The 72089-nt window shown below is 38.1% G+C and overlaps 5 protein-coding genes and 1 long non-coding RNA gene across 8 annotated transcripts; 5 read left to right on the top strand and 1 right to left on the bottom strand.

Annotated features, from left to right (window-relative positions):
* Positions 1 to 8483: 8483 nt before the first annotated feature.
* LOC107765120 (plasmodesmata-located protein 6) lies at positions 8484 to 12849 on the top strand. 3 transcript variants are annotated; one of them, XR_001643369.2, is made up of 4 exons: positions 8484 to 9445; positions 11877 to 12002; positions 12449 to 12515; positions 12587 to 12849. XR_001643369.2 is itself a non-coding variant. In XM_016583729.2 (3 exons), exons 1-3 carry the CDS (start codon positions 8707 to 8709, stop codon positions 12457 to 12459), a joined length of 876 nt encoding a protein of 291 aa, XP_016439215.1. In that variant the 5' UTR covers positions 8485 to 8706; the 3' UTR covers positions 12460 to 12849. The 3 variants fall into 3 exon arrangements, 2 of the variants coding, with proteins under 2 accessions (XP_016439215.1, XP_016439216.1); XM_016583729.2 differs by having other exon boundaries at positions 8485 to 9445; positions 12449 to 12849; XM_016583730.2 differs by having other exon boundaries at positions 8488 to 9445; positions 11895 to 12002; positions 12449 to 12849.
* A 4085-nt stretch (positions 12850 to 16934) lies between these two features.
* LOC107765122 (uncharacterized) lies at positions 16935 to 17330 on the top strand. The gene has a single exon (XM_016583731.2). It carries the CDS (start codon positions 16935 to 16937, stop codon positions 17328 to 17330), a length of 396 nt encoding a protein of 131 aa, XP_016439217.1.
* Positions 17331 to 29176: 11846 nt separating this feature from the next.
* Positions 29177 to 34873, top strand: LOC107765119 (glucan endo-1,3-beta-glucosidase 3). The gene is made up of 4 exons (XM_016583728.2): positions 29177 to 29585; positions 32312 to 33565; positions 34183 to 34210; positions 34391 to 34873. Exons 1-4 carry the CDS (start codon positions 29498 to 29500, stop codon positions 34557 to 34559), a joined length of 1539 nt encoding a protein of 512 aa, XP_016439214.1. The 5' UTR covers positions 29177 to 29497; the 3' UTR covers positions 34560 to 34873.
* A 3649-nt stretch (positions 34874 to 38522) lies between these two features.
* Positions 38523 to 42447, top strand: LOC107765121 (uncharacterized). Its single transcript, XR_001643370.2, has 3 exons — positions 38523 to 38658; positions 41516 to 41686; positions 41753 to 42447. It is a non-coding gene; the product is annotated as an uncharacterized LOC107765121 (long non-coding RNA).
* Positions 42448 to 50633: 8186 nt separating this feature from the next.
* LOC107765118 (protein PLANT CADMIUM RESISTANCE 2) lies at positions 50634 to 52792 on the bottom strand. Its single transcript, XM_016583727.2, has 4 exons — positions 52493 to 52792; positions 52186 to 52257; positions 51151 to 51363; positions 50634 to 50912 (listed from the first exon to the last, which is right to left on the bottom strand). The coding sequence occupies exons 1-4, from the start codon at positions 52707 to 52709 to the stop codon at positions 50836 to 50838; spliced, it is 579 nt and encodes a 192-aa protein (XP_016439213.1). The 5' UTR covers positions 52710 to 52792; the 3' UTR covers positions 50634 to 50835.
* A 1473-nt stretch (positions 52793 to 54265) lies between these two features.
* LOC142167338 (uncharacterized) lies at positions 54266 to 54673 on the top strand. The gene has a single exon (XM_075227500.1). It carries the CDS (start codon positions 54266 to 54268, stop codon positions 54671 to 54673), a length of 408 nt encoding a protein of 135 aa, XP_075083601.1.
* Positions 54674 to 72089: the final 17416 nt, after the last annotated feature.

Below are 72089 nucleotides of genomic sequence, written 5' to 3'. Positions count from 1 at the left end.
CGTTAGATCTCAGAGTTCTATCAGTTGGAGACTATCAAGATAGTTGCATGGAGTCTGCTGACCTTGACTCCCTTTCTTTCAATTATTGTACTGTTCTATACTTTCAGACAGTGTTTTGTCAACCAGACTTTGTATTCATATTAGATGCTCATGTACTCAGTGATACCGGGTTCTGGAGTGTTTATATATATAATTGTGAGATTTCTTCCGCTGAATTTAAATCTTATGTTTTCAAACTTAAAAGATATGGTATTTTATTGAGATTGTCGGCTTGCCTAGTATTGAGATATGCGTCATCACGACAGGTGATATTTTGGTTTGTGACAAGTTGGTATCAGAGCTCTAGGTTACATAGGTCTCACGAGTTATGAGCAAGTGTCTAGTAGAGTCTTACGGATCGGGATGATGGCGTCCATAGTTATCTTCGAGAGGCTATAAGGCATTTAGGATAATTTTCCATCTTTCTTTCCTTATCGTGCGGAATTGATTCGGCTTGAAATATAACTCTTTGAATTCCTTTCACGCATTCGTGTGCGCGTGTGAGCGTTCGGTATCAGCTATGTATCACCGGCTTGTGATTTCAGGGATGATGTGCGGGATGTGTTAAGATGGATTGAATATGACGAGAAGTGTTTCCTTGAAATGTAAAGAGGTCCATTGGGTGCTTGATTTTTGTTTGATATGACGTACAGTCTCGAATTGTGAGTGTGTTGAAGGATCTGTCATGCAGTTTAATTGTGGAGAGAATTAAATTTTCACGTCTTGTTAATGAGTTTGGACTCAGGAAGATTAAGTGATTGCATAGTAATTGTGGATGCGAAAGGGTATAATAAGATGCCAATTTGAGGCTAAGTAGGTGTGTTTCTTATAATGTTGATTGGAGAGTTTCTTTTCTACCAGCAGGTTATATGTGTTGAGATTTGAATTTGAATCTAGTTGAGAAAGTTGACTTGACTGTCAAGAGAATGAATGCGAGATTAGCGGATGATTGAGGTATTTTCTGGTTGGTGTTGCATGGGCCTGAGAAACTTTTCGTTGAACTGAATGCGGTATTAAGGCAGTAACAGAGTATGGGTATTGTAAGTTATCGAGTGTTTTAATCTATGGCTTTTAGCCAAGTGGGGGGAGCCTGCTATTGACAATTCAATTTTATGGTTATATGTAAAGGTTTAGTTTTGGGCTGAGGCATACTTATGGGTTAGTTATGACTTGCAGAGGTTGAGATCGATGATGACTCGAATAAAGAAATTTCTGGATACGGGTTATATTGCACTTATGAATATATGAAAAGCATGGAATGATGAGTTTTTATTTGTGAACGATGTAGTACGAACGGAGTATGAACTTGATCGGTGGTATTAAGGCAGAGTTACCTCTTCGAGTGTTGTTGTGCTAATGGGGCACGTGTCTTTCAGTCCCTTTGAGCGGTACAATCTAGATTTGAACAGAGTGGAGGACTCTCGAGAAGGTTCTAATGGGTTCAAAATGTATATGTGGCAATTGATAATTTCTCGAATTTGTATGTCACTAGAATCATTTATTTACATTGGATGGTATCGGGACTTGCGGTAATTCTGTTTGACTATGAATTTGGAGATTGGGAGTTTTTAGAAGCATATTATCTCAGGGTTGCGGCCTGTTTGAGGTGAGCATTATTTAAACTCAGTGGGGGCACTAGTTGCGTTAATTATTTGTGAGAGCTATCTATGCGCACATATGTGAGGTTTGAGCCCATGTGCGGGCATCGGGGCAAGTATTCGTACTCGAAAGAATGCTTAGGCTATGATGTGCCTAGAGTTGACTGTTAAGCATAAAGTTATAATGTTTCTCGTATTTGTACCTTTATTGAGAACTATCTGAGCTATACTTGAGGTTACAAAGAGGCTAATTCCCTAAGTAAACTTGGTAGTTACTACTTCTGTGTTAACTTGCCGATTTGAAGTGTGATAGCAGACTTTGCACATGCTTACACTATGGATTGTTATTTATACCAGTCCAGGAGCATGAGAATCTTATTTCATTAACATATACATGTGTACTTATTTAATTGCTCTTGTATGATATGCTGGGACTGGAGGCCTGTGACCATGCCAGGCGATTTATATTATTGGCATGTGAGTTGTCCGTGCCGTGTGTGGAAATTTTATTTCTATGATAATTTATCTGATTCATTAATTTCCTTCCTCTACAATTGTGCACATGCGCCTACGGTTATCCTCTTTACGAAATTTGAGGAGTTGGTTGTAACATTGTGGTTGTGGTGGTACTTGTTGAACTTGTAATATGGTTCTCTTCCTTGAGACATCTCCCATATTTGGGTACACGGATTGCACAGTGGTGGTTGGAGTTATATTAGATGTGGCGTGTCTGTGGGATAGCTGTGTTCAATAATATAAGGTCATTGGACCTAGAATGGATACTATTAAGTTTGATTATGGTATATTCGGGAGTATAATATTAAAAGTCGACTTAGGAAGTGATTATAGTTATAGTTGGGGAGATAGAGCTCCATGACTTGTTGATCTGATAAGGGGTCATGAGATTTCCGCGTGTTTCTTTCATTATCAGCAGTGTACGAAGGTTTTGGAACGAGGTTTTGTTTGATATGGGGTTTAATATCAGTATCGGGTTGGTTTTGAAGTAGTTACTGTGATCGAGAATGGTGCTGCGAGCATGTGAGTTGAGTAGTATGTTACGTGATTATATCTGGGGTTATGGTTATGGCTTGATACAGCTTGTTCAAACTTATACAATGTGTAGATATGAGATTCGTGTCTTGAAAAGAATTTTGGATGTTGGAAATTTGGGTTCTAAGTTTATCAGCTAAGGTTTAATTAATGATTTTCAGTTGTATTATGTTGTCAGGCCTATATAGAATAGGGTGACGTGGGATCACCCCCAGGTATGTGCATGGTAAGGAGGTGCGTGGTAAGGTGAAATAGTTATTCGATAGCTTGGAAACAACTCTTGGTACGTTCGAGGACGAACGTATGTTTAAGTGGGGGAGAATATAACGACCCGACCGGTCGTTTTGGGCATTTATGCTCCTTTCTACTATTTGAAGTCTTTAATACCTTCATACGATGTATTAAGACTTGTGTGAATTGTCGGTTTTGGTTTTCAGGTATTTCGGAGTTAGTTTGGAAGAATGAAATCCAAGGCTTAAGGCTTAGGTTAAAATAGTGACCGGAAGTCGAGTTATATGTAAACGACCCCGGAATAAAAATTTGATGATTCCAATAGCTTCGTATGGTGATTTTGGACTTAGAAGCGTGTCCGAAAAATTATTTGGAAGCCCATAGCTAAATTAGGCTTGAAATGGCTAAAATAAAAATTTAAGTTTGGAAGTTTGACCGGGAGTTGACTTTTTTATATCGGGGTTGGAATCCGATTCTGGAAATTGAAATAGGTCTTTTATGTCATTTATGACTTGTGTGCAAAATTTGAGGTCAATCGGACTTGATTCGATAGGTTACGGCATCGAATGTAGAAGTTGGAATTTTTTAGTTTCATTAAGCTTGAATTTGGGCATGATTCGTGATTTTAGCATTGTTTGATATGATATTAGGCTTCAACTAAGTTCGTATGATGTTTTAGGACTTGTTGATATATTTGGTTGAGGTCCCGAGAGGCTCGGGTGAGTTTCGGGGTGGTTTCGGATCATTTCTAAGCCATTTTTAATTGCTGGTTTTGTCTACAGAGTTGTGCATCGCGATCACGAACATTTGGTTGCATTCGCGAAGAGCAAACAGAAATTTGGGACCTTGTGAGTCGTGGAAGCTCTTTCGCGATCGCGTAAAACAAAATCTCTGTTGCACTGACCCGACTTTGGAAGTTTATATCTCGTAATTTATAAGGAATTTGGAGATGATCCAAAAATGAAAGTTGTAGCCCTTGATGTCTATTTTCGGAAAGTCAAACCATTTATCATTTGGAATTTTATACAAAAAGTTATGACCATTATACTAGAGGCTGTCTGGAAGAGTTGGTGAGTTTGTTCTTCGCGATTGCGAGTGGTTTTTCGCAATCGCGAAAGGCAAATTTTGGGCTGTAAATTTTTGTGCTTCGCGATCACGAAGTATTTTCCGCGATCGTGAAGAGTAAATGTCTGGACATAAGCTATATTTTAAGGTTTCATCCATTTTAACACATTTGGATCTATGGACCTCGGATTGAAGCGATTTTTAGGCGATTTTCACCATATGGATTGAGGTAAGTGATTCTAACTCAGTTTTGATTAAATTATACAAATCTATTGTTGTTTTTATCAACATATTAGTGTTTTGGGTTGAAAATAGTAGAAAATTTCATAGACTTTAATTTGAAGATTTGAGGGTCGAGTTGATGTCGAAATTTAATAAAATTGAAATGGTTGAACTCGTGGTTGAATGGGCTTTCATATTTTGTAAATTTTGTCGGGTTCCGAGACGTGGGCCCCACTGGTAATTTTTGAGTTAATTTAGGATTTTTATTAAAAAATTAGTATTTTCTTATGGAATTAATTACAATAATTGGTATTGACTGAATCGAATTAGTTGTAGCTAGATTCTAGTAGGGGTGTTCAAAACCGAACCGAAATCGAAAATCGAACCGAAACCGAAGCTTAATGGCTTATTGGTATCGGTTTAACGGTTTAACGGATGGGGAACAGATTGAAATTTTTTTATTAATGGCTTATCGGTTTGGGGGCGGATTATTCAATTTTCTTAACAGATAATCCGTTAACCCGTTAAGAATATATATATATATATATATATATATATATATATATATATATATATATCTCAAAAATCCTTCCACTTCTTCCAGTACTCTATCTCTAAGTTCTAACGCTTAATTCCTAAATAATCAGAACCCTTACGTACTACGCATCAGAAGATCCCAGGCTTGGCTTAGCTTAGCTTATTCTCCCACCCTACAACAAGATTGTTTAATTTGTTGTCAATGGTTCACCTCTGCTTTTATTTTTTTAAATTAATGCATGTTGTCTATGTTTAATAGAAGAACAGCAATGTTGTGCCACAACGTTTTTCACTCTACAACACATGACACACTACATCATTCTTATGTAGGCGTTAACAGACATGTATGTCTGGACTCAATGTGTAATTTCCTATTCTGAATTTGTATGCTAGGCAGTCAGCAAATAATTAATGCACGCAATATAGATTGAATTAGGCCGATAAACCGCCCGATAACCGCCCGATAAGAGCTAAACCGATACCAATCCGCCCGATATCTTGTCGGGTGGCTAGCGGATTAATACATTTAAAAGACGATAACCGTTAAGCCAAATCGTTAAGAGTAATTAACCGCCCAATCCGCCCGATAAGCAGCCCTAGATTCGAGCCTTTCAGAAGTTGATACGTGCAGAATGGGATTTCTGGAGCATTGTTTAGCTTGCTCGACATTAGATTCGTCTTGTTCGAGGTAAGTAATACTTCTAAAATTGATTCTAAGGGAATGAATCCCCGAATTGGTATTATATAAATTGTTTGGAGGTGACACATACGATAGTTGACGAGCGTGTAGACGTCCACCATATAAATTAACTTGAATAAATCCTGTGAAGTTTCAAAGTTAAAGAATCATGTTATTATCTGAACATGCCACACGTGTTAGAGGAATTAAACTGAGGCTCGTAATAAAGATCATGTTTAGGCTATGTGCCGATATTTTGGGACCCATAGGGTCGTGTTGCTATTGAATTAATTATTTTAAAATGTACATTTCATACTCAGTCATGCTCATCCATTGTGAGGATATTTATTAAATCGGGAGCTGCGCGGCGTAGCAAGCCAGATTGGCTTTATATATTATTATTATTATTATTATTATTATTATTATTATTATTATTATTATTATTATTATTATTATTATTATTATTATTATTATTATTATTATTATTATAGGATCAGGTTGTACACCGCAGCATGGCAGCCAGCAGCAGGCCTTATAGGCTTTATTATTATTATGGGATCGGACTGCACGCCGCAGTAGGCCATATCAGCTTTATATAGTGCTTGGGATGAAGGAGCCCCTCCAGAGTCTGCACACACCCCTAATGAGTGCGGTTGATTTATAGCGCTTGGGTTGATGGAGCCCCTCCGGAGTCTGCACACACCTCTAGTGAGCGCAGTTGATTTATATTGAGGGATGGATCTTCCGTTGGTATGGATCTTGCCCGAAGCATTTATATTAAGGGATGGATCTTCCCTGGGCATGGATCTTGCCCGAAGCATTTATATTAAGGGATGGATATTAAGGGATGGATCTTCCCTTGGCATAGATCTTACCTGAAGCATTTATAGTGAGGGATGGATCTTCCCTGGGCATGGATCTTGCTTGAAGCATCTATATTGAGGGATGGATCTTCACTGGGCACGGATCTTGCCCGAAGCATTATATTAAGGGATGGATGTTTCCTGGATATGGATCTTGTCCGAATCATTAATATTTGGGGATGGAACTTCCCCTGGACTGGATTGACCTTATACAGTACTGAGTGACTGACTGTCAGTTGATGAATATACATATATATTTGGGATGGATATTCCCTACGCTGGATTGGCCATATACAGTACTGAGTAATTGAGTATTTTAGATTGTGAGTAAATGGAATTTTCACTAAGGTACATCACATACAGTATGTACATTGTCATGTAGATACATTGATGTCATATTCCTCGTATTGTTCAGAATTGATCTGTTTTATTTGTACTGAAAGCAACTGTTGAACTTGAAAGCATGCCTATATTTATGTATTGTTATTATTTATACTGGACTGTACCTGCAGAGCTCGCCACTACTTTCAGCCCAAAGGTTAGTCTTGTTACTTATTGACTTAGATGTACTCATATTACACTTTGCACCTCGTGTGCAGATTCGGGTACTTTCGGACACGACGACCGTTAGATCTCAGAGTTCTATCAGTTGGAGACTATTAAGATAGTTGCCTGGAGTCCACTTACCTTGACTCCCTTTCTTTCAGTTATTGTATTGTTCTATACTTTCAGACAGTGTTTTATCAATCAGACTTTGTATTCATATTAGATGCTCATGTACTCAGTGACACCGGGTTCTGGGAGTGTTTATATATGTAATTGTGAGATTTCTTCCGCTGAATTTAAATCTTATGTTTTCAAACTTAAAAGATATGGTATTTTATTAAGATTATCAGTTTACCTAGTATTGAGATAGGCGTCATCACGAGAGGTGAGATTTTGGGTCGTGACATGGTACTTTCTAATTCTGATTTGAATAAATCTAAACAACTTAAAATCATTTCCTGAAATTCAATATAGGTTGCTCTTGGTTCTCATTTCGTACATCATATCTTCTTAGTCATATGCATAAGTCATACAAACAAAACACATCGTTGGTAATGACCAATGTTTTTGACTCCTAGGTATTTTTTCCTTAGGCCCTTTTTCTGTCCAAAACTATATGCCCGCTGCATTTAAATTCTTAACCTATTACACTATAGGGTATGACATCTGAACTATCATCATCCAACATGTGGCTCAATTTTCAAGAATTAAAAATGAAATTGTTTCATGAGGTAAAACACACATGGATACACTACCATACTCAAACTTGTCCTTCAGAGTATACCATCATCTGATAAATCACTTCATGAATCATCCGGTGAGTCTTGGGCCTTAATCCAGACATAAAATATACGAAGATTTTGCTATTATCACTGTCACTCACATTTTCTTTTAGCACCCATAGGCATCACTGTATACTCACAAGTCGCCAAAATCTGGATACACTGAAAATTGGTGACCTGGTAACTGAATATTGGCATACTAAATAACCATAACCTGCTAACTGAAAGATGACATAACTGGTAACTGAGGTAAACCGATAACCATAAAATATGATAACTGATTTTGTACTTTCTAATAAGGTTATGCTCTAAATATTTTTTACTACTATCAATTGCATCCCACTTTCAACATCCTCTCGAATCTCATTCAACATGTACTCTATAAATATACCCCAATGGGCAATCATCCTCTCTAGAACCTTGGGTTTTTCCTGCGCGTTGCTTGGGCATCCAATACGTTTGGAATTCGATAGGAAGAGAAGGTTACCTATTGCTCTAAACTTCACGGGACGATCTAGAGTAGAAAGAAATAAGACAATCATGGATGTCTTGGTATTTAACCGTTTATATGAGTGGCCGGCACACACATATAAAGGAAACTCCACTAGATACAGCTTCATAGACTCTCTAGGACTCTTGAACCTAGTGGCTCTGATACCAAGCTTTGTCATGCCCGAACCTGAGCTTAGACGTAACACGGCACCCGCTGCCTGACTACATGTGACCGAGCGAACCAACTGGCTGGCTGAATCAACATGTGATATCATAACATACTGAATGCGGAAGATAAACTTCTAAACAAAAGCACAACTAGACTGTATATTATTTTTCTTTGTCCATAAAAACTGTATCCATATCTATAGGCTATAGCCCCTCACCATACCAAACGCCAAAGACTTTCATTTTTCTCTTCTTTTTTCATGCCGTAGCTATACTCGTCGTCCTATATATTATATATATATATAGACCCCTGGTCCATTTCCCATACCCATTTAACTTTAATCACATATATTTCTAATTGAGTTCACCACATATTTCCATACAAAAATATATAGATCACTGGCCATTACTTCAAAAAACTAGAAGAACAAAATATGAAGCTGTATATCAAAGAATTTTCTCTTCATGTTCTTCTTGTTTATATGATAATTATATTCTTGTTTTTCACGTACCAATCAAATGCTTCTATACAATCCTTCGTTTATGGTGGATGTTCACAACAGAAATACAATCCTGGTACAGTTTACGAGTCAAACGTTAACTCGCTCCTCACTTCACTAGTCAACTCAGCATCTTACGCAAATTTCAACAACTTCAAGATTTCTCTACCGGGTTCGAGTCAAAACGACATCGTTTATGGACTTTTTCAGTGCCGAGGCGACTTGGGAAACTCCGACTGCCGGAAATGCGTGGCTACGGCAGTGAGCCGAGTCGGGACGCTCTGCACCACCACGTGCGGCGGCGCGTTGCAGTTAGATGGGTGTTTCGTGAAATACGATAATGTTTCTTTTCTTGGTGTGGAAGACAAAGGTGTTGTCATGCACAAATGTGGACCGTCGATTATGGATGATAATGAAATGTTGACTAGAAACGATGCCGTTTTGACTTATTTAGGAGCTGTGCCACAAGGTCAATATTTTAGAGTTGGCGGGTCTGGGAAAATTCAGGCTGTGGCTCAGTGTACGCAAGATTTGAGTGTGAGTGAGTGTGAAGATTGCTTAACGGAGGCGATCAGACAGCTGAAAAGTGAGTGTGGGTCCTCACCTTGGGGAGATATGTTTTTGACCAAATGCTACGCGCGATTCTCGGAGCGTGGATTCACCTCTAAAAGCGGTAAGCTTCTCCGCCACCATGACTGGTGGCGGTGGTGCATAGTTTTTAGCTTTCTGTTTATTTGGTCCATGTTAGTTAAAATTTGAAATTATAAAATCCTAAGTGATTTATTGGTTCTTTTCTTCTTCTTTTTTTTTTTCACTTCTCTGCGGTAATTGATAAATTTAAGTTGCGCCAAGTTTTCATGAATTGTTAGGAGAATTGTTAAATTGCTTTTAAGTCCATGTAGTCTAATTAAATTTTATTTTTCTTTAGCGAAATGTATTGGCAATCCGTTAAATTTGTCTGCATATTTAATTTAATCACTCGAATTAAGGCATATTTCAATTTGAACAACGGTATACATAATAATATGTTCATACTAGACACTTGTCGGGGGAAATTTTGGAAAAATGGCTCTTGATTTTCTTCTTTTATTTAAGTTGATGGTAGTTGAAATTGAAAATGAGGATGGATGTTAGATTAATTTATTCTTTTTAAGTAAATATTGTAAAATATTAAGTTAAGGTTTGATGTTTGGATTTGACAAAAAATTTTAAGTATTGACACAGCGATTATTTCTTGGTTATTCCGCCGTTATCGGGAGGGACAAATGTTTCCTTTTTATTTTCTTTTTTTGGATGAGTTATTATGATAGGTGTAAGGTGATTAATCCAACTCTAATTTAATTAATTTTCGTAACTAATTAATCAAAAATATAGGTGAGGTGGGGAGAAAGTCTTTTTCTGTATGTCCTTTTTGCTTTATTTGCATTATACTCGCACAAGTTTCAAATTTTGTAAAAGTGAAGAAAAAGTATGTTTTACTATTCTTGCTTTCTTCCTTTTATCAAAGATCAACAAACATCATAATGGTAAGAGCTTTTTCTCATGGTTTGAGGAAGTGCCTCAATCCTTCTTCTTGATCATGATTACCACCCAAAAAGAATGAACATAAAATAATTAATGTTTTCATCTCATTATAATTTGATTGTAAAGCTTTTTTTACAAGTTGATCACTTCCACCTTTAATTGTGGATATCATTAGGTAATTAACCTTGGTGATTCGTACGCTAAGCATAAATTAATTGCATAATCACTTGATCATAGCTTAAGGGTTAGATATCATTCGAAAAAATAATCACCTGTTACATGTTAATCATCAATGTAAACGTCACCCCCTTTGTTCTAAAAAGGATGATATTTTTCGAATTTCGAAACTCAAACTTCTTAATTTTGACTATAAATTCGGACATAGAATCTTGAAGTCTCTTTTAAAATAAATTTATGAAAACTATATAAAAGTACTATAAGTTACAATAATTAATAATTCAAAATATTTAAAAGGCATATGAAAAAATTACAGAATAACTTATTTGACTCAAAAATTAAAAAGTATTATCTTTTTGAAACTGTGCGAGTACGTTATTTCTAGGAAAGATTCAAGCAGTCCATGCATATGGCCTTTTGTTATTTTCCAAATGCAAGAGAACTTGCAGGAAGTTTAGTCTTATAAGTAATGACAAAGAAAAAGTGGTCACTCTTGCATATATTGAGAAATTTCACTTGGAAAGGAAAATTCCATGCCACCCATATATTCAAGTTTTGGTTCTAGTAGTGTACGAGGACAAGAGTGGGTTGCTTTAGTGGTAAGCACCCTCCGCTTCCAATCAAGAGTTTGTGAGTTCGAGTCACCCCAAGAGCAAGTTGGGGAATTCTTGGAGGGAGGGAGTCGAGGGTCTATCGGAAACAACCTCTCTATCTCAGGGTAGGGGTAAGGTCTGCATACACACTACCCTCCCAAGACCTCACTAGTGGGATTATACTGGGTTGTTGTTGTTGTTCTAGTAGTGTACGAGAATGGTCACACTTCTAACATATGCGAGTAGGAGAAGTTAGAACAAATTCAAAGTATATGAATGATGACTAGATTCTAAAATGGAAATAAAAGTTGATATAATATGCCAGGGTGATACCCCTTTAAAAAAAGGTAAGTTGATAAAATATGAGATTTCTATCAATTTAAACTACATTCAAACCTCTGCTATAGTAGCACCATTCGTATTTATACGTTTTAGTTGCTATAGCAAAATATTAATATAGAGAATATAAAATATAATATAACGTGAAAATTTTATTTTCAAAAAAACTTGATCGTGTATAGTAAAATATTGTTATCGAGAATGAATATTACAGAGAGGCTTGATTATATTAGTTTTTAACATACTTGGTTCTAACAAAGTTTAAGAAGTACAAAGGTATAATATAAGTGAATCTTCTTGAAGTTCTGCTAATTAATCTGTCAAGCGGCCAAATTTTATCACAACGGCAATTAAATCTTGATGCTATTAGATATCATTTTGTTGTTATAAACTTACTTTAAATTTAATAAGTTGCTGATCAGTTTTATTTGACAATATATATATAGAGAGAGAGTACTTACCTAAGTTTAGCCCTATATACAATTTCAGGAGATGAAGATGTTGAAAAGACACTTGCAATTACAATTGGGCTTATAGCTGGTGTTGCTGTCCTCATCGTTTTCCTTTCGGTTCTAAATAAGTTTTGTGAAAAGAAAGGTTAGTCTCTTCTTTTTGCCTTGATCGTGCTCATCCACCTTTATACTTCATATACCACTTGTTAAAGGTGCAATGAATAAATATAACGGCTTTTGCAGTCTAAGCAAGTTGAGGTTAGATATATAAATTATCATTGTCTTATGTCATTTGATTAAAATTGTCTCAGTCCAATTTTATAATTGAAGACTTCGCACACATATCCCTACTAATTATTTTTGTAATGCTAAGTTCGCATATTTATACTCCTTAATAGAAAAAAAGTTTGTCCAATTCAAAGCAATCAATTAGGACTAGTGCCATCCGCTCTTCTTCCTACTATTGAAAGTGGAAGTTCAAGCTTTGAAACTCATTTTCCAGCAAACTTAGTATAGATTTTTTTTTTTATGGCACATGTGCAATGAGTCTATAAACTTAATAATTGATCCTCTTTACTTTGACATTTGCAGGTGGTAAATAAATAAGGCACATCTTGTGCATGTGGATAGAACTTCTTCTCCCTTGCTTCTTACTTGGGTAAATTGCTTTCTTTTGGTGCTCTTTAGCTTTTGTATATTCTCTTACCCTAAACCATGTTTTTTTTCAAGTTTCCTTCCTATATCCAAAAAACAAGACTCAAAAGGTTGGCTAAAAGGTGATTGAAAGGAAACAGGAGCCTAATAGCAATAATAGCAGCTATAATGCATGTAACAATTGGCCTCTATACTTTTGTTAAAGTGCTCATCACTTTCTGCTGAAGATAAGTCTTGCATTAGGGCACTTTTTGTTTGTGAAGGATATGCAATTTGTTAAGCCCCCTTTTTCATGTAAGGAACACTTTATATTCAATTATAAAGTTATAATGCAGAAAGTTCAATTGCTATATAGGTAAAGTTGTCTCCCCGTGATCCTATAGATCACAGGTTCGGATCACGGGTTTCAGCTGTAAAAGTAGCCACGAATGCTTACATTAGGATAGGCGGTCTATATCACATCCTTTGTCCTACCCCGCGTGACGTGGGATACTTTGTGCGCCGAGATGTCCTTTTAACGGAAAGTTCAATTGCTATTTTAAAATCTTTAATTTTTTTGTTCCAAAATAATTTTTTACTTGATTGCACTAAATTAAACTGTAAATCACGTCAGCTATATTTCTCTTTTGTTGTGTTATGTCCTTAAAAAAGTGGAACAAATAAAAGTGATATGACATGCCATGATTTTCTTGAACATCTATTCTTATGAGATACTTCAGCTATAAGTGAGTAATTGAGTTGGTCAAATTTATGCCATGAAAAATAATTGAGTGATATCTTCCTAGTAACTTAATTTCACATGAATATTGATCACTACGACAATGATTTGAGGCAATATTCCGTCTACTTTTAGTTGCATTTCGACATGTAAAGTTAATCTTATTATTATACATGGAAGGACAATCAAATGGATATTGATGTTTTAATGATAAAGATAATAATAGAAGTGAGGAATACTTATCAGTTAATAAAATGCAATATCATAGCTGTTGGTATATGTAAGTCCTTATTCATAAGAATTAGGTAGGATGATATTAGAAATCGATTGGATTTTATTAATGATCCTATCTTTTGTTTAATTTTTTTTAATCCAACCGTGCTTAAAGTGTTCAAGTTTAATAATGCCCTGAGATGTATAATTGGGACCCATTAAATTGTGGATTATCACTTAATTTTTGTGATTAAAGGGGGCAGAATTAGAGCAAGAAGGTTGTATATATTCCTAAACAAAACCTGCGAAAGCATTGATATACCAAAAGGGAGACATTATTAAAGGGATGAAGATGTGACAAGTACTTTTTAAATAAAGAAAAAAATCTATTACATAGAGGATCGAAAAAAGGTGTAAGAAATTGATGAGTAATAGAAATCGAACGCCACATTTACTGGTACTACTATTTTATAAGTGTTGGTGGTATGTGGCACGTCACGTACTCTTACATGTGACAGGAGAAAAAAGTAGAAATTGTGTATAATAGTCATTTTTTAATATGATATTTAATTTTTATCTAGTACTTTTAATGTTAAGCAAAAAATAGCCACAACTCTATTAAAATTAATACGAAAAAATATTTTTACCTTTTTTTTATGAGTGTTGTTTAAATATTAAGGATATGGTGTACTTTACATTTACACTATACACATGAAGTTAAGGACGCAATGTCCTTAACATTTATACTACACATACGAAATTAAGGACATGATGTCCTAAAGTTTAACAACAGAAGGTGCAAATACATGACACTTTGTCTTTAATATTTACACGACATTCATGAAGTTAAGGACAACATTTTCTTAATATTTACACAACACTCATAAAGTTAAGGAAACTATGTCCATAACATTTACACTGCACATATGAAGTTAAGGACACCATGTCCTTAACATTTACACTGCACACATAAAGTTAAGGACGTCATGTCCTTAACATTTACACTGCACATATGAAGTTAAGGACATGATGTCCTAAAGTTTAACAACTGAAGGTGCAAATATATGACAATTTATTCTTAATATTTACACAACATTCATGAAGTTAAGGACACCATGTCCTTAATATTTAGACAACACTCATGTCTAGCACAGGGGTATTTTCGTCTGGACGGGTAAAAAATTATTAAGCACTGGCTAAAGAGTAAATATATTTTAAACAGTGGCTAAAGAGTAAAGACATCTCTAATTAGTGATTAACTGTGTACTTCCCCAAGAAAGAACTACAAATAATGTTAAATGGGCCAGAAGTTTGGGCTCATTTTATTGTAATGGTGGAAGCTATAGTTTCTAAATCTTGGGCCTCCTTTACACCATTATTTAGAAGAATTAACCCAAATAGCCGTCCATTCAATTGCTTAAATTAAAAATAGTTGGTGGATGTATAATATATGCATAATTTATGTATTATATGTGTATAATTATATATATTAAATATATAATCTATGTATATGGCTAGAAAAAATAAACAATAAATATGACTGGCTATTTGTGTAAAGATCCCCATTATTTGGGGGGAGGGGGGAAGAAATCAGAAATAGCCATATTTACAACCGATAATTGAAAAATAGCCACAATTTCAAAAGCAATCTAAATTGAGTCACTTTTCATGTAAAGATAAAATCTGAACAAAAATACCCTAAAAAATCCAGAATTATTCTAACATGATATGTTGGAGTTCGAATTTTTTACATATGAGCTTCCAGCATAATATGCTGAAATTTTATAATATGCTAGAGTTCCATCATAATATGCTGGAAGTTTATATGCAGGAGTTTCATAATCCCGCATATTATACTGGAACTTTCTGTGTGCTGGAAGTTTATACGCATGAGCTTCATAATCCAGCATATTATGTTGGAACTCTCCGCGTTTCAGCAAAACAGTGATTATTTTACAATGACTTCGCAAACACTGGCTATCTTCCAATTACTAGTCCGAAAACTGGTTAGCCTGTGCTATTTTTATCATTATCTACTGAGTAAAGCCAGTGATCAACAACCATTTTCGTTGTAAATGTACTTGCCGATGAATATTATCCAGACGTTTATCCCTCGTCGGTATAGGTAGAAATGACACCATGTAGCCATTCTAAAGGGCTACTATTTAGGAATTAGCCGGTGCGTCATGAATTTCAGTTTAATTTTTCAAGATAAAAATGTCCTGAATTGTGCTGAATTTAAGATTTTTAGTTTAAAATTTCAGAACAAAATAAGTACTGGCTAAACTCTAAATAGTATCCCTGAGAATGGCTATATGTGCACTTGCCCCTCGGTATTGTGAGATTCATCGTTATGGACCTAGTAGTTGGACCCATTTTAAGCCCAAACGTATTGGATTTCCTTCGATTGTTCATGTCAATCAAATGAATCGCAATCTCACTATTTTCCCTTTCTATCCTAAACGGTGAAGAAAGATTAAAAACTTTGTCTACTGTTTTTCCTTATCCAAAACGTCCATTGCTTCAAAATTAAATACGATCTCTTTTCATACCTCACAAGCAACAACTAATTTCAGGCTCCATTTGCAAGCCTCGCGAGTAATGAGAAAGATTCTCTAATGATGTTTAGTTTTGAAAAAAAATTCAGAAAAACTGAAAAACATAGAACTTTTTTTTGACAATTTTAAAATAAAAACCATCTAAGAAGTTGATCATAGGTGCCGATTAATTATTTTAGTTGATCAATTGGATATACATTCTCTGTATTATTGTGTATTCTACAAGTGTTACGAGAAATGTTTAAGAATGCATCCAAAGGAACACAACTGAAGTTCAAGTTTATAAGTTTTGGCTCCCGTTTGGACATATATTTGGCTATTTATTTTTTCAATTTGTTTTTGAAATTTGTTCATGAAACTAGATTAGTTTTTGAAAAAATGTTGAAGAAAAATTTTCAAGTTCCAAAAATTGATTTTGGACAATTTTTGGATTAAAATTTTCTTCCACTCACAAAATTTTAACACAACTTCAATTTCAAAAAATTATTTTCCAACACAACTTCAAATTTTTTTTTTCTATAAGTAAGATTTGAGTAGGGTAATAATTTAAGTAATAAAGATCTAAAATATATATTCTAACTTGACTTTTATTTACGGCTTAAATTTTTAAGGTCCGGAGGTTATAAATCGAAATAGATAATTCAACAACAACATTATGAAGTTACCAAGTCCTACTGTCTTAAAGAAAGAAAACAGGAAAAACTGGACAAAAAACAAAAAGAAAACAGAAGAAAGCTTGACCAAAACGTGCCATCTGTATACTGAACGTGTGCAGAGCCAATCCAGGTGTCATGTTCCTCCATTTCCACCGCATCTCCAAACCTTCACCACTTTCCATTTAAGCCCCCAAAAATTAATAGATCCTTTGTAAATTTCATCACCATTTTAGCACATATACATATACATAGAAAGAAACAGAGAAATAACGAACAATATGGCATTAGAATGGGTAGTTCTAGGCTACGCTGCGGCAGCAGAGGTGGTGATGGTAATCCTTTTAACACTTCCAGGTACATACCCTTTACGTAAAGGTCTAATATCCGTTACACGAAACCTTCTCAAGCCTTTTCTTTCAGTGGTTCCGTTCTGTGTCTTCTTGTTATTGGACATTTACTGGAAATACGAGACTCGTCCGAGGTGTAAATCGGCCGAGTCTTGTACCCCGACGGAGCTGATGCGACACCAGAAATCCGTCGTGAAAAGCCAGCGTAATGCGCTGTTGATTGCCGCTGCGCTGATGTTTTATTGGTTGCTTTACTCTGTGACGCGGTTGGTTACCCGAGTTGAAATGTTGAATCAGCGAGTTGAGAAGTTGCAGAATCAGGAATAACTCGATGACAAAATATTTTGTTTGGTTCCTTTGTAATAGTATGGAGTTCTTTCTTGATCCTTCTTCTTTTCCTTTTCCTTGTTTTAGTTATTCTCTTTTTTGGTAATGATTATGAGTGTATTATTAGTATTAGTTATTTAATATCTCAAACTTAGAACTTAATCAACTTAAGTAAACACAATATGTAAGTGTATATTTGAGAGATTCTACAAAGATCCTCGACCTTATTGAGACAGGTACAAATTACATTAGGTGCGATTCCAATATATGCGTAAGTGAAAAATTACGAAAATTTTACCTCCTTCGTACTATTTATTAGAAATCTAACATTATTTTAAAATATTATTATCAATAGTTACCTTTTATATTTTATAGCAAAATAAGTATTTATTATATACACTGTCATGTATGTATTTTCTCTCTCTTTCTTTCGGTTATTAACACGTGATGTCTCACAAATCACAACAAGATTTTTCTTCTTTCTCTATAATTGATCATCAACTTTTTTGCTCCAAAAGTTTTCATGGTAATTGGTAAAGCTTTTGGCCGGTTCACGTCAAATTTCTCCGCCTTTCTTCTTTTACTCTTCACTTTTTAAAAAAATTACCGAGGAAGAAACTTCAAATTTCGTCACTTTTTTAAAAAATTACCGAGGAAGAAACTTCAAATTTCATTTTCAATGGCTGATTCAACCACTTCGAAGAGAATTATGCGAGGTATACCTACTAAAGCACTCAATTTTGATCGCTGATGAGACTCGTCGGCGTCATTATCCACTATTAGCCACTAGTCTCGTCGGCGTCATTATCCACTATTAGCCACTATTAGCAGGTCGTCCACTATTAGTAGACTGGGAAAAGCCATCTCCGACGAATTTTTTTCTCGGTCTTTATTTTTTTAGTCACGTAATGATACAAATATATTGTATTTTGTATAAATATATTCAAATCCGAAGGTCTGTAATTTTTTAATATAATTGAATATCATTGTTTTGTGATTTTTTGTTGTTTGAATATAATCGAATTGAATACGGTGAATTGAATATAATGTATAATAGTGAATAATGAATATATGTGAATTAAATATAATATATACAATCGAATTGAATAAAATGGTATACGCCCTTTTTTTTATTGCTTCACTATATTTATAAATACAGTCGCGTAAATATATAAAATACAATACAGTATCAGCGAAATCTATGTAGAATTGATTTTGTTGAGTTAAATTAGGAGTGATTCACTCTAATTGATCTCTTTCCGTTATTAAACAACTGGATTCACCTATTTTTTAGGCAAATTTTGCTACTGTATTCATGAATACAATAGCGTCGAATACAATCGCACAGCTGGACACCCCCATTATTGTATTCATGAATACAATAGCGGGAACACAACGAACACAGTCGTGTAGCAGCGAAATTTATGTAGAATTGATTTTGTTAAGTTAAATTAGGTGTAATACACGCTAATTGATTCTCTTTCCGTTATTAAACAATTGAATTCCCCTATTTTTAGGTGAATTTCGCTATTGTATTCATGAATACAGTAGCGCTAATACAGTCCCATAGTTGGACTCTCCTATTTTTTAGGCGAATTCTGCTATTGTATTCATGAATACAGTAGCGCGCGAAGGTAGCAAATACAGTTGCGTAATAATTAAATAATAACTATAAAAAATAATTATGTATATAATAGCTATAAAAAGTTAATAGATATTAAACAATAGTGATTTATAAAAATTTCTCAAAAATTACATGTGGCCCAAAATAATTGAGCTCACGTCAAATGGCCCAAAATAATACAATCTCCCCCACCAAACCCAAATGTGCAGAGATCACTTTTGGAAACCCCCCCCCCCCCCCTCTAAACCCCCAACCCAAATGGAAGCAAAAGGGGCAAAGTTCACTCCCCTCCCCCTCCCGAACCCAAATGGAAGCAAAAGGGGCAAAGTTCATAATTAGTCATCGAAATTATTTTTATTCGGTAGCTGAGAAAGCATATAAAATTTATATTATACGACATTTTCTAGGCCCGTCACCGATCAAAAGCACACATACTCTTTCAACTAGACTTTTTAATTTATACGCAGAGACACACACTAGCGAGAAAAATTGGTATAGAGCAACAAAGGTGTAATGACATGTTATACCACTTGACTTTCAAACCTGTCTCTACTCACGGAAGGGTTAAATAATTGTTTGTTCTATATATTTCTTCCATTTCAATTAATGTGAGTTTAACTGGTTGCAACATTTAAAAAATGAAAATTCTTAATTTGTGGTCTTATACGTTCATTACATTTGTTTGATGATGTACTTTAAAACTTGTAATTTTAAAAATATTATAGTAAAATAATATTTCATATTTAGAAAATTAGTGAAATGAACTAAAATGAAAAGGTTACCACTTAAATTGATGACCCGCATGCTTACTCGTAAAACGGTACAGTTGAATTTATTCGTGATTTTAGACAAGTGAACTAATTTGATCGTGAAATAATGCAATAATTGAAGAAATATACAATACTTATCCTTAAAATATAGATGAAACAACAGAGATGACAATTCTGGGAATAAAGTTTTCGGGCACAGCAATGATGAGATCAAAAAGCGGAAAAGTAAGATTGTATTAAGCTATGTATAGAATGTGGTGTAAGTCTAGCCAGAAAATTCTTGTCCTTTACAATGATAACTGGACTCACTAGTTATAGTTGCATCTAGGGAAGGAGGTCCTAGGATCGTGCCCTCCTTTAATGTCAATTATGAGGGTCATTGATGCAAATATAACGGTGAATATAAATGTCAAATTCTCTGTAACGGGTCGTTGCTCTTAATGCTGTAAAATATTCCTTATTAAATGCTACCGGGCGCAAAGCATTTAATACACCTTTATGAATGTTATCACTTCCGGTGACAAGCGGAATGGCTGCGTTCGGTGTTCGGCCATCCCCATCTAGGGTTCCACGTGTCCTTCCTTTAGATGACCACGTGTCATATCATATTTCACCATACATAGATAGTCCTCCTGCTTTCCGATGACATAACTTTGTGTTACAGGGAAGTTGGTAGAAACACTCTTTTTGGCGGAAATTACTATAATTCCCTCTGGAGGCTTCTGACGTTAGATTAGACGCACGTCTCTCCGCACTTAATACCCCGAACACGCGTCATCCCATGATTCAGCACAACCTTTGCCGATTATCGAGGTAATCGTGGCCATGAATTTAGCAGCCAAAATTTTACTTATACACATCATTCTTTTCCTTTGCACTTCATAATTTCTCGAACTTCTGATTTGAATCTTTGTTCTCCGTCATTTCTCTAATACTCATCAAACAAAACCTTTTCCTTTTTCTTATTTAGTGGCTTTTTCCTCCAAAGCGTGTCGGTTCTTCAAAGAACAAGAACAAAGCCGAGGACTCTGCTCCTCCAACGGTAGGTTCCATCATCCCAAGGAGACTTAGTACCACAAAGGATTTAGAAGAGAAATTTTCTACTGCTAACCCTCGTATATGGGCTGTTAGTAGGTACCCTTCTTACATTCGTTCTTCCAGTATTCATGCTGTGAAGGAAGACTGTCGCTGCCATGGGTTGGATATCATTGCTCCAGATCTATCGGAGCGAGTGACCCTTCCCAAGGAAGGTTTTACATACTTTTACACGTATCCCTTTACTTTGGGTGCGTTTTCTTTGAGTGGGGAGCTTGATTTCATGAATGCGGAGTTTTGCCTTCGCTACCAGGTGTGTTTGGCATAGGTAAGTCCTTTAGTGTGGAGAACGATCGCCTGCCTTCGACGCTTGTGCCAGAAAACTGGAGAGGAGCTAACCTTAGTTCATATGATGAATTTTTATTCTCCCAAAATCTTTTGGGTTGGGTTGGGGGGGAGGGGAGGGGGGGAATGATAAACCTCTGCAAGCGTGGCCACCATACTTTGCTGTCTAGCATGGATAATGACAACGACCGTGGGTGGATGGAACGGTTCGTTGCAGTCGCCACCAACGACATTATTCCGTCAACTGCTTCATCATTTCTGGCCACTTAGAACCGCACTCGTAAGCTCTTTGTTTAGTATTCCCTTTTAGTAAATATTTTTCTATAGCCGTATTGATCCCCCATTCCTTCATTTGTTTCAGCAACTCGATGGATCCCACCGGTGATGGAAGGCTTGGACCGGTGGGTTAAAAAGATCTTGGACGTCACTATGCCCAAAACTCGTTTGTGGAAAGAACTGGCCCTTAAATACGGATGCAAGGCTAAAAATCATGGTAATTTTAACTTACCTTGCTTCCATTGTTTTGGTATATGGAGAACTCGGTTGAACCCTTCTGACTTGTTCATGAAATTAAGTGTACCTGCAGGCTCTATTGTTGTCCCCGAGGAGGATGTCTTGGCTGATCCTGTTGATATAGCGAGGCTGCTTCATGAGGAACTTACTCGAACAGGTATCTCCAGGCCTGTTTTGGTAGCAAACACTTCTTTACATAGTCCCCATCCGGAGGATAAACAACCAAAGAGAAGAAGTTCCTCCGCAGACGGGGAAAAGAATAAGAGGGCAAAGATTGATGCCCCCGAGTCATCTCCGGTGGAGATAGTAACTGGTTCTCCTTCCGGGTAGGTCATAGACACTGTGATAATTGATGATGATGAAGAAGCTAGTGATGATGGAGCTTCTCTACATAGAAGACAACGATCCTCATCATCTCAACAAGATGTTCGACCCGTTGAGAGAGTTACACCAACCGAGGATGATGCCTCAGCACTTGTGGAGAGTTTGATTTGGTAGGTAATGTCAACTCCCATTTTCGGGCCCCAATTGTTGTGCCCGGTACTGCGGGGCTGAGTACCGGGTCCTTGCCGTCTTTGGTTGGCGAGCATCCAACAACCAGCACTGAATTTGATGCAGCTGCTTCTCACTCTTCAACTTCATCAACTTCATCTCCATCTTCACCAAGACCACCAACTGCTACATCACTTCTATCTTCATCCACTCTTCCACCAGCAGTTGCTACATCGCCTCCATCGGGCGTACCTGACCATGAAGAGGGTGTTACTCTTCCACAGTGCCCAGTTCATGGGAATTTGGGGCAAAATTATGCTGCCCCTTCTGATGATCCACAAAGAATGAGGAATGTTACTCTTTCGGTCTATACCGGATGCAACTTGCTATCCCCGGCCAGTGGAGCTTGCTAATTATTTGAAGCCTTTGGATTCAGAGAAAGACTGGAAAAAGATTCAGACACTCTCGGGAGAGTGTTTGTTGAACAACACCATGCACAACACCGCAACGGTACGTTCCTTTTTTTCCTTTGTTATTTCTTATACTTTTATATGAATGTATTCTAAGTTTTACTTCTTCTTGTTTTGTAGGCCAACTTTCTTGCTTATGAGGGCCTTCAGATGTTGATTAGTGACAAGGAGGAACTTACTTCTGAACGGAATCAACTTTTGGTGGAACGAGACCGGGCTGTTCTCCGCCTCTAGGAACTGGAAACAAAAGCTACTGAGGTCGTTGTTTTGGAGGCTCGTTTGCAGCAAAGCGAGTAAGAAGTGGTAACCCTTAGCCAAGAAATTGACCCGCTGAGGGTTAGATTTGATGAAGCCAAGGCCAAATGGGCTGAAGTCCAGGACATCATTCTTGCTGCAACCGAGCACAAGGCTGCCTCCGCTGAAAGAGTGATTAACTTAGAGGCAGCCTTGAACTCCAAAATTGAAGAGATTGATGTTATGGGGAGAAACATGCCCAGCTAGAAGGGAAGTACAGGAAAACTATCGAACATAATAGGCTTTTTAGTTCAACTATCTGCGGCCTTGATGTCAGCCTCAAATCTGCTAGGTCCGCCCGGAAAAACCTTTCTGCCGAGGTAACCCAACTCAAAGAAGAACTCAAACGCCAAGAGTCCTCCCTCGTTGTTGAAAAAACTTACGCATGCATAGCATGGGGAGAAAAACCTTGGAAGAGGCCAAAGCTGGTGTCATTGACTTTGATTCCGAAATTGCTAAGGCACGCGAGCTTGAGTTAGCTGCTAAAAGTGGACTCCCATCAAGGTCTGATGTACCTGGCCCTTCTGGTTATGATAAACCAACCCTTTAACGTGAGGGTTTTCATAAAAGAGGGCCCTCTTATGTTTACGGTGCTCTTGAAGAGGACGTCTCCTATTAATTACGGCACTAACATTTGAAGTACTTGCTTAACTTTCAAATAACAAAGTTAGTTCATCGTTCAGACAAGAAACAAGATAAAAATAAAATGATTTCTTTTCATATAATTCCTTATATTTTCAAAAGTACACAAACATTTATTATGCTAAGAAATTGTCATTACTTGTGGCTAGCATTTATTATGCTAAAAAGAAATTGCCATTACTTGTGGCTATCTTGTACAACTTGTTTCTACGGGGCAGGTTGCGCAGTCCTTGGTCTCGATGATGCATTTGGTTTTTCGGATTTTCGTTTCCCGGTTGACGTGGCAGTCAATGTTATCGTAAAAAGAAATTGCCATTACTTGTGGATATCTTGTACAACTTGTTTATACGGGGTGGTTGCGTAGTCCCCGGTCTTGATGATGCATTTGGTTTCCGGATTTTCATTTCCCGGTTGACATGGCAGTCAATGTTGTCGTATCCTCATATCACTCTCCCCTAGTGTTCGAATGCGAAGAATGCGAATTAGAATACTGGAGGTCTTGTGTCTTCAAATATCCCACCAATGAATTGCTAGATAATCCTTAACTTAGCAACATACCTTACTTCCCCTTAGGAATCCATACTATCGAGCAAAAGAATATCTAACAATCCTCTAGCGATTTGTGCTCGTGAACGGTCAGGTAGCCTCTGTTCGGTAGCAAACTTAACTTCCCAATGGGAATTTGCTATCGAACCAAAGATTATATAACCGTCCCCGAGTGGAAGATTGTTTGTTTGCCTTGCTATCAAAGGTCTTATTGCTGCTATCTTCAGAGTATGCTTTCTATCACTGCCTTATTAAAAACCTTGTTAGAAAAACTAATTGGGACAAAAACTGAATGAAGGGAAAAAGAGTGCAGCACATACTTTTCGCTTGAGTAATGTCATTCGGCAATAATATCTTTTGAGGTGTGCCACGTTTTAGTTGTTAGGCAACTTGTCTCCATTATGGTTCTCCAACATGTATGAACATTTCCTAGTGATAGTTGAAATCCGGTAGGGACCTTCCCACGTTGGACCTTGCTTCCCCGCGTTGAGCTCCCGGGTATTTTGGGTTACTTTCCTCAGAACCAAATCTTCTACTTTGAAATAATGGAGGTTGGCTCTTCGATTATAATATCACTCCATTCTATGCTTTTGAGCTGCCATTCTTACACGCGCCAAGTCCCTGCGTTCCTCGAGCAGTTCCAAGTTGATTAACATTGCTTTGTTGTTCGATTATTCATCTGCCTGAAAATTACTCAAAGTGGAATCGCTCACTTCCACCGGGATTAGGGCTTCAGCACTGTACACAAGGGAAAAAAGTGTTTCTCCTATGCTCGATTTGGCTGTTGTTCGGTAGGCCCATAGAACTCCGGGAAATTCTTCGGGCCATTTGCCTTTTGCTGCTTCCAACCTTTTCTTGATGTTTTGAAAAATCACTTTGTTTGTTGACTCCGCTTGACCGTTTGCACTCGGATGCTAAGGAGAAGATGTGATCCTCTTTATCTTCAAATCTTCGAGGAACTTTGTAACTTTTGCACCGATAAACTGTGGCCCATTGTCGCATGCTATCTCTTTTGATATTCCGAACCTGCAAATTATATTTTCCCACAGCAAATCCACCACTTCACGTTCTCCGATCTTCTGATAAGGACCTACTTCCACCCATTTAGAAAAATAGTCAGTTAGAATTTAAAAAAACCTTACCTTTCCAGGAGCCGGTGGCAACGGTCCGACGATGTCTATCCCTCATTTCATGAATGGTCATGGGGACAAAACCGAATGTAAGGGTTCTGCCGGTTGGTGTACTAGTGGTGCGTAACGTTGTCACTTATCACATTTTTGTACGAAAGGTTTTGGCGTCTTGTTCCATGTGAAGCCAGTAATATCCTCCCCGTACCAACTTCAGCACCAAAGAATCTGCGCCCGAGTGATTGTCGCATATCCCTTCGTGGACTTCTCTCATGACATAGTTAGCTTCTGATGCTCCTAAGTACCGGGCCAGCGGGCCTTGGAAGGATTTTCTATATAATTGGTCTCTCTTGAAGCTATAACGTGAAGCTTTGGCGCGTAACGCTCGTGATGCTTTGGGGTCTTCGGGCAACTTCCCGTGCTTGAGATAGTCGATTATTTCATTTCTCCAGTCCCAGACTAGTCGAATTTACCTCATAGTAACCATCTTTATCTAGGACTGAGTTCATCAGTTGCATTACCATCCCGGACTCCGATCCCTTTATTTCCGTCGATGATCCTAAGTTTGTTAATGCATATGATTCTGCATTATCCTTCCTCGGGCTATGAGTAATTGACCATTCCCAGAATCGTGCCAAAAGAGCCTAGACCTTTACAACGTACTGTTGCATACGTTCTTTATTGGTATCAAAGATCTCGTAGACCTGATTCATCACCAGCTGCGAGTCACATTTGATTTTGATAACCTCGGAATCAAGTCCTCGGGCTAATTCGAGCCCTACAATCAAAGCTTCGTACTCTACTTCTTTGTTAGTTAAAGGGATCGTTCTGATGACTTGCCTTAAGGTTTTCCCCGAAGGCGTGATAAGGACTATTTCGAGTTCGGACCTTTTTACGTTGGAAGCTCTGCCCTTAAATAAGGTCCAAACCCCCGATGTCGATTCCGACATCATTATTGCCTTCTTGGTTGCAAAGGCAGTAGTGCCGGACTGAAATCGGCCACGAAGTCAGCTAAGACTTGTGACTTAATTACAATCCTTGCTTTATATTCTATGTCGAACTCACTCATTTGATGACCCATATGGCCAATCTGCCTGAGAGCTCAGGTTTATGGAGGATGTTTTGCAAAGGGAAAATAGTCACTACAACCATCGGGTGGCATTGAAAGTAGGGCTTCAACTTCCGAGCGGCGATTACGAGAGTTAAGGCCAGTTTTTCCAAATATGGGTAGCGAGTTTCTGCTCCCGTTAAAATTTTGGTAATGTAAAAAATGGAAAATTACGTACCTTCGTCCTCCCCGACTAAAACTGCACTTATCGCAACTTCTGAAACCGCAAGGTGGATTAGCAATCTTTCACCTTCTATTTGGTTTTAAGAGCAATAAAGGGCTTGATAAATACTTCTTCAGGTTCTTTAGAGCCTGCTAGCACTCCGGTGTCCATTCGAAATTATTTTTCTTTTTGAGCATTTTGAAGAAGTGATGACATTTTTTCGACGACCGGAAAATGAACCTGCTCAAAGCTGTTAATCTTCCTGTGAGCCTTTGGACTTCTTTTACGCTCGACAATTGTTCCGGGATATCCTTTATGGCCTTGATTTTGTCGGGGTTTACCTCAATTCCCTTTTGTGAGACCAGAAATCCCAGAAACTTACCAGAACTGACCCCGAACGCGCACTTCCCGGGATTAAGTTTCATGTTATGCTTCCTCAAGATATCGAATGTTTCTTGAAAATGCTTAAGGCGGTCACCTGCATTCAAAGACTTAACGATCATATCATCTATATAAACTTCCATAGTCTTTCCTATTTGCTTTTCAAACATCTTATTTACGAGCCGTTGATAAATAGTTCCGGCATTTTTCAACCCGAAGGGCATCACATTGTAACAATATGTACCGAAATTCATTATAAACGAAGTCTTTTCCTGATCTTCCGGGTTTATCTTGATTTGGTTGTACCCGGAATAAGCATCGAGGAAACTCATTAACTCGTGCCCGGCCGTTACATGAATCATTTGATCGATATTTGGCAGCGGGAACGAGTCTTTCGGGCACGCCTTATTAAGGTCTTTATAGTCTACACACATGCAAAATTTATTGTTCTTCTTCGGAACTACTACCACATTGACTAGCAAGTCTGGATATCTTACCTCTCGGATCGAACCGATATTAAGCAAGCGGGTTATCTCTTGTTCGACGAATTTATTCTTGGCCTCGGATACCTTTATCTTGTAAATATTAAGGATTTTTGTAACAATTAATATTTACATACTAACCCTTAGGAGACTAGTATATAAATTGGGCCATTCACTTGTAATTCACCAAACAAACAATTGAAGTTCTCTTTAATACAGAGCTTCCTTTAACAAATTTTCTTGTGTTCTTTCTAACATTTGTTTAGCGATTTTGGATATAGTAAAACTGACTTGGCATAGCAAGAACGTGAGCAAGTTATGTAAGATCGTGAGCGAGTTGTCAAGTAATGCACATATACTTAGTTAACGAGTAAGGACATGACAAAAGGGACAAAAATCAAGTTTACATTTTAACTCAAAGTATAAAAGGCTCAATTCTCCTCTTGGAATTTTGGAAGCGAAGCAGACGAAATTAAAAGGGAAAGAGAAAGCAGGTACCCTCAATCTAAAGATGAAAGGGAAAGAGAAAAAGTAAATGGCCAAGTCCTACGTCTGATCACTGTCCTTACACTGTAAAAATTGACTATTTAATGCCATACAGCTAACTCATCAGCATATCAGAACTCAGCTCTCATTGGGCATTGCACAATCTCTGGACATTGTCAAATCTTTTTCACACACACTTCAAAACACCAACCCCTGTTTGCCCCCCCCCCCACAAACCCCAAACTCTTTTCACAGACTTTGGAGGGTGTTTTAGGTTGCGTATAACATAAATTTAGTTAAAACTTGGAAAAATAAATTTTTGAAGATTAGACGAAAAATAATTTTTAAAAATTAAAATGGTATTCATGTATACATTTTACTTGAAACGAATTTGAAATTTTGTGAATAGATAATATCAAAAACTCTCTCTATCGTTCCAGGGTAGGGGTAAGACTGCATACATCTTACCCTCCCCAGATCTCATTTGTAAGAATTTATTAGGTTTGTTGTTGTTTTCAAAATCTTCCAAAAAATTATTAATATATATATATATATATGTGGAAAAAGCTCCCAAAATGTATGGCCATCAAAAACTTATAGCTTGTTTGGCCAAGTTTCTCTAAGCTGAAAAATATTTTATTTTCAAAAAAGTTTTTTTTTCTTCTAAAGTTCAAATGTTTGGCCAAACTTTTAGGAGGAAAAAAAAATATTTTTGAGGAAAAACATAAACGATTTTGGAGAAGCACAAAAAAATAGTTTCTTCCCAGAAACACATTTTAGAGAAGTACTTTTGAGAAAAATATACTTAGAATCACTTTTTAAAAGTTTGGTCAAACATTAGTTGCTGTTTAGAAATATTTTTTAAATTAATTAGTCAAACATAAATTGCTTCTCATCAAAATTACTTTTAAAAATAAACACTTCTCAAAATAAGTTGATTTTTCCGGCTTCACCAAATATGCTATTAGTCTTTCTTCCAAAAACACTACTGAATTTTTAATAATATATTCCTAATTCTTAAGAATTTGTTTATTGGTGTAAATACACGAAACAAAAGTTATTCTTTTGTGTCCCAAAAGGGCCCTTCAATTGAAAAGAGCATCCCATGTTTTAATCTCAGTCGTTCGATCTCTGACAACCACTTTGATGTTTTACAAGACCCATAGGAAATAATACTCTTTTCATTCCAATTTATATTATACTTTTCTTATTCATCTGTAAAAAAGAAAAATATATTAATATATTTAAAAATAATTTAATTTAAATTTTTTATTTTATTTATTTTATTCTTATTGAGATACTTCTGTAGCGACAAAAATATTAAAACTTAATAAAGCTTTTACCCTTTCTGGCTTTTGTTAGTACTATACATCTGTTGTCTCTTTTCTACTTTTTGAACGGAAAATTTATTAAAAATAACTGATGAGATATGCTACGTAACATCTTACCCCTGCTCTACTCATAAAATTTTACTAGATTGTTGTTATTGTTATTGGTATACGTGTCATATAATTTGAAATAGTCACATTTAAACACGGTTTACTCTGTCGAGTTTGCTTTGTCTATATAATCAGAAGCACCAAAAGCTCCACCCCTCCCCCCCCACCACCACCCAAAAAGAAAGTTTTTGGCAAGTTTCATTTGAGGGGTTGCTATGGTTTTGCAAGACTGAAGTGTTAGAAGAGGAAAATGAGGAGGGAAATGGGTTTATTGCTTCATTATTTTCCGCTTGTTCTTCTTTCTCTTTTAGTAGCTTCTGCTCTTTCTCTTAATGAAGGTAATTTCTTTTACTATTATTTTCTTGCTTCCATTAGCTTGTGTTAACTATATTATTTACTCTGTGGTCTTTATTTCTAATTACGTTATGTTCTTGAATACGAGGACTTTGTTTTTTCTATTTATCTGTTTGTGCTTTGATACTTCTCTACCATCTTTCTTTGAACTTCTTTGCTAAGTTGCTCCGGCAGTTTAGGTGCCGCACCAGTGTCGACACTACATTGGTGTGGGCGTGGTTATAGGATCCGTACTGGATCTGGTCAGATGATTTAGGATTTTGGGTACTTTGACCGCGAAGGACAAGAGACGAGATACAATTGATTTCCGATATAAGAACCAAAACTAGATAAATTTGAAGAAAATAGCATACCTTAGGAAATCAATCTTTTACTTTCTGCTTCTCCTCTTAATCGAGCAGAAAGAGCAGTAGAGAGCGTCAACTGAGATTGTGGAAGACGGAGCTTTCAACAAATTGGGAAAGTTCAAGACCTTTGACTTTATTTGGATATTATATACTCCCTCCCTTTCAATTCAATTTAGATGAGGCACAAGTTTAAGAAAAAAAGAACTACTTTTGAAACTCGTGGTCTTGAAAACTTAAGTGTTAAACGTTTTGGGACCATGACATTTGTGTGAGTATCAAAACTTCTCATTGAGGGTAAAATGTGTAGAATGAAGAGTTTAAGAATTATTTACAAATTTAGAAATGTGTCATTTATTTTGGAACAAACTAAAAAGAAAAGTACCTCATGTAATTTGAAAGGCAGTGAGTATTTAATAATGCTGTCCCTTTGTAATAAAAGCTTGGCACACTAAGTCTGATTTTTATAATACTAATTAGAGATCTAATCTAAATTGTAGAAATAGTAATATTTAGTTATTTACTAGTAAATGAAAGATAACTATAAAAAAGTTAACTTGTAGGAGAATCCGAGAATGGACGAAAATCTAGAAATCATGCCTACAACTTGAGAATAAAAAAGAAATTTGCACTTCACAAGTTATAGGTAAATATTCCAAAAAATTCTCATAATTTAGGGATATTTTTACACTTTTAAATTATTTTTAGCCGGATTCCAAAACCCGTATCTGTATTAGGATTCCTATCCCCGAATCTTAGAATTTACATCTCGAAGGGTCCGTCTTTTAGATCCGCACCCGTGTCGGACACTTGCACCCGAGTCTGAGCAACTTACCTTCTCTGAATATTCTATATGTAGTCTCAAAGTGAGCAATTTTCTTGACACTGTTTTCTTTATTTCAAACAGTTGTCTTCATTTTAGCATCTTTCTTCACATTAGCTAGTAAAGTAGTTTATTCTCCATTCTGCCTTGCAAAGTATTAAGTATATCTTTTTTGAGTCAGGGCAACTTCTGTAGCTGGGGCTGAATGCTGGTGTTATGAAAGAGGCCAAATGTGTTAAAATGAGAATACTTTTGCTACCCTGTCATTTTCTGTGTTTTTTTCTAAAGAAAGAGAATTTTTTCCTTAGTAATCTTGACTTTCCAAACCTGGTATCTTCTTCAAACTTAACATATTAGAACATGGCATGGTTTCTTGGCTTATTAAATTCATACGCCCCAGCATTGCTGGAAATTGTTCAATGCACATGCACTTTCTCTTGTCTTCTCTTGGTCAGTTGTTAAATAGTCAGCATAATGTTTTTCTGAATGTTCATTGAGCATTACCAGGAGTTGCCTTTTTTCTGTTTCTGTCTTTTGAATGAACCTAATGTATCAATTAATATTCGACAAAAAAATCTCAGAAATGGGAAGGTGGATATCGTGGCTTATAGAAAGGTTTCTTTGCTCTAAGTTGTCGTGATTTCTCATTAATTTTTTCGTCTTTATGATGCTTTATTAGGAGTGTGTAGACCATCACATTTATTGAAAAAACCACATTTAACTGAATTTTAACTGTTGATGCTTAAACCTAGTTAAGACCTCTAGCTCGAGATATATAAATAGTTAATGCAGCTCAATATACTTCCATCTATTTATCTAGACATTGCCACCTAGACATGTGCTACATCCGCGCTGAAAAGAGCTGAATGAGCACAAAAGATTCATAGTGACGACCGTACAGAGTTTGTGAAGGAGGCTTAGTAGAGTATCTATGGGTTGCTAGAAATTTCTGTTTTCTTATTCACATCTTAGAGCACTGGAAAATTTGAAAGCATGTCTGTTTCTGCAATGGCTTTGGGATTTTTAAGTACTAGTAATGGAAGAGCTGGAGCCTTTAGATAGTGTCTCTTCAGTAATAACATTCCTGTCATAGGCTTCTAGCAACTCGCGTCAAAGTTAGTGACAAAATAGGGAGCATCTGTGTGTAAATCTAATGTTGGAAAGTATACATGCCTTAAGAAAAGATGAATAGCTTTACTTGATGTGTGATTCTCTTAGGTTAAATCAAATCAATTTGATTATGAAGATTGAGTACTAGAAGTAAATTACTGAGTCAGTTGAGGTAGAAAAGTATATTTTCTTAGGGTGCCTGTTATCAATCAGAAGTAAAAAGTCCAACACATTCTCCAGGATCGATACACAGCTAAGATTATCCTTTTTCTCTTCTTTTCCTTTATTCTAATTTCCCTTCAATCAGATTACTGCTTTCCTGCACAAGAAGTGTTGATTGAAGGTCTTCAAGTTTATTGTCCGTGTATGCCGGTTGATTGGGATGACATTTCTTCCGCTTAACTAAATTCTCATCCATCTTTCTTCTTTTCAGAGGCTTTCGTTGGTGTAAACATTGGGACTGACGTCTCAGACATGCCCAGTCCATCTAAGGTGGTGGCCCTCCTCAAAGCACAGCAGATTCGGCATGTCAGGTTATTTGATGCCGACCAAGCTATGCTACTTGCACTTGCTAATACTGGAATCCGCGTCACTGTTTCTGTACCAAATGATCAGCTCTTAGGAATTGGTCAGTCCAACTCCACTGCTGCCAATTGGGTTTCTCGGAATATTCTCACTCATTTTCCAGCCACCAACATCACAGCCATAGCCATCGGCTCTGAAGTCCTTACCACTCTTCCTAATGCTGCTCCTGTATTGGTCTCTGCCATGAGATTTATTTATTCCGCCCTCGTTGCTGCTAATCTTGACTCCAAAATTAAAGTCTCCACTCCACACTCTTCTTCCATTGTCCTCGACTCATTTCCGCCCTCACAAGCTTTCTTCAATCGCTCATTGGACCCTGTCATGGTTCCATTGCTCAAATTTTTGCAGTCCACCGGATCCTATCTTATGCTCAATGTATATCCATATTATGATTATATGAAATCCAATGGTGTGATCCCGTTGGACTATGCTCTCTTTCGTCCCCTTCCCCCTAACAAGGAAGCTGTTGATGCGAACACACTCCTCCACTACACTAATGTATTTGATGCCGTTGTTGATGCAGCATATTTTTCTATGTCCTACTTGAACTTCACTAACATTCCCATTATAGTGACCGAGTCAGGTTGGCCTTCCAAAGGTGACTCCTCAGAGCCAGATGCCTCTCTTGACAATGCTAACACTTATAATAGTAACTTGATTAGGCATGTTCTTAACAACACTGGGACCCCCAAACATCCCGGCATTGCAATTCGTACGTATATTTATGAGCTTTACAATGAAGATCTTAGACCTGGTTCTATTTCGGAGAAGAACTGGGGACTCTTCGATTCCAGTGGAATGCCAGTTTATACCATGCACTTGACAGGATCTGGAACGGTGTTAGCAAATGACACTACAAACCAAACCTATTGTGTTGCAAAGGAAAATGCGGAAAAGAAGATGGTGCAAGCTGCGTTGGATTGGGCTTGTGGACCTGGAAAAGTAGACTGTACTCCATTGTTGCAAGGAAATCCTTGTTATGAACCAAATACTGTGATTGCTCATGCATCATATGCTTTTGATGCATATTATCGCAAGATGGGCATGGCTGATGGAACATGTGACTTCAATGGGGTTGCTACAGTCAGTACGACTGATCCTAGTAAGTAGTCAAAACTATGTTTTACGTGAATACTCATCTTACATGAATTTTCTGACCTGAAACTTTGAATTGAATCTAAGATCCAACACCAAAAATGGTCTTGTCCAATCGGAATGCTACCAGAAACTATAAAAAGTGTCATGAAATTCTGGAAGTTTGAGATTCAATTTTCAGATTAATTATTCAGTTTGCTACAAAGATTTTGGAAAATTTATATGTCAATCAGGAAAATTAGCGAAAAGAATGAATGAAATCACAAGCTTATGAACTGGTTGTTTGCCTAGTGACTAGTCTTTGTAAATTTTTTGATTTGTTTGGCGCTTCCGAAATGCAGAGATGTAGTCTCTTCAGCTTGTAATGCACACAGGCATAGCAGAGAATTGAAGAACTCAATAGCAAAACCTTTCCCTGTGTTAGAAAAACTTTAGTAAAAGCAATATTCTTTTCCTCGAAATAAGATCACCATGGTTATTTAAGCTATTAATTTGCATTATGAAATACTTGTCGCTCTTTCTTTCAAGAATAAGCTTGCATAAACATTTTCTGGCTATTGCTTTGGGGACACTGTTGTGATTTTACATGATTACTGAGGCCTAATATTTGTTTTCCTGTTGCAGGTAATGGGTCTTGTATATATCCAGGAAGGTATGGCTTTAGTTTTTTTTATCAGCTATTAATCAGTCATTCTAAATCATCTTTGTCTATTTGGTTAGTTAATTATCTGCAATTACTGTTGCCTTGTTCCTAGTCTCAAAGCTTGTTTTTCTTGCTCTAGTATTACCCTCTTGATTACTTATGCTTCGTCTCTTTTCAATTTTCATATAGTGGAGGGAGAAATGGTACCTTCACAAATAGCTCTTCGCATGCTCCATCATCAGACTCAACGGCATCTGGCTGTCATTCACAGTATTCCCATGATGTTCGTACTTTCTTGAGCTCTCTAATTGTTGGTTTGGTACTCTGCAGTCTACACTGCAGCTTGCTTGTAACATAATGTGGATGGTGCTTTACGCAGCAGCATATTTACTGCATTTATGAAACCGGAGACACACTTTTACTCTACAACCTAGCTCCCAATTTTGTTCCTCCAAGGAGGGTTAAGGGTCGCATGGTCTTAGACGGAGCCAGTAACTGGCTTTGAGGTGAGTTCTCTGGAATGGTTTATAGGTGCAATCGAGGCAGAGAAAGTGTGTGGTTGCTGTAATTATCTTAGGGTAGAATCATTCTTTTCTTTCTGAAGCTGAGTTCCTTTGTCTTGAATGGGATTCATAATGCTTTTGAGTACAGGCAAGATATTCTTCGTCTGCATTCACGTACAGGCAAGTTTTTCTTGCCTTTAATTAAGGTGTGTTCAAATGCTGTTACTTATCCAGAAAGAAAGAAATAAGGCGTGGTTAAATGCTTTTTCATCGGCCCAGGGTTTCCTCATAGCCCTCTGGAACGATGGAATATCTCCTCATATAACCTGTGCTATATTCACACTTTCAACAGCAACAACATATCTAGTGTAATCTCGTGATGTTTGAGGAGGATGGGGTGTATGTGAAATTTACCCCTACCTTGTGTGATCAGGGGCGGATCCACCCCTTTAAGAAGGGGTGGCATGGCACCCGGTAAAATGATAAAAAATTTATATTCCTATGTTGAGATTTTCTTAAATTAGGTTAATTATCTGATCTTGCCATCCGCAACCGTAAACTAGACAAAGGTCCCATGACTGGTTGACATTTTTGAAAGCTTTTCTCGTGCGTAAAATTCTAAGTTGAATTTTTCTTGAACCTCGTCTGACTTTCTCTTTGCTTTGTTCTTATATTTCTTTTTGTCCTAGACATTTCCCTTTTTCGGCTGCCATCGAAGTTTCTATTTGTTGTTTTATTATATTTTTATGTTTTTCTTCTCTATTCTATTATTTTGTATGTGATCTTTAGCAAGAACACTCAAAAAAGAAACTCCTAAACTTTAAAATTATATAAAATAAGCAATCCTCTAATATGAGTTTTCTTCTTTCAAATCCGAAAAACTTGTGTCTTAATGAAAATTTTGGATTGAGATCAAATTTTTTTCATCTTTTTTATTATATCATAAAAATTTGTGTTATGCGATAGTTGTTAGATATTATTTAAATCACTTTACTATAATTTTGTAAGCATTGCTTAAAAAATATGTAATTTATGATTTTGATTTATGAAAAATTGTAGTTTATCTAATTTATGCTTATGGGGTATAATTTATTTATGGACAATATTTTTTTAAATTTTCTTATTCTGATTGATGTAATTCTCTTTTTGAAGATGTTATCTTGCGTAAATTAATTTTTAAATACAGAAAGATGTAATTTTTCAGTGAAAATGTTGATTTTACTTGTGTTGTTATAATAAGGTGTGATTCTATTTTAAAATTCTAATCACGTTTGTTTTTTTTATATTTGAGATATAATTTTCAAATATTCAAATAAAAAATACCTATTAGGTTGACCTGAATCAACTCAAAAAAATCGAATAAACGTTCCTAACAAATTTCATATTAGTCATTACAAAGTATATATTAAAGGAAATTATGGCACCTGCCAACTTCAAATCCTAGATCCGTCACGGTATTGAATGGCTTTTCAGCTGAGTATATAGGAGAGTGGTAATCTATTACTTTCCACCACTAGTCATCACACTGATCACTGATGATTTTGAAGAAGGGAGATACATTCTATATACGCATGCATGTAAAAACTTGGTCACATGTAGGATTAGTGAATAACCTTGCAAAAAATAAACTTATCGTAAGAATTATCATAATGTACTGAAGAAAGCAGAAGTATAAACTGCTGGTCAGGATGTTTGCCATTTTACAGAATCTAACAATGCATCTCTGATCTGCCCAAGCTGCTTCACTTAACTATTCATATTTAGTGCATGTACCTCTCTTCAGAATCTAGAGGTTAAATGCTACAGAATTCTGCTGCTGCTGCTGCTGCTGCTGCTGCTACTGCTACTGCTACCTTAACCTCCCTCAAGATACTATAGAGGGCAGTCAAAATTTCTTATTTCATTGCTTGTTGGACAGGGACTAATTAGGACCAGGCCAGGTTTAATAAGAAATTCCCTAAACTTAATGGTTGTTCATATCATATCCCGTATATTTGGTTTTTATCCAAAAACAAAAATTGGAAAGCTAGTATTTTTGAGTGGTTATTATCAGTATTTTAAAAAGCGCGAGCGTAAGGCGAGACGTTTTACATATGCCTCAACGAGGCGTAAGCCCCGAGGCACGGGGCGTAAGCTCCATAGATATTTAATTTTTAATATTTTATAAAATAATGTAATAACAGTAAATATTTATAAACATGTAAAATTGCATAAAAATTGAACAAAACTATAAATATGCGATATATATATGTGTGTGCGCGCGCGCGCGCTGTGTGTGTGTGTGTGTGTGTGTGTGTGTGTGTGTGCGCGTGCGCGCGTATTTTTATACAAAGTTTCTATAATTTTATAGTATATGTTAATCATTTGCACTTTTAGTCTAATTCTTTGCTATTATAATTATCTAGTTCTTTGCCTTTATATCCTAGTTGGTGTTTTATTTTACTAAGTAAAAGAATCTATTTCATGTTAAAAATAATCTATTTTTGAATATTCGTTGCTTTTGGGTGATATTGGCAGACTAGCTGACAAGATAAAGAATTGGGAAAGACTATAAATTAGGGCTTCAACCAATAAAAAGACTATAAATTAGAGCTTCAATTAATAAAAAAAAAGGTATTGACTTTTAAATTTAATACATTTCAGTTCTTTTTTAAAACTTTTGAGAATTTGGGTATTATATAATGGACTTATTCAATAAATTTTGTTTTAATTTGAAAAAGTCTATGGGGCTTACGCCTCAATACAAAAACGCCCCTCAAACGCACGGGCGTACGACTCTTGAGACTTTCGTCCCACACCATCGCCTCGGGGCATTTTTGATGCGCTTAGTCCCAGGGCTCGCCCCAATAACGGCTTTTAAAACACTGGTCTAAACCATCTCATTATTATTTTATCTCTAAATTATAATTTTCAAATTATAATCATAGTGTAACTTTTTCACAAGTTGAGCGATCCTAAGAAGGCATTTCGTCATTAATTGTTCACTTACGGAAGAAATAAGAGTAATAGCGGCTAAAATCATCTTAAAGTTGAAATGAAGAAAGTCGAGTTCTTGCATTTTTAACCATAAGGTTGGTTTTTTACTAGACCTCAGCTTAGAATTGATTAACCGATTCCCTTAGAGTAATGTATCGAACTAGGGTCGTTCAAAATCTAATCGTGACCGTACGCTCAATCGTAAAATTGGCTTATCGACTTATCGGTATCCGGTTATCGGATTAATGGTTAGTGAAATGGATTGAAATCTTATAGTTAACGGTTTAACGGTGCGAGGGAATTACTCAATTTTCTTATCGGATAAATTGTTAGAATGACTATATTTATATTTCTACGAGGGGCGGCTCAAATACATGTGTGGTCTAAAGCCAAAATTTAATGTGAGACATAAATTTTTAAAAGAAAATTATGATATATATATTTATTTGAAGTCTATTTTTCTATATTTTCGCGATGCAAAGTTGTTAATAATTTTTTTATAATCGATTTCCTCTAATAATTCCTTTTCAATTAATAATATAGCCAACTCATTTAATCTATCTTGAAATATTGTTAATCTCAGGTAAGATTTTATCAATTATAATCTTGAAAAACTTTTTTTCTTTGAATCAACTGTTACAAAAAATTCTACTTTTGTATGAAAAATACTAAATACTGAAGTATTTTTTTAAGTCCCTACTCCCTATAAACCTATTATTTTAAAAAAAAATGGGGGCCCAAAATTTTGGGGCCTAACACAAACGCCTTACTTGAAATAAGGTTAGAGCCGGCCTGATTTCTACCCCTATGTATATAAAATATATCTATTAGAACTTAGAAAGCCTAAACGCTAAAACCTTTTCACTTCTTAGGAAATAACCAGCACTCGATTCACAAAAGCACAGAAGGCAGATCTCCACAGTCCACTCCTCGATATTTCTACTTCACTGGCTATTCCCAAAATCGTCTTACTATTGGGTTAGTCTCTCTTCCTCTCCTTGAATGATTTCTTTTTCCAATTACCAATTAGTATCATTTCGATTCAATTCACTAACAATTGGAGTATCCAAAAATATCAAAAGTAAGAAAAGAACAATGATCTGTTTATACTTTTCTTCATATTTCTTGCAGCCGTCTCCTCCAAACCGCCACACCAAGCGATGGCCGGAAGTATTTCTGTTTATCCTAAAATTCGAGTAACAATTAAACTTATTTAGTGTTTTAAGGATACGTGATTTAATCCAATACCAATTGATAAACAAGGAATTGAATAGATAATCTGAATAGTAAAATAGATCAAACCAGTGTTCTAGCGGTGCTTTCGACCTCGATTCGGGATGGTCTCGAGGTTGGGTAAGAAGAACAATAAAGAACAGAAAATAAACAATAATGAACAGTAATGGATAGCAAGTGAAATAGAGATCAACGTTTTTGTATATGTTTTTCAGTGAATCAATCCTCCCTACAAATAAATGGGGTCCCTCTTTATATAGTAGAGGAATCCTAAATAAGGTACAATTCTAATAACGGAAAAAATCCCATGATTGGCATCAATAACCGCTTGATTCGATCTGTTCCGGGATTTCCGCCGAGATCTTCGGTCGGTTGCTAATATTTCGTCATTCCGTTATTATGCCTTGCTCGAAGTCGGTCAGACTGGGTCTCGATCTTCAGCGAACACTTCGATCTTCATGCTCCATACTCTGCCATTGAGCTCGAGCCTGGTCTATTACGAGCTTACTCTCGAGGCAGCTACTCGTGCCTATGAAATCTGACATGCCCTATTTCGACAGTATACAGATAGTCCCCGCGTTTCTTGGAATAAAATGATAAGAAACGGTTTGAGCCTTGATTTTTCTAAACCTCGATCATGACGTCGTCCTTATGACGTAAGTGACAGATGTGATCGAAACGTCCCGTCAGTTCAGTTCCCCAAATCATTAATGCCTGTCAGTTAGCGGTCGACCACTAATGCCACCGAACCGTCGCCGTGAACCTATAAATATTCTCTCCTTCATTGAATCAAACTTTACTTTTGCTCTAATCAAACCTCTAAGTATTCTCACTCTTTTCGTCTCCTCCTTTTCGCCGTCCATAGAGCCACCTTCGTTAGCACTGAAAGCACCAGTTTTTCATCTTCCTTCGCTCTTCTTTACTTATACAAATGGCAAAAACCTCAAAGACCGTACCGCAGAAGGAGAAAGAACTTTCTCCTCTTCCCGGCCATCCGGCGGCAAGGCGCCGGTGGAGCCGCTTCCCCACGAATATGTTCCTAGCCCATGTACTCTAAAATCCGACTTCAAGGTCGAAAACCTTTCATCGATTCCGGGCCGATGTGAGCATGTGTCGATGTACATGTGCTCGATATCGAAGAGCCACCTCGAGGCCGCGAAGAGGGACTGCAACTGGGGTCCTGAGGTCGTGGTGCAAATTCCTGCTCCCAAAGAGAGCATTGCCGCTTATGTGGAGGGGTTCCTAAGTGTTTACACTTACCCCTTCACATTGGGTCCCCTCGACCCAGTGGTTATTGATCTCTGTAAAAGATATCAGGTCACCCTCGGCCAAATTCACCCCTCTCTATGGCGCATAGTAATCATGCTGCGCTTCTTCTCTAGCAAGGCCGAGGTGCTAGAGTTTACTCTAAATCACCTCATGCGGTTGTACCGGCCTCGAATCTACCGAGGACTAATCGGGCTCCAACGCCGGGCAACGAAGGCCTTGATCTCGAGCATCGACGAGGACAAGGATCGGGGTTGGATGAGCCGTTTATATAGGTGAAGACCCGTGATATTATCCCGGAAGAGAAGATGTCGTTCCCTGAGGAGTGAAACTTCGACCGTAAGTGATCTTTTAAACTTTGTTCTTCGTACCTTCTTCGACTTCGCTTGATATCCCCTTTCGACATGCAGCTATTCCTTGGATTCCTCAAGCGGTACCTGACCTCGAAGATTAGGTTCGGAAGTTAGCCTCAACTTCCACTTATGCCGAACGCGTGTGGCGTGATTTGGCAAAGGGCAGATGAGAGGCCAAGAACCACGGTAAGGATCTCCTTTTTCATGTTCTGAAACACTTTTTATACTTCATTCGTCACTAATTTTCTTTCATGCAGGCCTGACCAAGGATGCCATTTTGAGGCCTTCAAGTGGCGGGGAAGAAACCAAGTCCCCGGTTCCGAAGCCGGGGGAAGACAAGAAGAGGAAAACTGCCTTGCAGTCCGAGGACCCCAAGCCCAAACCTCGAAGGGTGAGGAGGAAAGTAATCGCTCTCACGATGGACTCGGTTCAAAAACTAAGAGACAAAGAAGAGGAAAATGCCTCGGCACTGACGGTCTGACCTAGGAAAGCCGTCGAGTTTACCAAACCTTCTGAGCCGATGGCGGCTGCTAAAATCAAGCCTCATGTCGAGGAGGCTTCCAAAAAGAAATCGAGTGAGGATCCCAAATTACCAGAGGTCGAGATCGTTTCTCGGCCATTTGCAACTACACCGGACGGGGCCAGTTCTGAGACCCCGAAGATCGATCAGAGCGTCCCGAGCTACTTGCTCGGGACCATGACAACAAGTCACTTGCCTTCTCTTCCGACTTTTTCTGAGGAGGCATAAGTGGAGCTCGAGAGTTGAAGACCCATGATATAGGCGGAGTCTCTAGTGTAGGGGATCCCTTTCAGGATTGCTTTACTGGAGTCGATGATGCCTCTGATATCAGTAGCGCTTCTATTCTTTTAGAAGAGGCCCAACGTCTCTTATCTCGTGTAAGAATCAGTTTACTGCACTTCTTTTCTTTACTTTTTTTTTTCTTTTTCTCTTAATCTGACTTGTGTTTTCCTTTTTTGTATAGGTCTTCGCCAAGTTTCGAGCTGACCTTAGCCAGTGTGAAACCGAGCTCCAAAAGGTCTCGAAGGAGAGGAATGCTCTGAAGCTTCTTTGCTGCCAAAAAGATGAAACTATAAAGGACCTTCAAGCGGATTTGGCCAAGGCTCGCGAGGAAAAGGCTGAGCTAGATAAGCAGGTGAGCATCCTTTTGATAAAGTACGAACTTGACCCAACTGTGGAGGCTAATACTTCATTATCTCAGCTGCAGCAAAAAGTTGAAAGGATCGAGCTGCTTCGGGGAGAAGTCGATTAGGTAAAGGCCGATTGTGATCGGCGAAAGGAGAATATGGACCGCCTGGCTGCGAAAAAAGAAACTACCTTGGCCAAACTGTCATCGGCCGAGGTTCAACTTCGGTGCATCAAAGAGAAAATTTCAGCCCAAGCCAAGAGGATAGAAGAGCTTAAAACCGGGCTTGCTGAGGCCAAGGCGGAGATCGAGAAGACAAAGGTCATGGCAGACAAGTCCATTGCCATGTACCGGGCCGATACTGAGGCTACTCAAATGCAGCTAAGGGAGGCTTCTAACCGAGAGTAATGGATCCTTGACTCGGCAAAGTGTCAATCCTGGAGGGAAACCCTCGAAGAAATCCATACTCGAGGTTTTGACCTCTCCGAGGAGATAGCCCGAGCCAAGGTGTTTGAAGTTGAATCCAGGCAGCTTGCCTCCTTCGATGACGAAGACGATGATGAAGAAGGCAGTTGAGGCGGATCCAATGAGGGGCCTAAAGAGTAAGTTGCTCCCGGAGAAGAGGTCGAAACCGACCGTAGTTAGGGCTTAATTTCTCTCTTTGTAAGACCTTGATCGGTCTTTTGTACATAATATTTTTTATCGATATATAATAGAAAAACTTCTTATGAATGTCTTCTCAATTTTATGTTCAAACGTATTTTATGCTTTTGCCTTGTGAAAATTTTATTGTTGCAGCCTCTGTAATCGAGTGAACACTAATTCGATCTTTAGAATAAACCCTTAGGTTTTTAGACGCGCAAGGGCGAGTCCCAGGGCTCAATAATATGTTCGAAATTTCGGATGGCTTGATCGATGCCATGACTGCACTGTTTTTATAACTAAGTTCGAGTATGTTTCAAATTTATAATAGAGCAAACTCTTAGGTTTTTTATTAAATAATGGGTAATTTTCGAACTTATAGTAACATACCCCTTAAGGTTTTATGGCGGATCCTTGAGCTAAATTAAAGTCAACTTTATTTGAACTCGGAATAGTGAAACCCTTAGGTCCGAGTTGAGTGAGAACAAAGTCTCGAACTCTAAATGTATTGGCCCTTGGGCCCTTTTAGGTTGGGCCCATATGGCCTCTAAAAGACGGATATTATTTCCCCCTTTCGGCTTAAAAGACTTAGTAAAAATTTCTTTATGCCTTAGCATGTATTTTTTTTACCCATTGGGTTTTTTGAGGGTCCGATGTTAGTTGAAACCCTTTTGCTTTTTGTGCCTTAACACGTTTGTGTTAAAGATAATTTGATACATCTTAAGATTTTCCGAGGGCTGATTTTATCGGAACCCTTTTGATTATTTGCCGAGGGTAGCCTTTTTTAACCGATTTTTCAGAGAATTTGAAGGCCTATCGTTATTGCGGAATTCAGACGTCTCCGAGCCGCGTTATTTAGGCCGTAGCCTTTAGTTTAGCCGTAGCCTTCGGGTATGTATTTTGTCCATAGCCTTCGGGTATGCCTCTTGGGCTTATTTCCCAATAGCATTTCGAACTAGTTTTAAATGTCAGTCCTCGAGAATGGTGGCCTTGGCCTATAGATCGAGGGGTGCCCCTTTGAGATCTTATTAATTTGAGTTTAGATAACTCGAATATGCCTATCATCGATGGTAGTCTCCGAGTGTATATTTGCACTTTGGCTCTTGAACCGTTTCTCACAATATCATAAGCATGAGGTTTGTATAGTAGAGAATTTTTTTCGAGACACAAAATGTTTAAATGAAGAGAGAATGCTTCTTTGAATAGTTTATACTTGCGCACATATTTTGCCTTTGGGGCTCGACTAGTTTATATGGACATGGTTCACTTGACTGTTTGGCCCATTACAAAGCTTCCCTATCGAGGCCCTTTGATATGAAGTACTATTCTCAAGAATACAACATCTGAGGGTGATGCCCTCCAGTATTCAAGGTTGATTGCAAAGAAGCCTTGGATACTGTTGAATTGTCCTTAAGTAGCACATAATTGTTGCCTCGTTAAAACCTCTCCGGAAAAACCCATTTGGGATAAAAATCGATCTAAGGAAAAAAGAGTGCAACGTCGTACTTTAAAACCCGAAGTCTCGATGTCTTTGCTCGAACTCCTGCAATGAGTTAGCATTGAATATATATAAACGAAAGAAGTGAGAAAGTCATACCTTAATAATAATATCGTTTGAGAAGTGATAATTTCCAGTTGCTTGACAGTGGTTCGCCGTCTATTGTTCCGAGTTTATAAGACCCTTTTCCAACTATATCGAGGACTTGATAGGGTCCTTCCCAATTTGGACCGAGCTTACCTTCATTAGGATCTCGAGTATTGATGGTGACCTTCCTTAGGACTAAATCCCCGACCCTGAAGTGGCGAAGGTTGGTTCTTCTATTGTAGTACCTTTCGATTCGTTGCTTTTGTGCAGCCATTCGAACGAGTGCAGCTTCTCTTTTTTCATCTAATAATTCGAGGCTAGTATTCATAGCCTCATAGTTCGATTCCTCTGTTGCATGTCGAAACTTGGCGCTGGGTTCTCCGACTTTGACTAGAATCAAAGCTTCAGAGCCATATACTAAGGAAAATGGAGTTGCCCATGTACTGGACTTCGATGTTGTTCGATATGCCCAAAGGACTTCCGGTAGAATTTCTCTCCACTTCCTTTTAGCTTCGTTCAACCTTTTCTTCAGGTTTTGGATGATAGTCTAGTTCGTCGATTCGGCCTGTCCGTTCCCACTAGGGTGATACGGTGTTGACAATATCCTTTTTATTTTATGATCTTCGAGAAATTTTGTCACTTTACTGCCGATAAATTATTTACCATTGTTGCATACTATTTCTGCGGGTATCCCAAATCGATATACGATGTGATCCAGATGAAGTGTATAACCTTTTTTTCTCTCACTTTCTCGAACGCCTGTGCTTCAACCCATTTAGAGAAATAGTCAGTCATAAATAAAATGAACTTAGCTTTACCTGGGGCCGATAGAAGAGGGCCGACGATATCCATCCCCCATTTCATGAATGGCCATGAGGATAGGACTGAATGAAGTTGTTCTCCGGGCTGATGGATCATCGGTGCAAACCTTTGAGATTTAGCACATTTTCGAACAAACTCCTTAGTATCTTTTTCCATGCTATCCCAGTAGTATCCTGCTCTAATGATTTTGTGAATCAGTGATTCGGCGCCGGAGTGGTTCGCACAAGTGCCTTCATGGACCTCTCGTAAAACATGATCGGTGCCTCCTGGTCCTAAGCACACTGCCAATGGTCCATCGAATGTTTTTCTGTATAATGTTCCATCTTCAGCCAATGTGAATCGAGCAACTTTGGTTTGTAAGGTTCTCGACTCTTTTAGGGTCTGATGGGAGCTTTCCATTTTTCAGGTATTCAATATATTTATTCCTCCAATCCTAGGTTAAGCTTGTAGAGTTTATCTCGACATGACCTTCCTCGATCACAGATCTCGAGAGTTGAACGACAGTCCCCGAGCTGATCTTATCTTCCTCGATCGATGACCCCAAGTTTGCAAGTGCATCGGCCTCACTGTTTTGTTCTCGAGGTACATGCTGTAAAGTCCATTCCTTGAAACGGTGCAAAGTTTCCTGCAGCTTGTCCAAATACCTTTGCATTCTATCCTCTCGAACTTCGAAGGTTTTGTTTACTTGGTTCACCACAAGTAAAGAGTCACATTTGGCTTCAATGACTTCTGCCCCCAAGCTTTTAGCTAGCTCGAGACCTGCAATCATGGCCTCGTACTCGGCCTCATTGTTAGTCAACCTAGAAGTTTTGATAGATTGCCTAATAGTGCTACCCGTGGGCGGCTTCAAAATGATGCCAAGCCCGCACCCCTTCACATTTGAAGCACCGTCTATGAAAAGGTTCCATTCCCCCCATGACGTACCCAATTTTAACAAGAGTTCCTTTTCAACTTCGAGTACTTGGGTTGTCGTGAAATCGGCCACGAAGTCCGCTAAAATTTGAGACTTGATGGTCGTCCAAGGTTGATATTCGATGTCGTACCCACTGAGTTCGACGACCCATTTGGCCAATCGACCCGATAGTTCGAGCTTGTGCAAAATATTACGAAGTGGGTAAGTGGTTAGTACGCATACTGGGTGACATTGAAAGTATGGTCTTAACTTTCTAGAGGAGCTAATCAGTGCAAGTGCTAATTTTTCTAAGTGTGGATATCTAGTTTCTGCTTCTCTTAAGGTTTGACTTACATAATAAACGAGAAATTGCGTACCTTGCTCTTCTTGAACTAGGACACCACTTACCGCAATTTTCGGTACTGCCAAGTACAAGTAAAGCTTCTCATCTGCCTTTGGAGTGTGAAGCAGTGGTGGGCTCGATAGGTATCGCTTCAACTCTTCCAATGCCTGTTAGCATTTCGGGGTCCAGGTGAAATCGTTCTTCTTTTTGAGTAAAGAGAAAAATCTGTGGCTTCGATCCGATGACCTCGAAATGAATCAGCCTAAGGCAGCTATCCGCCCAGTTAGCCTCTATATGTCTTTTACACTATCCACGATGGCGATGTCTTCGATGGCCTTGATTTTATCGGGGTTGATCTCGATTCCCCGATTCGATACCATGAAGCCAAGGAACTTGCCCGAACCAACCCCGAAAGCACATTTCTCGGGATTGAGCTTCATGTTGTATTTCCTTAAAATCTCGAACGTTTCCTGCAAATGAGCCAAATGATCCTCTGCGCACAGGGACTTAATTAGCATGTCATCAATATAAACCTCCATTGATTTACCTATTTGTTCTTCGAACATTTTATTCACTAGGCATTGGTAATTAGCTCCTGCATTTTTTAGCCCGAAGGGCATTGCATTATAACAATATATTCCATACTTGGTGATAAATGAAGTCTTTTCTTGGTCTTCCGGCTTCATTTGGATTTGATTGTACCCGGAATAGGCATCGAAAAAAGTAAGGATCTCGTGACCGGTCGTGGCATCGATCATGCGATCGATGTTAGGCAGTGGAAAAGAATTTTTGGGGCATGCCTTATTTAAATCCTTATAATCTACACACATTCTAAGTTTATTCCCCTTTTTAAGGACTACAACTACATTGGCTAACCATTCGGGATATTTTACCTCCCGAATGGATCCTGTTTTGAGAAGTTTAGTTACCTCGTCCTTTATGAAATCATGCTTTACTTCGGACTGGGGTCTTCTATTTTGCTTCACCGATTTTAATCTAGGGTCCAGGCTTAGCTGATATGTCGTTACCTCCGGTGGAATCCCTGTCATATCTAAATGGGACCACGCAAAAAATTCTATGTTATCAACAAGAAATTGAATAAGTTTTTTCTTGAGTTTGTGGGTTAATCCCGTTCCCAGGTATACCTTTCGCTTGGGCAGGTACTCGATCAATACAGTTCCAGCTCTTCGACCGTTGATTTGGTGACGTCAGTATCTTCGGGAACAACAAAAGTTCGAGGGGTCAGAAAATCCTCATCTTTTTCTTCTATCTCCCGCTTCCCCGATTCGGTCGAGGCTGGTTGCTGTGATTGCTATTTGACTTCCTGTTTATCTTTGATGTTCGACCTTTGCGAGGATGATAGTGTCGATATCGGTGTTACCTCATCGACCACAAACATTTCCTTTGCAGTATGCTGCTCCCCGTATACTGTTTTTACACCGTCTGATGTCGAAAATTTTATTATTTGGTGGAGAGTCGAAGGGACTGCTCTCATATTGTGGATCCAAGGCCTTCTGAGTAGGGCATTGTACCTCATGTCGCCCTCGATCACGTGGAACTTAGTATCTTGAATGGTTCTAGCCACGTTTACCGGTAGAATAATCTCTCCTTTAGTTGTTTCACTAGCCATATTGAAGCCGTTTAGGACCCGAGCTGTGGGCACGATTTGATTTTGTAGGCCGAGCTGCTCCACGACCCTCGATCGGATGATATTCTCCGAGCTACCTGGATCTACTAAAACACGCTTAACTTAAACTTTATTTAATAAGATAGAAATTACCAGAGCGTCGTTGTGGGGCTGAGAAACGCCTTCTACTTCTTCGTCGTTGAATGATAAAGTGCTTTCGGGCACATAATCTCGGGTTCTTTTTTCCCTAGTGATTGATACCTTAGTGCGTTTGAATATGGGTCCCCGTGGAATGTCGACCCCACCGACGATCATATGAATGACATGTTGGGGTTCCTCATATTCATTTTTTCTGTTGGCGTCTCTTTCTCTGAAATGATTCTTGGCTCGATCGCTGAGGAACTCTCGAAGGTGGCCCTCATTGAATAAACGGGCTACCTCCTCCCTTAATTGCCTGCAATCCTCGGTTTTGTGACCATGCGTGCCATGATACTTGCATATCAAATTTGGATTTCTTTGAGAAGGATCAGTTTGTATGGGTCTGGGCCACCTAGTATCTTTGATCCTTCCGATTGCCGATACAATGCCTGATGCATCAATGCTAGAGTTATATTCCGATAACCGAGGTGCTTCTGTGGGATCGGCATACTTGTCAAAACCACTCTTGCTCATAAGTCCCCGAGAATTCTGTCCTCGATCACTTCTCCGATCGTTCCGGGCAGAATTGCGTCCTGAACCATTATCGTTATTGTTCCTTCGATCCGCGGTATATGGTTGATATCGGTCTCTGTTCAACCTTGGCTCCCTGTCGATGTCCCTCTGATTTTTAACTGCCGACCTGTTTGGATGTGCTGAATCGGAAGGAGCTCCCAATTAATCGTCCTCGACCCTGATCTTTGATTGGTATCGATTGTGCACATCTGCCCAAGTTACAGCTGGATATTCGATCAAATTTTGTTTCAACTGACGTGATGCTACCTAACTCCGCTCGTTCAACCCTTGTGAAAGCTTGAACGGCCCAATCATCTGTGACCGGTGGCAACTCCATGCGTTCCATTTGAAATCGGGATACGAACTCCCTCAGCATTTCATTATCACTTTGTCTTACCTTGAAAATGTCCGATTTCCTCGTTGCAACCTTTATGGCCCCGGCATGTGCCTTTATGAAAGAATCTGCTAACATGGCAAATGAGTCGATGAAATTTGGAGGCAGGTTGTGATACCAAATCATTTCTCCCTTCGAAAGGGTCTCTCAGAATTTTTTCAACAACACAGATTCGATTTCATCATCCTCTAAATAGTTACTCTTGATGGCGTATGTATATGAAGTAACATGCTCGTTGGGATCGGTGGTACCATTATATTTGGGTATGTATGGCATACGAAACTTCTTTGGAATAGGCTTCAGAACCACACTTGGAGGAAAGGGTTTTTGTATAAACTTCTTTGAATCCACCCCTTTCAAGATTGGCAGTGCCCCCGGTATCTGATCAACTCGAGAGTTGTATGTCTCCATTTTTTTATCGTTGGCTTCGATTCTCTTCTCCCCTGATTTAATTCTTTTGGTGAGCTCCTCCAGCATTTTAATTATCGCAGGATCAGTCTCCGATTTGTTACCATTCAGCCTCTCCGGTACTGGCTCGGTACGGCGAGTAATTTCTGACTCGACCCTATTCAGAGCTCTAGGTTGATTTTGTAACTGAGCAATAGCGGCTTGCTGAGCCTGAAGCATCTCGAATATTACTTGGAGACTGACTCCCTCGTCTCCTCTGCCCTGTGTTCCTTGGCTTCTAGATCGGCCTTCTCTGCGTACACTCTCATCGAGATCCGCGCCTAGGTCCGTATTTAGAGCAGCGTGCGAACTGCCATCGATGGGGTTAGCAACCGGTGCTCCCCCGTGATTAGCCTGTGGCACTTCGATTCCTGGATCAATTATATTTTCGTTTTCACCATGGAATCCGAGGCCATTGTCACCGTGTGTGGATGCATTTTGTGAGTTTGACATGTTTTAACCTGAAAGCAAAGATACTTGACAAGAACAAGCGTAAAATAGTGTGTTTCATCAGAATCAGTACTGAAAAATCACTGTTATCCTTATCCTCACGGTGGGCGCCAAACTGTTTACTCTAAAATTCGAGTAACAATTAAACTTATTTAGTGGTTTTAAGGATACGTGATTTAATCCAATACCAATTGATAAACAAGGAATTGAATAGATAATCTGAATAGTAAAATAGATCAAACCAGTGTTCTAGATTTCGACCTCGATTCGGGATGGTCTCGAGATTGGGTAAGAAGAATAATAAAGAACACAAAATAAACAATGATGAACAATAATGGATAGTAAGTGAAATAGAGAGTAGTGTTTTTGTATATATTTTTCAATGAATCAATCCCCCTACAAATGAATGGGGTCCCTCTTTATATAGTAGAAGAATCTTAAATAAGGTACAATTCTAATAACGGAAATAAATCCCATGATTGGCATCAATAACTGCTTGATTCGATCTGTTCCGGGATTTCTGTCGAGATCTTCGGTCAGTTGCTAATATTTCGCCATTCCGTTATTATGCCTTACTCGAAGTCAGTCATGCTCGGTCTCGATCTTCAGCGAGCACTTCGATCTTCATGCTCCATACTCTGCCATTGAGCTCGAGCCTGGTCTATTACGAGCTCTCTCGAGGCAGCTCCTCGTGTCTATGAAATCTGACATGCCCGATTTCGACCGTATACAATTTCATTGTCACTTCTTTGATTAAATGTAGAGTGTACTGATCTCATTTTTATTATCTCTTTGATTTAGTCGATAAATCGTCTGATAATTACTAATTCGTTACCTAACCGCCCGATATATTATAGATTGACTAACGAATTAATCTAAAAGTCAGATAACCAATAAGGCGAACCGTTAAACGTAATTATTCGCCCGATACGTAGCCCTATATCGAACTAAAGGATAGGAGCGACCTATCATTGACGACTAGGAAGGCTTGGAAAGGGATCAAACATATTAAAGAGGAGCTTTCACTGTCAATAGCCGGTAGATGATGTCACTAGCTGTAACTTTTTTATCTACTTAAAAAGGGTAAATAATACAAGCGATCAAGCTGGCAAATCGGGAATAAACATGTGCAACATTATATTACAAACCTTAGTACTCACAATTCCTTCCCTATAATATTCACTTAATATATTAGAATACAAATCTTAGAACTCATTATTGTACCCTCTGGAATTCCACATTCCCCTATCTACTCATTCCTCCTTCAACTGTTGGTGGCATAATCAGTCCACGATTTTGCCTCTCCACATTTCCATGCCAACCTGTGCATAAAAAAAATACCAAGAGTTAATAAAAAAATTGTTTTCGAATTTGTACCTCTGTTAAAGATATTTGGCCAAACTTTTAGAAGAAAAAAAGTCATTTTGAGTAGAAGCAAAAACAGTTTTAGAGAAACATAAAAAAAGTAATTTCTTCCCCAATTTTTTTATTTTTGAAAACCACTTTTGAGAAAAATAATTTGGCAAAAAAAAATGCAAATAGATTAATAATTGTTTTTACCAATGGACATATCAACTCCACGATTTTTGAGCTCGCGATATTCTTGGCATAAGGCACAAGCTTCACAGAAACAGTGAAGCAAGCAATCCCCACAAGGGCTTTCTTTCAACAAGTATTGTTGTCTCATCTTGGAACGATAGAAACAAGAGTAAAAACATGGGCAACCAGTCACACATATTATTATTGCGTATAATGCTCCACTTACTCCACAAGCTGCAATATGAAGCCAAAACAAATATTACTATAATTAATATAGGGAAGACAGAAGGTTAATAAATTCACGATTTTAAGGTAGTACTAAGGTAGTTTAATTGGGTTATTTTTTATTAGATTAAAAATAAAAAATAAAAAATAAACAATACAAAATAAGAAAATACTGTCGAAAAATTATATTTTTCGGTAACTATGATTTTTGTGTTAGTTACTGAAAGTTTTATGATTTTACATGAAAAAAAGTCATAGTTATATGATCATTTGTAAAATTTATCCAGCAGTATAAATGTAATATAGAAGTAGTATCTGCTTAGAAAATTTCAATTACATGTAGAGTTCGAAGTGAAAGCAGTAATTGCGGTCACAATGATTTATAGAATCTCAAGATTCACGATTTTAAATCTTTTCTTAATTACAAAGTATTATTATTTTAGCATAAATTCTTACTGAAAATGGTGCGAATTAATGGTTTGCTCAGGTTAGTTTCTTGCAAGTTCAAGTCAGTTGAATTTAGTATTTTGTACTCCTTCCGTTTTCTTTTATTAGTCCTGTATTGACTTTACACTCTCTTAAGAAATTATTTACATTAAAAATTTATTTACTAAATTACCGTTAGTAATGGTAAGTACAATATTTTCAATAAATCAATGATTGAGAAGTGGGTAAGATTAGAAAAAGAAAAAGAAAAAGAAAAAGAAAAACCAATTCAAGAATTGGTCAACAGCCACACTCATTCTTCGTACTTTCTATTTTATCTTTTAAATTGAACCTCAGTATTCAAACAAATAAACATTAAAATAAAAAGATAAATGAAATACTTACAATTTGAACCTTTGTCTATGATCTCAGCTATCTGTCCAAAAGTGATGCATGGACACCAGAATGTTATGCAACCTGATCAAACAAACAATTGAGAAAAAAGTAAACAAACAGAAAAAAATTTCATATTTTTTTGGTTAATTTGACTAATCTTTAAAGCTAAATTAGATTAAATCAATTAGATATTTAAAAACTATAATATGAAAAAAAGTTTGTCTCTGGAGAAGCGAAAAAATGTCATAAATTGAGATAATAAAGGAAGAAACAAACACGAAAAATGTAATGAAGATTATCTATCATATGAACTTACAATTCTTGGGGTCGGACATACAGTCACATAAACCAGTTGACCATGGAACATGATTCTTCTTTTTCCGATACATGGCCGGCGGCGGATCGATTGACTCCACATACAACTGGCCTTTAGAGCTCACCGGAACACCGGTCTGCAACGGCGGCGGCGTTTCGTCGCCATATGAAGATGAAAACTTCTGGTATTGATCACTTGAACTTGTTGAAGACTTCATAATGATGAGGGAGCTGAGAGTTGTTGGTTTGGAATTTTGGATAAAAGAAAGTGGAAAATTTCACTAAATATATGATATGTATTTCTATCGGACAAGTCTGTTATAATAAATAATTGGTCTAGTCAATTTTGACGTTTCAAAAACTCTCACAGCGTGATTGTGATAGCTAAGAAACTTCCTACTCCGTGTTTTTTTAATTTTAGTATAGTATGATTTTTCTCTTTTCTTAATACTTCAATTATATCACCAAATGGTTGAGCTAGGATAGATATAATCCTTCACTTTTTCACTAAATATTTTGAGTTCAAGCTCTAAAATTAGGAAAAACATTGATAGGGAGCGCTTCCAATTTAACGGCATTACACGCCGGGGCGGACCCGTATAGGGTAAGGGGTTTATATGAATCCGCTTCGTCGAAAAATAACACTATATATAAGTATATTTTATATTTCTAAAAAAGTTTTATGTATAAAAATTATTTTTACCCCGCTTGAAATAGCGACGACGAATAGCATGTTGGCAAGGTGGGTTCAAATTTTCCCCAAGGTCTTGAGTTTGAAACCAGTCAGAACTCTTTTATCTTTATACATTTTTTCTATTTAAATACGACGTCGTTTTAGTTATTATATCTAAAATACAACGACCCCAATTCCCAAACTAACAACCCCAATTTTGAAACCCTTCTCTGTTCTCTGCCTATTTCATAAAAAATGTTCGCTGCCTCTCTCTCTCTCTCTCCCTCCCTTTCTCTCTGTCTACTGAATCTTTTAGTTCAATTTCAAGGTCATATTGCTTCCTTCCATAGTCGTCTCCTGCTATTAGCCAATATCGTTTCGTGTTGGTTGTCGCCTCTCACTCTCTCACCGTCAACTATCACCATCATATTTCTCTCTGATTTCTAATCTTTTTGTTGTACATATAAATTAGGTCTATCTTATCATTAAGTGATTTAGGGATGACTATAACACATTGCATTCAGATTAATCTTGTTTTCTAATTCTAGTTTGGTATTTGATGAAATTAATAGATGTTACATTATGAAAGTAGATGAGATTTTGATTGGTTGTTAATATGTAGTGTATGAGTGTATCTGTGCTTGGCTAACCGCATTATATAGGTGTTCCTTTCAATTAACTTAATTATTTCATGATATAAGTAATCAGCTTTAAAATACTTGCCCATCACTAGAAAATACATTGTTGATTTTTTATTTGTTCTCTCTGTTACTTCAAGAAAAGTTATGATGAAAATAATAACTCCTGTAAAGATATTTTGAACTTCCAAAGTTGTGGTCCAAAGCTCTTTAATGATGATTAAAATCTCATCTAACTGTTTTATAATATAATAATATGTAAAATAAAAAAAAATTAAATTATTGGTGAAGAATGAATAAATGTTAGTTTAAATTTAAGTTTAATTAAATTATTCTTCTAAATGTTAGGTTACAATAACTCAATGCTCGTTTTAATGAGGTGACAACGAACTTGCTTGTTGGAGTAGCTTGCTTAAATCCAGTTGACTCATTTTCCAGTTTTGACATAAACAAGATATTGAGGATGGCTAAATTATATCCTGATGATTTTGATGAGAATATAACGGTTACACTCAAGAATCATCTTGAAACTTATATTGTTGATATTCGTGATGTTGATGAAAGATTCTCAAATCTACAAGGACTTGTTGTTCTTTCTGAAACACTAGTTAAGACAAAGAAGCATTTAAGTTATCCATTTGTGTTTCGCCTTGGGGAATTTTCTTTTCTTCTACCTGTTGCCACTGCTACAGTTGAAAGAACTTTTTCGGCGATGAAGTTGATCAAGAGTGAATTGCGAAAACGAATGAATGACGAATTCATGAGCGGTTGTTTGGTACCTTATTTAGAAAGAAAAATATTTAACACCATTTCTGATGAGACTATTATGAATACGTTTCAGGAAATGAAAACTCGTAGAAGACAATTGTAATAATATATTTTTTTGTTGACCTCTTTATATATTTACTTCTTCACATTTTGAACCCGCTTGATAAAAATCCTGGGTCCTCCACTGATTACACGATATAAATTTGGATTTGCTAGATCCAATACAGTATCAACAACAACAACAATAAAAACTCAGTGTAATCCCGTAAGTGAGATCTGGGAAGAATTGTATGTACGCAGACCTTACCCCTTACCTTATAAAGGTAGAAAGGTTATTTCTGATAGATTCTCGACTCAAGAAACAGTGAGATAATGCAACAAACAATAGTAACAATAATGTAATAGGGTAACATAAGCTAATAACACAACGTGTAATAATAAAAAATCAGGAATAAAAAAATACAAGAATAGTACTGGCAGTACTACTGGTAAGCCTATGAGAAACTCACGGGTACCTGTCAGCTTTCAACTATAATCCTTGACCTCCACATCTTCTTGTCATGGGTCATGTCCTCGACAAACTTCAACAATGACATGTCCTGCTTAATCACCTCTTCCCAATACTTCTTTGGCCTACCCCTACCCTTCCTCAAACATGCCATGGTTAACCTCTCATACCTCCTTACCGGGGAATCATTGTCTTTTCTTTTCACATGGTCAAACCATCTCATGCCTCGATTCCCGCAACTTATACTCCATAGAAACCACTCCCACCTTATCCCTAATAACTTTATTCCTAATTTACCTTTTCTGGTATGACCACACATCCATCTCAACATCCCTCATTTCAGCTACGTTCATCTTCTCGGCATGAGACTTCTTAACGTGCCAACACTCAGCCTCATATAGTCGGCTAACCATCACTCTGTAGAACTTGCCTTTAAGTCTAAGTGGCACATTCCTATCACATAAAACCCCCGAAGCGAGTCTCCATTTCATCCACCTGTTCTAATACGATGAGAATCATCTTCATCAATCTCCCCTTGCCTTGGATCCCAATACATATATCAAACACTAATAAAAATATTTTTAAAAAAAATCTTAGAATTGTTGAGTTAAACTAATAAAGGGATTTAGGTTAGTGATATCTGACTTGTCGAGTCATGATTGGAATGCCGTTTTGACTCAGTCATCATCGATGTGTTGACTCGTATCAGCTCTTATTTAATATGGGTTCGTTTAGTTTATTGCATTAAAGAAATGATTTCAACTAAATTTTGCATAAGTAATACAATACTTGGTTTATCGTGCAAGAAAATAATTGAATTAAATGTGCAATATGTGTATAATAGTTTTTTCAGGGACATCGAATAAAAAAAGGTACAGTCAATTAGCAATAATTTCCATGTTATTATTCATCGCATAACTATTCGTATATTGGTATTTATCACATAAACAATTTCTACAATATAATATATATAAAACTAATTTGTGAGCTAAATGGCCCCCATTAGTTAATAGATTATCTTTGTGTATGTATGGACAAAAGTGGGTTGCTCTAGTGGTGAACATCCTTCACTTCCAACTAAGAGGTTGTGAGTCCGAGTCACCCAAAGAGCAAGATGAGGAGTTCTTGGAGGGAGGGAGCCGATGGTCTATCGGAAATAGCCTCTCTACCCTAGGGTAGGGGTAAGGTCTGCGTACACACTACCTTCCCCAGACCTCACTAGTGAGATTATACTGGATTGTTGTTGTTGTTGTTTTTCTGTATGTATGAGTTTAGGAAGGAATAATATTGGCCCCATTTTTGACAAGTTCATTTATTTTGGCTTTATTAGAAATTAGAAATGGCGTCAATAACTTCCGTACCATGAAAATTATTTTAAAATATCTAAATTTGGCTAAGGATATCATGAAAATTGGCCAAGACAATTTTCAGGTTCTAATTGCGGGAGTTGGTACCTCCCGTTTTCATGTTTCCGTTCGTTGTATTAGTTAAATTATTTTCATCTTAGTTCGTCTTAGTTTAATCACCATATTAGCGTACCTGTAGTTACAATATATTTTCCTCAACTCTGGTATGTGCCTAGTGTGTGTTAGTGATTTCCTTAGTCTGTCGTAGGTATAGTAGTTGTGGATGGCCGAGTGAAGTCATGTCCTCGGGGGGAGGGTAGGGGTGGGGTGGGGGGTAGGGTAGGGGGTTAGGGGGTGGGAAGGCAGGCAAGGGAGGTAAGGGGAACAAGGGTGCCTATAGGTTGAGAATTGGGTCATGGAACGTAGGTACATTGACGGGTAAGTCTATAGAGTTGGCAAATATCCTCCGGAAGAGGATGGTCAATATAGCGTGTGTCCAGGAGACTAGGTGGGTAGGGTCTAGGGAGAGGGATACGTACGGGTATAAGCTTTGGTACTCCGGAGTCCAGAAGGGTAAGAATGGAGTGGGTATCTTGGTGGATGGGGAACTTAGAGAGTCAGTGGTTGAGGTTAGACGGGCGAATGATAGATTGATGACTATTAAGTTGGTGGTTGGAGAGTACACCCTAAACATCGTTAGCGCCTACGCCCCGCATGCAGGCCTAGATGAGGAGGTTAAACAACGATTTTGGGAGGGGTTAGATGAGATTGTGCGTCAAGTCCCACATACTGAGAGGCTATTTATAAGAGGGGATTTCAATTATCATATTGGGTCGACCGCAGGCGGCTATGGCGAGGTGCATGAAGACTTCGGTTTTGGGGAGAGGAACGGAGGAGGTACTTCGTTGTTGGACTTCGCTAAGGCTTTTGGGTTGGTGATTTCGAACTCTAGCTTTCCGAAGAGGGATGAACATTTGGTTACTTTTCAAAATTGCTGTGGCGACGACTCAGATTGACTATCCCCTCCTCAGGAGGTGTGATAGAGGGTTGTGCAAGGATTGTAAGGTTATTCCGGGTGAGATACTCACGACGCAACATAGGCTCTTGGTGATGGATATTGGTATTATGTTAAACAGAAGGAAAAGGTTTGACCTAGGACGAGCGAGAATCAGGTGGGGTGCTTTGACTAAGTATAAAGCCCAGGAGTTGGAGGGGCGGTTGTCGGCTATGGGAGCCTGGAGGAACAGTGGTGACGCGCGACAACAGACTATATAAGGGAGGCTGCGAGAGAGGTGTTATGGATCTCGCCGGGCGTCTCTGGCAGGCACAAAGGAGACTGGTGGTGGAATGAAGTGGTCCAAGGTAAAGTGGAAGAGAAGAAGGAAACATACCTAAAATTAGTAGGGAGCACAAGTGAGGAGGAGAGGAGAGCGTGCATGGAGTGGTATAAGGTAGCTAGGAAGGAAGCTAAGCTAGCGGTCACAGAGGCTAAAACTGCAGCCTATGGCCGTATGTACGAGGAACTGGGGGAAAATGGAGGAGAAAAGAAGTTATTCCGGCTGGCGAAGATGAGAGAGAGAAAGGCCCGGGATTCGGACCAAGTGAGATACATCAAGGACGACGATGATAGAGTATTGATGGAATATGCTCAGATTAAGAGAAGATGACAGACTTACTTTCATGAACTTCTGAATGAAAAATGGGATTGGGATATTGTGCTAGGTGAATCGAGCATTTCGAGAGTCACTGTGACTTTGGGGACTGCAGACGCATCGAGGTTGAGGAGGTCATGGGAGTTATGCGTAATATGAGTAGGGGCAAAGCGACCGGGCCAGATGAAATTTCGATTGAATTTTGGAAGTGTGTGGGTAGAGCAGGCTTGGAGTGGCTGACCGGGCTGTTTAATATTATTTTTAGGATGAAGAGAATGCCGGAAGAGTGGAAGTGGAGTACGGTGGTTCCGTTGAGTAAAAACAAAGGTAATATCCAGAGTTGTAACAATTATAGGGGTCTCAAATTACTGAGTCATTCGGATATAATTTGAGTTTTAGTTTAGTTTACAGAGGAGACCGTAGTGAAAATTTTGTAAATCTCTAAGAGTTAACATTCGAGGACGAATGTTCTAATGGAGGGAAGGATGTTACATACCGTACTTTAATATTAGGATGAGTCGTAGTAATCCATATGAGCTTGAAGGGATTAAGATCATTCATGAGGTTATAAAGGATTTGTGACTATGTTATTGTAAGACCCCGTAAGGTTAACAACCTTGATACCGTTATTTTGAGTGGAATATTTTTGTAAAAGAAGGTTTGAAAATATGATTTTATATAGTTATTAATATTACTACTTTCGAATATGCTTTAAATTATACACAGAATATGAGAAAGTTTATGAGATTTTCTTTATTGTAAAGATAGAAATTAATTTCTCACAAGAAAAGAAGGTTATCTTTTTACCATTTTAAGAATTAAGCGTACGAAAATTTATACTTTTTATATGAGATTAGAAAAATTAGAAGTAGAAAAAATATATGTATTTTTACATGGATGTTTTAATGAAATAATAATGTATGTATTGATTTTATATGGCACCATAATTTATTAATATTTTAATAGTAGTACTTTAGGATGAGGACAGGACTATTTTCGAGGTTATAAGTATTTATACTATTTCAATCAAGTGATAAGTAAATTCGTGAAGGTGAGAGGGTAAGCGAATTGAAGAAAATGAGTTTCGTCGAAGTTTGATAATTTTGGGATAAAATACGGTCCAAGCTATAATACGTGATATTTATGGACTAGTGTCATACAAGGTACAATGTGACCACGATAGTATGGTACATAAAGTATATTAATAGTGAATAGTATTTTAAATAATTTGAGATAATTCTTAATTATGTGGATAATTGAGTAATTATTAATTTTAGTGGAAGATTAACTATTTAATTAAGGCTTTTGGATAAGCGAATGGGTAACAATGACTCTTCATTCATATGCTATGTGGCATATTTAGAAGAATCGGTGGCTAAGTCATCCCAAAAGTGGGGGCCCACAAATCTCAAAAATAAGAGATGTTATATATCATTTAAGAGGAAAATCATGGGTTGCTACTAACACATGACATTTTCAAAAGAATTCTTATGAACCCTTATAAGAGAGCTAGGCTTGCTAACGGATGGAAAGTTGTGCATTCTCTTTCTCAAGGGAAAATACATAGGCTTGCTACAGTAGCGTAAAATACGATTCTAAGAGAGAACGGTACAATCTTTCTCAAGAATATCATACGGATTTTTCCCTACTTCGATCCGTCGTTACGTGTTTCGTCGCAAAAGATGTGTGTTAGAAGAATTGTCAAGAGAATCGTTCCAGGTATGTTAAGGCTATCCATTCTTTCCTTTTGACATGATCCAAGTAACGATACGTAAACGTAATGTTATTTCATAAATGGTTCTACTCTTATTAACTAAGAAGGTCTACGTCGTTCATTCTTGTAAAATGATATTCAAAGCATGCCTAAGTATGTTCTTAACTCTCTATTAAGGCATTCAATAAAGATGTTAATGTTCGTAATGGTATTATATGCATCATCATTTACCACCGAGCTACGGCCGGTTGGACAGTTATGCATTTACCACCGAGCTACGGCCGGTTGGGCAGTTATACATTTACCACCGAGCTATGGCCGGTCGAGCAGTCATGCATTTACCACCGTGCTACGGTCGGTCGGGCAGTTACCACTGATCAGTTGGGCAGTCATGTATTTACCATCGAACTACGGCCTGTTGGAAAGTTACACATTTACCACCGAGCTACGGCCGGTCGGGCAGTAATGCATTTAGGTTGATTCTTATATGTCTTTAATTAATGTTGACTTATTGTTATGTTTCAGTTCCGCCTTACATACGCGATACATTATTCGTATTGACGTTCTTTTGTTGGGGACGCTGCATTCATGCCTGTAGGTATAGATAATAAGTTTGACAAGCCCTCATAGTAGACGAGGTTGGCATTCAGCGAAGGATCGGTAAAATTCCACCTCATTCGGAGTGCAGCCGAGTCTATGAGTCATCGTGTCAGAGTTTTGCTACAGACTTATGGGTAGGCCGGTACCCTATCCCAATTTATATCGCATAATCTTAGAGGCTTTGTAGATAGAGGTTCGGTTTGTATAGTATATCAGAGGCCTTGACGGCCCATTTGTATTCATGTTTTAAGAACATTGGTTCATTGAAACTGCATTTGCCCACTTATAGTTATACATTACGAGTTTTGGCTATGTTGGCCCATGATAGTTACAAAAAAAAGAGTTACAGAGTGGTTCGCTCGGGCCAGTACGGCCCGGGTGCCAACCACGCGTCCCCAGGTTTGGGGAGTGATAGCTACAGGGAGAGGAAGAAAGATCTGCACATGATGTTTATTGATTTAGAGAAAGAGTACGACAAGGTTCCTAGAGAAGTTCTCTGGAGATGATTAGAGGTAAAAGGCGTGCCGACTACCTATATTTAGGAAATTAAGGACATGTATGATGGGGCTAAGACTCGAGTTAGGATAGTAGGAGGCCACTCTGAGCAGTTTCCAGTTGTTATGGGGTTGCACCAAGGTTCTACGCTTAGCCCGTTCTTATTTTCCTTGGTGATGGACGCATTAACACACCATATTCAGGGGGAGGCGTCGTGGTGTATGTTATTCACCGATGATATAGTTCTAATTGATGAGTCACGAACCAGTGTTAGCGAGAGGTTGTAGGTCTAGAGATAGGCCCTTGAGTCTAAGGGTTTTAAGATGAGCAGGACGAAGACGGAATACCTGGAGTGTAAGTTCAGCACTGAGCCGGGGGAGGTAGGAGTGTAAGTGAGGCTTGAATCGCAGGTCATACCAAGTAGTGACAATTTTAAGTACCTTGGGTCGGTTATCCCAGCGGGATGGAGAGATTGACGAGGATGTCACACACCATATTGGGGTGGGTGGATGAAGTGGAGGTTAGCATCTGGAGTCTCGTGTGATAAGAGAGTTCCACCGATACTCAAAGGTAAGTTTTACAAATCGGTGGTTAGACCGGCCATGATGTAAAGGGTTGAGTGTTGTCCTGTTAAGAACTCACATATCCACAAGATAAAAGTATTAGAAATGAGGATGTTGAGGTGGATGTGCGAACACACTAGGATCGACAAGATTAGGAATGAAGATATTTGGGAGAAGGTGAGCGTGACTCCCATTGATGACAAGATGTGGGAAACGAGGCTCAGATGGTTCAGACACGTACAAAAGAGAAGCCCAGATGCTCTGGTAAGGAGGTGTGAGCAGCTGGCTTTGGAGGGCACGAGAAGAGGTAGAGGACGCCCTAAGAAGTATTAGGGAGAGGTGATTATGCAGGACATGCCGAAGCTTCAAATTTCCGAGGACATGGCTCTTAATAGGAAGTTGTGGAGGTCGAGTATAAGAGTTGTAGGTTAGGAGATAGTTGAGTCTCCCTTACTTCGTACCTTTGTGAGGCTAATTTGGTAGGGTTTTGTCGATGTCAGCTAGTGGCAATGTTGTGTCTTACTTCTCCTTTGTTTACCATAGTGCCGGGTCTATGTACTATCTATCGCGTTTGCTTTGCATCTACTTTCTCATTTTCATGATGTTATTTTTTCTATGGGTTCTATTGGTGATATTGATATTGTCTCTTTTCGTCTTCTTGAGCCGAGGGTCTTTTAGAAATATTCTCTCTACTCCCTCGGGGTAGGGGTAAGGTTTGCGTACTCATTACCCTCCCTAGACCCCACTAGTGGGATTTCACTGGGTCGTTGTTGTTGTTGTTGTTGATATCATGAAAAAGAAACAGTATGCATTTTTATCAATATTTATACACATAGAGTTAGGTTGAATTTATTACTTTTTTGCCAGTATACACAGATTGTATACTGGATTATACACATTATATATAGATCATATATATAGGTTAATTCTGGAGCTGCAGGGCTTATTTGGTGTGGACTGTTGCTGCTGTGCTTGGACTGAATTGGGCCAGCCGTTCTGATGAATCTTGGTGGTAATGACACCATGTAGCCACTTTTAAGCATATTGTTTTAAAGCATATGCACAATTTATAATGTAGTTAAAGGTTAGCCAATCTCAAACTTTAGGACATGTCGTCCTAAAGTTTAAACCTCAAAGTTCAAATTTCAGGACATCGATTAGCAGCTCAAAAATTTAGGATACTAAGTCTTGAATTTCAAATTAACAGCTCAAAATTTTAGGATGCTTAATCCTAAAGTTTGGTTGAATTGGCTAATCTTTAAATACATTATAAGTTGTAGGTATATTTTAAATAGTAGGCCTAAAAGTGGCTATTGGTGCACCCCTCCCCCCCCCCAATAAAAGTCGTAATAAGGTAACGATAAAGAAACTTATTTTTCAAGTTTGACATACCATTTCCCTCAAATAGTTTGCTTTTGTTATAATATAAAGACTATAAAGTAAAGACAAGTTTAGAGAGAAACAGATACATTATTCAAACTTCAAACTTATATTAATAATGAACTGAAAACTCCTCTATTTATAGAAGAAAGGAAGCAACTGCGAGGTTTTTCAGGAAGCAGCTGCAAGGTTTTTCTTTAGCTGCTTGTAAGCTGTCTACATTAGCTGCTTGCAACCTGCCTGTTTAACAAGAAGCTGTTGCAAATTATTTTATTGAGTTGTTTGCAACCTGTCTGTATTAGCTGCTTGTAGATAAACTTCAACAGAGTACTAAATGGATAATCTTCTTCAGGAAGATTATCTATAACGGAGTAATGAATGGACATCCACAATATAATATTTTCATATTACTCCCCCTTGGATGTTCATTAAAAGATAAGGTGCCTCGTTAAAACCTTACTAGGAAACACCTAGTGGGAAAAATACTAGTAAAGGAAAAAGAGTACACATATTTAGTAATACGCATTTTTAGAAAATCTTATTTTAAATATTTGAGTCTCCGCATTCCAATCTTGTATACCATCTTCTCAAAAGTTAAAGTTGGTAAAGATTTAGTGAACAAATCTGCTGGATTGTCACTTGAACGAATTATTTGCACATCGATGTCACCATTTTTCTGAAGATCATGTGTGTAGAATAATTTTGGTGAAATGAGCTTCGTTCTATCTCCTTTTATAAATCCTCCCTTTAATTGGGCTATGCATGCATTATTGTCTTCGTATAAAATTGTGGATCTTTTATCACATTCCAAACCACATTTTTCTTGAATAAAATGAATCACTGATCTCAACCATACGCATTCCCTACTTGCTTCATGAATAGCTATTATTTCAGCATGATTTGAAGAAGTAGCAACAATTGATTGTTTTGTGAAGCGCCATGATATGATTGTATCTCTACATGTAAACACGTACCCGGTTTGAGATCGAACTTTATGGGGATCGGATAAATAACTTGTATCTGCATAAACCAACAAGATCTGCACTACCTTTGTTAGCATAAAACAAACCCATATCAAGAGTTCCCTTTAAATATCGCAAAATATGCTTAATCCCATTCCAATGTCTCCGTGTAGGAGAAGAGTTATATCTTGCTAGTAAATTAACAGAAAATGCTATGCCAGGCCTTGTAGCATTAGCAGGATACATAAATGCACTAATTGCACTAGGATAGGGTGTTTCAGGACCAAGGAGTTCCTCATCCTCTTCTGGAAGTCGGAACAGGTCCTTATTCACTTCAAGTGATCGAACAACCATTGGTGTACTCAATGGGTGCGCTTTGTCCATGTAAAAGCATTTTAAGACCCTTTCTGTATAGACAGATTGATGAATAAAGATCCCGTCTGCTAAATGTTCAATTTTTAGTCCAAGACAAAGTTTTGTCTTTCCAAGATCTTTCATCTCAAATTCTCTCTTAAGATATTCAATTGCCTTTTGGAGCTTTTCTGGAGTTCCAACAAGATTTATGTCATCAATATAAACAACAAGTATAACAAATTCTTATGCCATTTTCTTTATAAAAATATATGGACAAATAACATCATTTATGTAACCCTCTTTCAACAATTATTCACCAAGGTGATTATACCACATGCGCCCAGATTGCTTTAAACCGTACAAAGATCTATGTAATCTGATTGAATACATATCCCGAGATTTTGAATTTGCTTCAGGCATTTTAAATCCTTCAGGGATTTTCATGTAAATCTCATTATCAAGTGACCCGTACAGATAAGTTGTAACCACATCCATCATATGTATTTCAAACATTTCACGTAAGGCTAAACTGATGAGATATCGAAATGTTATGGCATCCATAACGGGTGAATATATTTCTTCATAATCGACTCCAGGTTGTTGTGAGAATCCTTGTGCAACAAGGCGAGTCTTGTATCTTTCAACTTCATTTGTGTCATTCCTTTTTCGTATAAAAACCCATTTATGACCAATTGGTTTTATACCAGCAGGTGTTTGGACAATTGGTCCAAAGACCTCTCTTTTAGCAAGTGCGTTCAATTTTGATTGAATTGCCCTTTGCCATTTTGGCCAATCAGATCTTTGTCGACATTCTTCGACAGATCGGGGTTCAAAATCCTCACTATCTTGCATAATGTTAAGTGCAACATTATAAGCAAAAATATTATCCACCACTATTTTAGATTGATTTAAATTAATCCTATTACCAGTAGAACTTATTAAAAATTCCTCGCTCACTTGAGTCTCGGGTTCAGTGATTTCTTCAGGAATCTCAGAACTAATCAGATCTTGGGTCTTTTCAGGAGATCTCTTTATAGTATCGTTTTGATCATTTGTCGATTTTCTTTTTCACCGATTTCAATCCTTAGAACCCAAATGCCTACCACGCTTTAGGCGTGCTTTAGGTTCACTAGTTCTCATGCTAGTGGATGGTCCTGCTGGGACATCAATTCGTATAGGCACATTCTCTGCAGTGATATGTGACTTAGTTCTCCTTTTCAAATCAGTAAACACGTCTGGTATTTGATTTGCTATATTTTGTAAATGGATGATCTTCTGGACCTCCTGATTACATATAGGGGCACGTGGATCAAAATGAGATAATGATGAAACTTTTCACACAATTTCTCTTTTGGTTTCCTTTTTCTCTCCCCCTAATTGTGGAAAATTTGTTTCATTAAACCGACAATCTGCAAATTGAGCAGTAAATAAATCTCCCTTTAATGGTTCAAGATAGCGAATAATAGAGGGTGATTCAAACCCAACATAATATTCCTAACCTTCTTTATGGGCCCATCTTACTATGATGTGGTGGTGCTACTGGCACATATACAACACATCCAAAAATTTGTAGATGGGCAATATTTGGTTCATGACCAAAAACTAATTATGACGGAGAATATTTATTATAATGTGTCAGTCTGAGACGGATAAGTGATTCTGCATGCAAGATAGCATGGCCCCAAATAGTAGTGGGTAATTTTGTTTTCATAAGTATTAGTCTTGCTATCTATTGCAGGCGTTTAATAAATGACTCTACAAGGCCATTTTGAGTATGAACATAAGCTACAAGATGTTCAACTTTAATCCCAACTGATAAACAGTAATCATCAAAAGCTTGAGATGAGAATTCTCCAGCATTATCAAGGCGAATAGTCTTTATAGGATAATCTGGGAATTGTGCCCTTAATCAAATTATTTGGGCTAATAGCTTTACAAACGCCAGGTTGCGAGATGATAGTAAGAACTCATGAGACCATCTTGAAGGTGCATCTATTAGGACCATAAAATATCTAAACAACCCATTTAGTGGGTGAATAGGTCCATATACATCCCCATGTATACGTTCTAAAAAGGTAGAGGATTCAATGCCAACCTTCATTGGTGATCATTTTGCCTTGATAACAAGTATCACAAGAAAATTCATTATTTGTAAGAATCTCCAGGTTCTTGAATGGATGCCCAATCGAATTTTTAGTAATTCGTCTCATCATTATTGATCCAGGATGGCTTAAACGGCCATGCCAAAGCACAAAAATATTTGAATCAGTAAACTTCTGGTTTACGATAGAGTGTGCTTCAACTGTACTAATCTTTGAATAGTATAATCCAGAAGATAAAGTTGGTAACTTTTCTACAATGCACTTCTGGCTCGAAACATTCTTTGTAATACAAAGATATTCCATATTCATTTCATCTATCGTCTCAATATGATACCCATTTTGTAATGACCTGGCTAGTCATTTTAATTACTTCTTATTCTATACTTTATAACTGATATATGATTTTCTGGAGTAATTGATTTAGGTCCGGAGAGATTTTAGAATGAATTGGAACACTTAGTTCCAAAATTTAAAACTTAAGTTGAAAAGGTTGGCTAGATATCGACCTATATGCAAACGACTCTGAAATAGTTTCCAACAGCTCCATATGGTGATTTTGGGTTTAGGAGTGTGTTCGGAATTCTATTTGGAAGTCCGTAGTTAAATTAGGCCTGAAATGGCTAAAATAGAAAATTTAAGTTTGGAAGTTTGACTGTGGAGTTGACTTTTTTATATCGGAATTCAGTTCTGAAAATTTTAATAGCTCCGTTATGTCATTTATGACTTGTGTATAAAATTTGAGGCCAATCGGACTTGATTTGATAGGTTTCGGCATCGAATGTAGAAGTTGGAAATTCTTAAGTTTCATTAAGCTTGAATTGGGGTATGAATTGTGATTTTAGCGTTGTTTGATGTGATTTGAGGTTTCAAATAAGTTTGTATGATGTTTTAGGACTTGTTGGTGTATTTGATTGAGGTCTCGAGGGCCTCAGGTGAGTGTCGGATGGTTAACGGATCAAAAGTTAGACTTAAACAGCCGCTGCAAATCTTCTTCTGCTGGAAATCGAGCCCAGAAATCGAGCCCAGGATCGAAGGTAGGCTCGAGGGCCATGATCGAAGGTAGGCTCGAGGGCCATGATCGATGGCAAGGCTCGAGGGCCATGATCGAAGGCAGGCTCAAGGGCCATGATCGAGGCCCAGGATCGAGGGCTATGACCGAGGCCAGGATCGAGGGCTATAAAGATTGAAGCCATGATCGATGCCCAGGATCGATGGCTGCTTCGGCAGTTTTTTAAAACTGGGGATTTCGTCCCATTTGCCTTTTTTACGAATTTGAGCTTAAGCAGAAGTGATTTTTGTTTGGGTAAGTGATTCTAACTCGAATTTGGTCAATATACACGAATATATCACTATTTTTACCATTTAATTAGTGTATTGAGATGAAAATTTGGGAAAATTTTAGAAATCTCATAGAAGCGAATTTTTGAGATTTCGGTGTCAATTCGGAGTCAGATTTGAGTGAAACTGGTATGGTTGGACTCGTAATTGAATGAGATGTCGGATTTTATAACTTTCACTGGATTCTGAGACGTGGGCCTCACGGCCGATTTTTGAGCTAATTTCGGATCTTATTGAAAAATATAGTTTTTTCTTATGAAATTGATTCCTATAATTTTTGTTGACTGTATCGAATTATTTTGGCTAGATTCGAGCCATTCAGAGTTTGATAATCAAAGAAAAGGCCTACTAGTGGATTAAATTGGAGCAAGTCGAGGTAAGTGACTTGTCTAACCTTGTGTGGGGGAAATTTCCCATATGATTGGTATTGTTGTGATAATTGTAATGTGATGAAAGTCGTGTACATGAGATGACGAGTGTGTACACGGGCTAAATGTGAAAGATTATGTTTTTAAATTGTGTGGATCACTGTTGCATATTAATTAAATTATTAAATCTTGTTATATTCTCCATCATTGATCTGATTGATATACTTTAAATTTGCTTGACTTTCTCCTACAAATTATTTTTACCTGTGTAACTGAAACTTGGTTTCTTTTATTCTGTACATTATTTGAGGGTGGAATTTCTTTAATTGAAATATTATTAATATAAAGTATTTGATATTTTAAATTTGGAACTAAGGCAACGTATTAAAACAATTTCAATATTATTTTTGCTGAGTTATTTAATTTCTCAATATTTTGTGAGATTTTTGTACTCATTATGATTGACCCGTGAGCTCCCTGTTGTGGAAAATATTGTTGATGTTGTTTATTTTGGCAAATTGAAATTTTTGGGCACTTGAGGTACAAATTGTGATATTGATACGCATGTGGTGGTATAAGTTCTGGGTGTTGAAACGCATGCGATGAGATAAGGGTAGTTTGATACGCGTGGCTAGTAAGGGAACTACTAGAAGTCATGCGGTGTGATAAGGGTGGCTAAAACGTGGGATGCTATTTCGGAAAAAAATATTTTTCTTTAAAATTAAATGTGAAGGCTCCCGCAGTGATATAAGGAAATGAGATATTGTGAATTTATTTATGATTTGGGACTATGAGGCGGTATCTCGGGATTGCCCTTGTTGATATTGATTTATGGTCGCAATTGCCTTTGATTATTGTTGTGATTTTCTTAAAGTTGAAAAGAATTTTGTTTTGTTTCCACGAGGTATTATTTGCCATTATTTTGCGTAGTTAATTGGTGACATACAACTTACTTGATTCATTTCCGTTGTCATTATATTTTTATTATATTGTTAAACATTTCACCTTGTCTTTTATTATTCCAGTAGGACCTGACCTCGTCACTACTCTACCGAGGTTAGGCTTGGCACTTACTGGGTACCGCTGTGGTGTACTCATACTATGCTTCTGCATATCGTTTTGTGCAGATCCAGGTACATCCTACCAGTCCAGACATCAGTGAGCTACCTGTGTACATAGATTTCGAGGTATATCTGCCAGCGTCCGCAGACTCCGGAGTCCCCTTCTATCATTATTATGTTGCTTTCTTATTTTCCTTAGACCCTGATATATATATAGATACATTGTGGATAAATTCTTAGAAGCGTGTGACTTATTTCTTCCGGGTTTTGGGAGTTGAAATTATGTGAATTTGAAGATTATTTATTGCAGTGACTTATTTCTCTCGGGCTTTGGGAGTTGAAATTTTGTGAATTTAAAGATTATTTATTTCAGATGTCTATTGTTATTCTGCATTGATAGGCTTACCTAGTCTTGGAGACTAGGTGCCATCACGACATCCTGCGGAGGAAATTTGGGCCGTGACAAGTTGGTATCAGAGCTCTAGGTTCATAGGTGTTATGAGTCACAAGCAGATTTAGTAGAGTCTTGCGGATCGGTACGGAGACGTATGTACTTATCTTCGGTAGGCTACGGAACTGTTAGAAAAATATTCACTTCTTTGATTCCTTATCGTGCGCACTGTTGACTTCAAAGTTCTAAACCATTGTCTTTCTATTCTCTCACAGATGGTGAGGACACGCACAACTGGATCCGATGATCAGACACCCGCGCCTCCTGTTGGAGCCACAAGAGGCCGGGGCAGAGGCCGAGGAAGACCACATGGTGCAGGAAGAGCACCTGCATGAGCTGCTGCAGCAGAGCCACCAGTAGCTCCAGTTGGAGAACAGGCACCTGAGACGCCTGTTACTACCCCTGCACTTCAGGAGACCCTTGCCCAGTTTTTGAGCATTTGGCACTCTAGCTCAGGCAGGGTTGATTCCACTTGCTCCAGCCACATCTCAGGCCGGGGGAGGAGCACAAACTCCCACCGCCCGAACCCAGAGCCACGGGCCCGGGTTGACTATGCACCAGAGATTATACCGATGCAGCTAATTGTCCCAGTTCGGCCCGAGGCTAGGGCAACAGTTTCAGAGGGGGAGCATCTCAGGCTCGAGAGGTACAAAAAGTACTACTCTCCCATATTTAGCGGTTTAGCTTCAGAGGATGCTCAGGGTTTTCTGAAGGAATGTCACTGTATCCTTCGTACTATGGGTATTATGGATTCCAGTGGGGTTTCTTTCACGACATTTCAGCTTAGAGGAGCAGCCTACCAGTGGTGGCGGGCATATGAGTTGGATAGTCCGGCTGAGGCAGCTTCACTTACTTGGACTCAATTTTCTGATATGTTCTTAAGGGAATATGTTCCTCAGAGTCTTAGAGATGCCTGGCGCACAGAGTTTGAGCAGGTGCGCCAGGGTTCTATGAATGTGTCAGAATATGTGGTCTAATTCAGTGATTTGGCTAGGCATGCACCAGCTTTGGTTGCTACTGTTCGAGAGCGGGTTCACCGAATTATTGAGGGTCTCCACCCTAGTATCAGATTCAGTATGGCCCGAGATCTAGAAATGCACATCACAGAACCAACAGGTGGTGTCAATTGCTAGGAGATTGGAAGGTATGCAGATCCGGGAGAGGGAAGCTAAGAGACCCCTAGATTCTGGCACATATAGTAATTCTCGTGCCCCAACTGCAGCCCGTCATGGTAGAGGCTATGTGAGTTGTCCTATTCATTCAGCACTTCCAGCTTCCCGTGGTATTCCGGCTACTCCCAGACCTCAGGTTCCATATTATGCATCGCTAGTATCTACTGTACCTCATGTACGGGGTGCCTTCAGCGGGCAGTCTAGTCGATCAGGCTCGAGCCAGTCCCAACATCCACGTCCTCTGAGGACTTGTTTTGAGTGTCGTGACACTCGTCATATCATGAGGGATTGCCCCAGACTTATGAGGGGTGCACCTCCACAGGTTTCTCAGGCCCCATCTATTCCATAGGGCCCTCAGGCTTCTCAAGCCATGATTACCGCACCATTTGTCACTTCACCTGCACAGCCAGCTAGAGGTGGATGTCGGACAGGTAGAGGTTGCCCTAGAGGGGGAGGCCAGGCCAGATATTATGCCCTTCCTGCTAGGACAGAGGCCGTTGCATCCGATTCTATTATCACAGGTATTATTCCGGTCTGTCATAGAGATGCATTAGTTTTATTTGATCCACGCTCCACTTATTCTTATGTGTCATCTTATTTTGCCCCATATTTGAGCGTATCCCATGATTCCTTGAGTTCTTCTGTTTATGTATCTACACCTGTGGGTGAATCTATTATTATAGACCGTGTGTATCAGTCGTGTTTAATTGTTATCAGTGGTTTTGAGACCAGAGCTGATTTATTATTGCTCAGTATGGTGAATTTCGATATTATTTTGGGCATGGACTGGTTGTCCCCCTATCACGTTGTTCTTGATTGTTATGCCAAGACGGTGACATTGGCTATGCCAGGTATACCGCGGCTAGAGTGGAGAGGTATCTCGAATTATATTTCTAGCATGGTTGTTTCATTTCTTAAGGCTCAACAAATGGTTGAGAAGGGGTGTGATGCGTATCTGGCCTATGTGAGAGATGTTAGTATTGATACTCTTACCGTGGAGTCAGTTCCTATAGTAAGGGATTTTCCTGATGTATTTCCAGCGGATCTTCCGGGTATGCCACCCGACAAGGATATTGACTTTGGCATTGATTTGTTACCGGGCACTCAGCCCATTTCCATTCCACCATATCTTATGGCCCCAGCATAGTTGAAAGAATTAAAATAACAGTTACAGGAGTTGCTTGATAAGGTTTTCATTCGGCCCAGTGTATCGCCTTGGGGTGCTCCTGTCTTATTTGTGAAGAAGAAGGATGGTTCTATGCGGATGTGCATTGATTGCCAACAGCTGAACAAGGTTACAGTGAAGAACAGGTATCCATTGCCACGTATTGATGACTTATTTGATCAGCTTCAGGGTGCCACGGTATTCTCTAAAATTGACTTGCGTTCAGGCTATCATCAGTTGAAGATTCGGAAACCAGATATCTCGAAGACTGCTTTTAGGACTCGGTAT

Source organism: Nicotiana tabacum, chromosome 12, assembly GCF_000715075.1.
Source record: "Nicotiana tabacum cultivar K326 chromosome 12, ASM71507v2, whole genome shotgun sequence".
Taxonomy (NCBI): Eukaryota; Viridiplantae; Streptophyta; class Magnoliopsida; order Solanales; family Solanaceae; genus Nicotiana; species Nicotiana tabacum.
Note: the sequence above shows the minus strand (reverse complement) of the source record. Positions and strands in the feature narration are given on the sequence as shown.

Coding starts and splice junctions, on each gene's coding strand:
- LOC107765122 (XM_016583731.2), top strand. CDS start 16,935: ATGGCATTAGAATGGGTAGTTCTAGGCTACGCTGCGGCAGCAGAGGTG.
- LOC107765120 (XM_016583729.2), top strand. CDS start 8,707: ATGAAGCTGTATATCAAAGAATTTTCTCTTCATGTTCTTCTTGTTTAT. Junction 9,446..11,876: donor TGGATTCACCTCTAAAAGCG/GTAAGCTTCTCC, acceptor ACCTAAGTTTAG/CCCTATATACAATTTCAGGA.
- LOC107765118 (XM_016583727.2), bottom strand. CDS start 52,709: ATGAAGTCTTCAACAAGTTCAAGTGATCAATACCAGAAGTTTTCATCT. Junction 52,258..52,492: donor TATGTCCGACCCCAAGAATT/GTAAGTTCATAT, acceptor TTGTTTGATCAG/GTTGCATAACATTCTGGTGT. Junction 51,364..52,185: donor CATAGACAAAGGTTCAAATT/GTAAGTATTTCA, acceptor TTCATATTGCAG/CTTGTGGAGTAAGTGGAGCA.
- LOC107765119 (XM_016583728.2), top strand. CDS start 29,498: ATGAGGAGGGAAATGGGTTTATTGCTTCATTATTTTCCGCTTGTTCTT. Junction 33,566..34,182: donor AGTCAGTACGACTGATCCTA/GTAAGTAGTCAA, acceptor TTCCTGTTGCAG/GTAATGGGTCTTGTATATAT. Junction 34,211..34,390: donor TCTTGTATATATCCAGGAAG/GTATGGCTTTAG, acceptor ATTTTCATATAG/TGGAGGGAGAAATGGTACCT.
- LOC142167338 (XM_075227500.1), top strand. CDS start 54,266: ATGGCTAAATTATATCCTGATGATTTTGATGAGAATATAACGGTTACA.